At 45.4% G+C, this 70,595-nt stretch overlaps 4 protein-coding genes across 5 annotated transcripts; 3 read left to right on the forward strand and 1 right to left on the reverse strand.

The window, feature by feature from the left end:
• Nucleotides 1-2,364: 2,364 nt before the first annotated feature.
• Nucleotides 2,365-19,388, reverse strand: LOC134488921 (E3 ubiquitin-protein ligase TRIM31-like). 2 transcript variants are annotated; one of them, XM_063291275.1, is made up of 4 exons: nucleotides 19,293-19,388; nucleotides 8,107-8,702; nucleotides 4,787-5,267; nucleotides 2,365-2,711 (listed from the first exon to the last, which is right to left on the reverse strand). In XM_063291275.1, exons 2-4 carry the CDS (start codon nucleotides 8,500-8,502, stop codon nucleotides 2,602-2,604), a joined length of 987 nt encoding a protein of 328 aa, XP_063147345.1. In that variant the 5' UTR covers nucleotides 8,503-8,702; nucleotides 19,293-19,388; the 3' UTR covers nucleotides 2,365-2,601. The 2 variants fall into 2 exon arrangements, with proteins under 2 accessions (XP_063147345.1, XP_063147346.1); XM_063291276.1 differs by having other exon boundaries at nucleotides 8,107-8,514; nucleotides 19,293-19,376.
• A 3,881-nt stretch (nucleotides 19,389-23,269) lies between these two features.
• Nucleotides 23,270-25,646, forward strand: LOC134489911 (zinc finger protein with KRAB and SCAN domains 5-like). Its single transcript, XM_063292784.1, has 5 exons — nucleotides 23,270-23,804; nucleotides 24,105-24,240; nucleotides 24,435-24,517; nucleotides 25,182-25,308; nucleotides 25,606-25,646. Exons 1-5 carry the CDS (start codon nucleotides 23,403-23,405, stop codon nucleotides 25,644-25,646), a joined length of 789 nt encoding a protein of 262 aa, XP_063148854.1. The 5' UTR covers nucleotides 23,270-23,402.
• Nucleotides 25,647-27,702: 2,056 nt separating this feature from the next.
• LOC134488923 (zinc finger protein 723-like) lies at nucleotides 27,703-28,890 on the forward strand. Its single transcript, XM_063291278.1, has one exon. It carries the CDS (start codon nucleotides 27,758-27,760, stop codon nucleotides 28,553-28,555), a length of 798 nt encoding a protein of 265 aa, XP_063147348.1. The 5' UTR covers nucleotides 27,703-27,757; the 3' UTR covers nucleotides 28,556-28,890.
• A 6,906-nt stretch (nucleotides 28,891-35,796) lies between these two features.
• Nucleotides 35,797-49,054, forward strand: LOC134488929 (zinc finger protein 665-like). Its single transcript, XM_063291282.1, has 2 exons — nucleotides 35,797-36,928; nucleotides 47,889-49,054. The coding sequence occupies exons 1-2, from the start codon at nucleotides 35,871-35,873 to the stop codon at nucleotides 49,009-49,011; spliced, it is 2,181 nt and encodes a 726-aa protein (XP_063147352.1). The 5' UTR covers nucleotides 35,797-35,870; the 3' UTR covers nucleotides 49,012-49,054.
• Nucleotides 49,055-70,595: the final 21,541 nt, after the last annotated feature.

Genomic DNA, 70,595 nt, shown 5'->3' on the forward strand with positions numbered 1-70,595 from the left:
CCTTGTCCCTTAAAACACATCTTTCTATGGCTTCCTTTCTAGTCCAACCCCAAGTCACGTTCCTGTAACTAAGCCCAGCAAACCACAGAATGGCTTAGCAAGATGCGCCAGCCCATTCCATGAGTCCAAAGCAAGGAGGGAGTATTCAAGGATGAGATTGCGACATCTTTTGCAGAGCGACACGGAGAAGTCAGGCAAGAGTGAAGGATGTTTGCATCAGTGAGAAGTGGGACTTCCTTGGGAGGGATGTCCTGTTAAGTGCCGAACATCATCCCCAACTACTCAAGACAGATGAGAGATTCCACATGAAGACACATGCAGAACATGGCAGAGAATCTATTAGAATAAAGCACATCAGTAGCAGTAACAAGAAATGTAAGTCGTGTTTTTAAAAACCTGCAGCCACGGAGGAGCATGTCATTTGCTTTGGCACTAACTTGCGACTGGTGTGTCCTGGACAACAGACTGAACTTGGACAGCAAAACAGAGGGACTCGGCCTTAGATTTAACTGCTCTTTACGCTCTAGAAAGTAAAAGTGAGCAAAGCAGTAAACCTTTCAGGATCTAGGGATGTGGGAGGGTGATCTTACAGGCTCTAAAAACTCTATCTAAAGATGGATCCCCCCTTCTTCCCCCAGCCCCAATACTTGTTCTGGGGTGGTTGATCGGCAATGCTGAAGGCACCTTGGGAGCTCAGAGTCTGCTGGACAGGTGGAGATGGTGGGAGGAGATGATCAGAAGGATCTGCTCTGGGGTTCAGTAAAAGGTTCACTGTAAACGGTCCGAGCTTTTTCGAACTTGATGGCGCCTTCTGCTCTTTAAAGGATACCCAGAAGCCTTTTCAGAAAATCTCCTTGTAAACTTTAGGAGGGGTGTGAATCACAGGGGCAGGCCTGCGAGAGCCACATTTCTGCGGGGTGCTGGTGGAGCTAGTGGGGTGAGGGGGCAAAGCTTCTTGTAATGCTGTCCTTGCCACTGGGACAGGGCTGTGGGGCAGGTTCTCCTTGCTGTGAGTGGCCGAATGCAGGGGGTGCCTCATGGAAGGCTGGTTCCCGTTGCCGGTCAGTTGCTGGCTGACCAAGGTGTCCGTCAGCTTGCTCAAACCACTGACGAGGTCCCGTAAAATGTCTGAGTTTGCCCGCATGGCCTCCAGGCACTGCTTTCTCTCTTCCCTGCTTTCAGCCGCATCCCGCTCAAAGACCTTCAGAAACGTTTCAAACACAGCCCGATTGCGTCTCCTCTCCTCCTGCTCTTTCCCAAACTCCTCTCTGGATTCCTGCATGAAGAGTTCGAACGTGCTCCCTGCACGTTCCCCCTTCTTCTTCCTGGCCCTTATCAAGGACAGCCGGGTGGCAGGAGACACCACCGCCACTGAAGCGGTCATAGCAGGATCTGGGGTGGGGGGGAATACATCGAAACAAAAATTACTTGTTTATTATTGAATTTGTATAGCCACCCATCCCAAGCCAGTGACTCTGCGTGGTGAACAATCATAAAAACAGTGAAAACAATTAGACACAATGCAGAAAGAAATTAAATACAAATAGCAGCCAAGAGATATTATAATCCATCAGTGTCAGCACAATGAGGAAACAGGGCGCTTCACACACTCGGGCCCCAGGCCCGGGCACATAACCAGGTCTTCAGGGCTTCTGAAAGGCCAGCAGGGTTGGGGCCATCCTAATCTCTGGAGGGAGGAAGTTCCAGAGGGCAGGCACTACGACAGAGAAGGCATGTCTCCTGGTCCCCACCAGCCGACATTCCTTGGCTGACGGGACCTGGAGCATGCCCATCCTGGCAGGCAGGATTGGGCAGGTAGGAACAACTGGGAGAAGATGTCCCTCAGGGAAAATAAATGGAAACTGCATATTTTGGAAAACGGTGTGTGTGTGTGTGTGTGTGTGTGGTTGGGAGGGAATGCCCACCCTCACACTAAACCATCTCTATCCAACCCAGTTTCTGACATTTAGGAAGTCACTCCCCCAAAAACCATGCAAAAGACCAAAAGAAAAAAAAAGGGGAACACAGCAATACATACCCAAATTCTCCGGGGGATCTTGAACCTCTGGGTTCATTTGGAGCCTCTGGGAATCCAAGTCTTCTCCTGCAGCCAAAAGAATGGGGAAAGCCGAACAAAGGATATAAACCCACAGTCAGGCGGGGTTTTCAAATGGGAATGCCATCTTCCACTGATGCATCCCAGCACTGCCCAAAAGGATAAAAGGCAGTGGTGACTATCTTGTTTCCTTATCACTTATAAAGGATTTTTTTTTCCCGTATCTGGGGTCCTCTCCTAGTGTAGGCTCATGTGCTTGAACTGTCTTTGATTAACATCCCATGGAAGGACTATGTCAACTTGTGACTTTGGCAAATCTGGATGCAGAAGACTGGTGACCCGGTGTAACCTGCTAGCTTCGGAACTGATGAAACAATTGTTGGGCCCTCTCCAGTTGTTGGTACTTTCACGGTGAATTTTCTACCACAGTCAGAAAAACAACAATTCCTGCTTCTGTTACAATTAATCCCAAACCCTGAGCCACAATACCAGATCAGGAGAGAATGGCATCTCTCTTGTTCCCAGTAACATAGTCAACGAGAAGGCTACTGACCTCTTCCTGCAATGCTGCCTTCTTCCCCAATCTGGATCGTGTCATTTGCTCCAGTTTCCGCTGCTCCTTCTCCCGCACTGCTCTCAGAAGCAATCACATCTCCTGTGCAAGGTGCAGAATAAAATAGACAAGTCTGTCACTGCCTTCAAAATGGCGCCCCACATTTCCCCTTTCACACAACCTGACTGTCGCCATACTCTAACTTTCCCTTCCCCATCCAACGCTCAAGGTTAAAATGGTAGAACGGAACCATACAAGTCGCACTCCATACCGAAGAAGCATCCGGACAATTGGTATGAATTCAGGCTGCTGACATTTTAAAACAAATGATAGACTGTTCACAAGTCCCAGCAAAAACAAAAGCAGTTGAAAGAGTTATTTTGCATTTAAGAGAATGTACTTGTTCAAGTTAGAATGGATTGTTTGTTTCTGAGGATGTGATGGTTCAAACCTTTAAAGTCAGTATTTCAAAGACAAAAGACCTTGCATGAAAAACCCATCATTTATTTTATTTTTATTATTTAAATTTATATCACCGCCCATCTCCCCCAAATGGTGGACTCTTGCTTAGTTACCAGAATTTTTGACTTCACAATAGTTTATTTTAGATTGGCTTTGAAGATTGCTATTTTATTTTAAACATTTTAAAAATAAAATAGCAATCACAGGCGTATTAGGCTTCAAACTTTCCAAGCATAAACTTACTTGACTAATAAAACTATGTATCATCTAAAAAGGTGTTCTTTCTGAATGATAAAATGCCCACATGAATGCCCATTCTTTTTCAAAGTTATTTTTTGTTCCTTTGCACGAACTGATCCACAGAAGCAACCTCACTAAACTCTTATGGCTTAATACATTATAATGAAATACTACAAAATGCAAAATGCAGTTTCTGCAACTGAACATGGGCAGCTTGGAGAGCTAAAGAAGAAAAAAAGGGAAGCCAGAAGGAGATTACTCCAATGATGAAATGGTTGCCACAGTACTTACAGCCTATCCTAAAATCCTCCTTTATCATAAAATTAGTTCCTACCACACACTGAAGCTCCGCAAGAAATTCACTATCTATGAAGGAACTTTTTATCATCTTTGGTGGACTTGCGAGAAGGCTAAAAAATTCTGGGATCAATTATGTATTAATACCCGAAAGATTCTTAAATTGGACTTACAAAAAAAACTCTGAACCGTTTCTCTTGGGATTGATGGAGAAACAGCTCGAGAAACAGCACGGGGCTTTGCTTTTATACATGATCACAGCAGCAAGACTTTTATATGCACAAAGATGGAAAGAACCACCAATTCCCACAGTGGAGGAATGGATGATTAAACTAATGGAGCTGGCCCAAATGGCCAAGTTAACAGAATTGATAAGAGAAAACACCGTGTCTAGATTTGTTTCTACTTGGCAACCACTTTGAGACTGTTTGCTTGTGTCCAAAAAAAATGGAGTTTTGATTTTGGGTTTTGATGATTAAATGGTCTGATTTTATAGAAATAATGTTACTAAGGTCTAACTAATGGTAAGAGATTATATTTGTATAAAATGCATTTATATCTGTATTGGAGAAGGTCGGAAGTCACTGTTTTTCTGCTTTCTATCTAACTCTGCACTTTTATAGTTTTCTTCCTTTAGTTCTGTACTCTGCCTTACCTATACTCTCTATTTTGTATTTTAGCTGTACTTTGAAAATCAATAAAGTTCTTTAAAAAGAAGAAAAAGAAGAAATTCACTATCTATCTGCAGCTTCATCTTTCCTTTCTGTTTTTCCAGGGCATTTCCATGCGCATAAACCAAGCACAGGACACCAGCTGCACTCTATTTTAATATTACCCGCCATATTTATTTATTGTTCTTTCCATCATTACATTTTAGATTAATCTAAGCTGTATTTCACTTTTTCATACCTTATACTGCTTTTTACGAAGGCCTGTTGGGGCACGCCGCAGCCCAGCAGCTTCCTGTTTCTTTGGGTTTGACATTAAAGCCATTTTTAAACAATTTAAAAAGCAGAATAAGCAGGCGCCAAAGGAGACATTTCCAGCTACACTGGAGCCCACAGAGACGTCACTGTAGGGATCGCACCCACACGTGAGTTATACACGCATGCAGGCACACGCACAAGCAGGGCTCCGTTCATTAACTACAGCTGGCGATTGCAGCCCAGCGAACTTACTGGCGCTTTCTTCCTCTGTGGGATTAACTACGTCAAGCTCCGTCAGCGGGAAGGGCTCCTTGAGAACCGGGAGGTCACCTACGGCTGCCTGCTCAGGCACATGCTTGAAATTCAGGCTTCGCGAAACCCGCTTCGGAGTCACACTGGCATCACCGCGAAGGATGCGATGCAGCTGCTTGTAAAAAGGGCAAGTCACCTTGTTGCTCCCGGCCCTGGAATTGTGGCCAATCACTCGCTTATATTCCAGCCGCATGACTTTGGTCTTGGACCGGCACTCTACGGCGGTGCGGCGGTGGCCACGGGCAGTCATCTCTTGGGCAATGTACTCGAAGAAGTCTATATTGCGGTGGCTGCTGCGGAGCTGGTCCTGGATCTTCTGCTCCCCCCAGATTTCCAACAAGTCTAAGGTCTCCTTGTGCCGCCATGAAACGCCCCGCCCCTTGCGGCCATGGCCGGGGCCTGCCCCACCATTATCAGCCATCTGGAAAAATAAGGGGTGGGGCAATAAAAATGCTAATATATACAATATAGGGGGGTATGCGGGCTGTGGTCAAAAAAATCAAGCCGGTGGCAGTGGCAATGGGATCAAAATTCCACCATTTTTTAATGTGTGATACACATAAAAAACAGGCAGAGCTTCCATCCGACCATCACAGCTGCCATCTTGACTTTTCTGACCATACCGTGATGCATATAAAAATGGCCAGAGCTTCGACCCCACCATCACAGCTGCCATCTTGACTTTTCTGACCATACCGTGATGCATATAAAAATGGCCAGAGCTTCGACCCCACCATTGCAGCTGCCATCTTGAACTTTTTTTTTAGCGTATGCTGCGGACATTCCTGATACGTTTCCACAAATGGGGTTAAATTGGCACTTGGAATGAACATGCACCGTTGAGACAGAACTAAGCCCATCACCTTTTCATCTCCAGTTCACTACAGATGACCACAGGATGCACTTTTGCTTGTATGCAGTAGACAACCCTTGCAAATTTTCAAGTCCCTTGGCTACAAGGGCACCAAACCAAATTTAGAACCTCAACCCTATTATAGTCCAAGGTTATCTGAACAAATTATGCACATTCTTAGTGCTCTCTTCTCACACCACTCAGATCCAGTAGCAACACCATCTTGCAAAAAAGAGGGTTTTGTGGCCACTTAGAAACACAGGAGGTCCTTATGCTGAAACCACTCATTCATTTCGGTGAACACACTGGTCTCAACAGTCAGGCGTCCTCCAGGGCTTCAGACCAGAATGTCCTGAGATATTGGGGATGAACCCGGAAGCTTCTGTACACAGAGCATGTGCTTGAACACTGAGCCATGACATAAATATGTGCATGGGTCCAATGACACCCAAGCTGTATGACAGCCTTGCCCAACGTGCTGTCATGCGGTTATTTGCACTCCCATTTCTGTCATTCCTCACCACTGACCCTATTGGCTCAAACAGAGAGCACTGTAGCTCAAAACATCTTCAGGACACCATGGTGGGGAGAGGTGGGTGCACTTTAGGACTGCTTCCTATTGCCGGAAAGTCTTTTTTTTTTTTAAGATTCTCTTTCTCGGAAGCCAGGAGTATATGAAAAAGGCCACTGCTTTGTAAATCTATCAGCATATCTGTCTTCCAGTCCTTGCACACTTCAGAGCAAGGGAGATCAGTTTAAGGAAAGAATGGAGTGTATGAAGGAAGGTCCCTCCATATGAATTGTCAAGCAGTTCTCTGTTCTGCTGTCTGTCATCTGAGATGACCTGATCTGCTGGGAGCAAAAACTTCCATGATTTGTATGTGGGTCGATGTGCATAAACACACATGTAATTGAGGGCTGCAAGCTCCAGTTACTCATTCTTGCCTTACATACCACCGATAGGCGCCTAAACAGTCATGAACTTCTACCAGACCCCACAATACACAACATTTCTCTTCTCATTACTCATGGAATCAGGGAGTTGGAAGGACCTTAGCGGTCATATAGTCCAACTCCCTGCTTGTGGAGAATAAAGAGGATGACCTGGATGGAGGCAAACCACATTGGTTCCAGAGCAAAGAGGTAAAAAACGCAACTCAAGCCCAAAACAATCTGAGCGGGGCAAGAAATGGTTCAGATAGACACCTCCTTAGTTTCACAAGAGTAAGGGGGTGGGGGGAGAATTAAAGCACAGTCAGACTTGCAAGATTCTCTTCCTCTGGCAATATAATAAAGCAGTTTCAACCTTCCTTTGGAGTTACATTCTTGGTCTGGTGTACGTAGTGGGGCTGACCTCAATCCAACTAAAGGGGTATCTGTCTAAGCCATCTCCTCCTCCCCTCAGATTGTTTTGGGCTTGACTCCTGCTTCTTGCCTTGTCACGCTGGGAATGGATCTTATGGGAATGCCTTATCTCCATCCAGGTCATCTTCTTTACCCCCTACACTGCTTAGTATGGGGTGCACTAGAATATATCTGACAGACAGCCATCGAGTCTTTATTTGAAGACTTCACATAACATCCTGTTTCACTGGATGACGGGTTATACAGTCTGAAGTTCCTCCTGATGTCTAATCTCAACCAACTTCCTTGGAGCTTTAACCCACTGGTTCTGGGCCTATCCTCTGGGACAAAGAATAAGTCCACTCCCTCTACTGCATGACAACTTTTAACTCCTTGAACAAAATCTTCACTGTTACAGTGAGAATGTGGCTCTGTAATGATTGCCCTAGCCCCAAATACTCAGACTCACAAGAGGATGCTAAATGAAATCTGATTTATTAGAGTACTAAAAGCAAATACAGAGAAAGCTGAGAATGAGCAAAAGCGCGCCAAATACAAACTTAAACCCTTGCTTCAAACGTATCCCGCCTCCCTCGTAACAGCCCCGCCCGGCACAGGTGCTAGCAATCGTCAGAGTTGCTAGCCTGGGAAAGTAACCTTGAGCGCAGTAGATAAGACAAATACATTCCAAAGCAAAGCCAAAAGATAACTGTTCCCATCCTCCCCAGAGAGATGAAACACGCATCCAATTAATGACATGCGAAACGTTACGATGCATCAAAGACATTGAAACGGCGAACATGACAGGCTCCAACTGAGTGCCATTGCTATGAACTGAATACTCATGAGTCTATATGCAATTGTTCCCAGGTTACTTGAGAAGGCACTGGATCAACCTGGGTTCTGCTTTTTTGGTGACACCAGAGCCAACTGGGGAATGTGAACACAGTAGTTCAATACACCCAGGGGCACCAGCTTGGGGAAACTGGCACGAATATGTGATGGAACACTGAGAAGATATGAAAGGGAAGGAATGCACCCACCCAGTGGGAGAACTCCCTACCTTATACTCTTGCGAAGCCTTGTCCACGGGAAACTCACTCTGTTCCCAAGGCTCCTGAGATCCATCGTGCACCAAGCCAACGAGAACTTCATCCTCCTTGCTCAAGGGGGACTCCTGCTGTTTCTCGCACATGGCCCCTTCCTCTTCTATCTTGATCCCTTCCTCAAGCTTTACAACACTTCCCGGTTGCCAGCTGGGCCTGAAACTCTTTGGCTGGATCACTTCAGTACACTGAGGACATGCATCGCTGTCAGATTCCTTCCAAAATTCAGCCAAGCACGCTTCACAGAAGCTGTGCCTGCATGCTGCGATGGTCACTGGCTTTTTGAAATAGTCCATGCAGATGGGGCAGGTTGTTTCATCGCAGAGTTCCTTGATCAGCGCCTCAGATGCCATAGCTGGTTCTCTCTAAAGAAGAAGAAAAAGAGGTTCACGATGTTTCCCATTTGGCATTTCCTTAGCAGGAACTGCCTTAAGAGGGCATAGGTCAGCCTTCCCTGAACTGATGCCCTTCCCTGAACTTGTGGGACATCTATCACCCTTTCTTTTAATTGCATTTTTTCCCAGCTAAAACAAGCAAATCATCAAGACGAAAACTAGAAAATACAGAAAAAAGAAAACAAAGAATCAAAACAAATGTAGACCAAAAAAAGTCCACGCGTACGTATTTTTGTGTGTGTATCTATGAATACATATGTGATCTTAAGGAGACATACAGAAGTTCTAAGGTAGGTCTCATTCAAGCTCAACTTGAGAAAATTTATGGGCACATCCATGCAGTAGTTCTTTGGGCAACTACTGCCAAATTCTGGCCTTCTTTTGGGATTTTTTCTTGAGGGGGAAGGGGTAAGTTTCCATTCTTGTTACTACCTGGTAGCATCAGAAGCAGCAGCCAGAGAAGTGTCTTCTGTAGCCCTCCAGGAGCCACTAAGATCTGAACTTGGGACTCCATGCGTAGCACACAAAGGTGTTTTAAAAAGAGCAGAAAAGGAAGGAAGGAAGCCAATTCTGTAGAGTAAGAAAATCTTTTTCACCAGCTTTAAATACATCGGAACATACAGCATTGTTTCTCAACCTTGGCAATTTTAAGATATGTGGATTTCAGCTCTCAGAATTCCCCAGCCAGCCAAGCTGGCTGGGAAATTCTGGGAGCTGAAGTCCACATATCTGTCATGTTCGCTGATTCAATGTAGTTTATACATCGTAACGTTTCACATGCCATGGCGCTGACGCACGTTTCTGTTTGGAAGGGAGCTGCTGTGAGACCTTGTACCAAGCTCTGTATGAGGAATCAGTACAATGGAATGTGTTTGGGTTATGTTATCTGTTCAAGGCCTTTTCCCGCAGACCATCAGAAACCGTTAGGAGCATCTGGGATTGTGAACTTGAGAAGACTCTGTGGGGGGAGGGATTTCGTTTGCACCAAGGGTTTTTAGTTTGAATTTGGCACGCTTTCAACATTCTCAGCTTTCTCTGTGATCCTGCATGCTATTCTTTAATAAATCAGATATCTTTGAATTCCTGCTCATGAGTCTGAGAGTGTTTTAGAATAGGCAACCATTACATAAAGCTGAGAATCCCAAAGTTGTACCATTAGCTCCTACCAAGATCAGTCTCTTGTGAGGGAAAATAGTTAACGATGGCTGAGTCAAAATCCACAACCAGGGGACTCGAGGAGACGGCTAGCTTGATGCCCGAGTCGATGGTCAAGAGCGGAGAACTGAATCTCACCCCAGAACCTTCAGAATCCCGAGACCTGTCAAGGGATGAATCGAGTTCCAATTCTGATGCAGAGGAATCTGACAATGGGGATGAGCCAAAGCAACTGGCACCCAGCGAATTGCTCGCAGAGTTTATCATCTTGGGTGAAGTGGGGGAACCCCAACCAGGGACATCGGGGACGTCCTGGAAGTATCGGTTCCCGCTAACCCCAGACAAAGAATCTACTACAGTGTCAACTGAGAGGAAACCGGGCATGCGAAGGAGAGGGGACTCTCGAACCCCTGAGAGACTAAGAGTGGTGGAAGCCAAAATAGAATCGATGGAGTACATGTTGAAAAACCTGTCTTTTTCACTGGAGGGGCAGGAGAGACGCGGAGGAGATCCCAGCTTCCCGCAACCATCCCCCATCCTCCCATCCAGACCGCCAGTGGAGCAGGGCCGGAGATGGCTCTGGGATGAATCTCCACCCCACAGAGCCCAGCCATCAGTATCCCCACCCCGTAAAGGGAAAGCTACTGTAACCTGGGGCCAAACCACTCAAGCGCCTGCTGGTTCCACTCCAACTGGAGGCTGAGTGAGAGACTTTTCTGTCAGATTTGATGGGGATCCAACAAAGTTATCTTTCTTTTTAACTAATGCTAAAAGTTATATGAGACAGTTTGGGGCATGCTTCCCTTCCAAAGAGGCTAAAATAACTGCCATTGCCACCAAGTTGAAGGGTCAAGCGGCTGACTGGTATGTTCAATTAAGTGATGCTGACTCCTCTGCACATGATTATTTTGATGATTTCATGTGGGCATTAAAGCTGCATTTTGAAGATCCTCTGGCCAAGGCTGTCATGAGTAAGGATGGCGAGCAGGGGGCTCCCATCCAGACTGTTAAGCGCATGCGTAGCACTGAGGAATTGGGCAGCCATTCAAAGAGACACAGATCGAGACTGCCTTAACCTTTGGGGTTTATATGTCTGGGTTTTTCCCACGCTTCTTCAGTTTGTTAGGATTCCTGTTATGTACAAGCAATAAACATTAGAGACCAGTTCCTTGTCTCAGCGTGTTTCCTGGCTGTTAGGACATCAATCCTAACAAACTCCTACTCCCATTGAAAGAGGGAGGAACAAGAAATTAAGGAGAGACATTTGGAAATGTCTTCAGAAAACCAAGAAATGCGGCTCGCCATCCTTACTCATGACAAAGGCAAGAGCTAAAAAGGCGCTGAAGGATCTTACCCAGGGCCAAATGTCAGTAGCTGATTACGCCCTAGAGTTTAAAGCTCTGGCTGGGAAAATCACTGACTGGTCTGAGTCAACTCTAATAGAACGTTTTAAAGAGGGACTCAACTGGGACGTCCTGCATTGGGCGTTGGGTAGAGATGACCCTGAGTCATTGTACGAATGGATCTGTCTGGCAGGAAAGGCTGAGCATGCTCAGCATACCTTCATGCAAACTAGAAAATCTGAAAAACCACCCGCCACCATGAGGGGACCCCGAAGTGCTGTGACTGCTGCCCAGCCAAGCTATAGAGCCTGGGATGAGGAGAGGGATCGGCGCTACGCGAGGGGTCAGTGCCTCCGAAGTGGAAAGGAGGGCCATCGAGCAGCTGATTGTCCAAAAGTCAAGGCTGGAGATCAAGCGGGGAAGCCGCCGGCCAAATCGCCCCCCCCCTCACGGCGAATGACAGCAGCCAAAGGGACAGCCGACGCTGAAGAAGTAATGTACTTCTCAGGAGAGGCTGAAGTCGACTCTAAGGAGCCGGCGGGAAACGCCAGCCACCTGCCATGAAGGGCGCCAGTGGGCAGGTGGAAGAGGATGGGAGCGAAGATGCTATGGTGAGTGCTGACTGTCCCACTTTAGCAGTAAAAGTGAAATTGAGTTCCCGCACAAAAACTACAGAGGTATGGGCTTTAGTTGACTCTGGGCGTTCCAGGTGTTTAATTCACCCTGATCTGGTTGCTGCTTTGGAACTGCCTAGTTTCCCCCTCCAGCATCCTTTGATCTTCACACAGTTGGATGGTTCAACAGCAGGGGGTGGGGGGGCTGCAACCCATTTCACTGGAACTGTGGCAATGCAAATGGGCAGCCACCGTGAGACTTTGAAATTCGTTGTAGCACCTGTTGGTAATCTCTTGGTAATCCTGGGGATCCCCTGATTGACCTATCGAAGCCCCTAGATAAACTGGGAGCACAGAACTGTGACTTTTAAAGATGGATTTTACCAAGCTCCTACAGCGGAGATAGTTGCACGTGTGGGGGTTGGAAGGGCAGCGATCGCCACGCTGCGCCCTGACTTGCCACATTTAGAAGGCTTGCCTGCTCAATACCAAGAATTTGCAGACGTATTTGAGGAGATGGAAGCAGATCAGTTACCCCCCCCCCCACCGGAAAACTGACTGTGCAATAGAGTTGGTCCCCAATGCTCAATTGCCCAAGCCAAAAATCTATCCGATGACTCAGAAGGAGCTCGAGGCATTACGGGACTTCATTGACAAAAATCTGTCAAGGGGGTTTATTGAACCTGCTAATTCCACAGTTGGGGCCCCTGTGTTATTCCGGGAAAAGAAAGATGGCACGCTTCGACTCTGTACAGACTACCGAGGGTTAAATTCCATCTCTATTGTCAACAAATACCCTCTGCTCCTCATGAAGGACATGTTAGCTCATTTGTCAAAGGGCAAGATTTTCTCCAAGCTTGATCTTCGCGAAGCCTATTTCCGCATTCGCATAAAAGCTGGGGATGAGTGGAAAACTGCTTTTAATTGCCCACTAGGATCGTTTCAGTACAAAGTCCTCCCTTTTGGGTTAGCAGGGGCACCTGGAGTCTTCATGCAATTGATTAATGAAGTATTACATGATCATTTGTTTAAAGGGGTCCTGGTTTATTTAGATGATGCTCTCATTTACACTGAAACCAAGGAGGAACACAAATGCCTGCTCAGACAGGTGTTACGCAAACTTAGAGATGCCAAACTCTATGCCAAACTTTCCAAATGTGAGTTTCACAAAACCCAACTTGACTATCTGGGCTATCGAGTGTCTGACAGGGGTATAGAAATGGACCCTGTAGAAATTCAGGCGATTCTAAGTTGGGAACGTCCCTGCACCCAGAGGCAATTACAAAGTTTCCTAGGGTTCAGTAATTACTATCGGCAATTTATCCAGGGGTTCGCTGAGATTGCTCTGCCCCTCACTGATTGACTCCGTACCAAGGGCTTGGGGGAGACACACAAATTAAAAAAACCTGGGGCAGTGCTGAATTGGACGCCTGAATGCCAGGCAGCATTTGAGAAATTAAAAACCCTTTTCACTGTTGAGCCTATTCTACAGCACCCTGATCCTTAACGCCCCTTTGTGGTCCAAGTTGATGCTTCTGACTCCTCTATTGGAGCTATTTTGTTACAAAGGGACTCGGAAAATCACTTAAAACCCTGCGCTTATCTATCCAGGAAATTTTCTGAAACAGAACGCCGTTGGCATGTTTGGAAAAAGGAGGTGTGTGCTGTAAAAGCAGCTTTAGAAACCTGGTGCCATTTCCTTGAAAGCGCTAAATGCCCTTTCGAGGTTTGGACCGATCACAGGAATTTGGAAGCCCTCCGCACCCCACGACGTCTCAGCCCTAAACAGATTCGCTGGGCTCAGTTTTTCAGTCGCTTTAACTTCCAGTTAAAATTTATTCTGGGAAAGAAAAACTTTCTGGCCGATGCTTTGTCACGGTTACCTCAGGACCTTGACCAGGTGGCAGATGTGGTTGGGACTGTTCTCACTGAACCACAACTGTGCTTGGTTGCTGTCACTCGGAGCCAGACCCGTGCGCAGGCAACCCCGCCCCCAGCACAGGCTGGGAAGCGGAAAGTGCAAGTTCCTTGTCAGTTACAGAAGGACTTTCTCCAGGCACTGAAATCTGACACTTGATTGCTAGCTAATAGAGACAATGTTTCTTTTGAAAACGGTCTGGCGTGGGTGGAACACCGCCTTTATGTGCCTGAAACTTTAAGAGCTGATGTTTTGCAGCGTTCCCATGATGATAAACTTGCTGGACACTTTGGTTTTGCCAAACTTTGCATTTGGTTCGCTGTCAATTTTGGTGGCCAACCTTAAGACGTGATGTAAAAGACTATGTTGCTTCCTGTCCTGTTTGTGCCATGTCAAAATGAAAAGGAGGGAAGCCACAGGGGCTTCTACAGACAGTGGCCAGCCCATCCCATCCCTGGGACGAGATTTCTATGGATTTCATTGTGGACCTACCTCCCAGTCAGAAGAAAACTGTCATTTGGGTGGTAAAGGATTTTTTCTCTAAACAAGCTCATTTCATTCCATGTGCATCCATCCCGTCAGCCCCACAATTAGCGCGCCTATTTCTCCACCACATCTACCACCTCCACGGTAGCCCCTCCCATTTAATTTCTGACCGCGGCACACAGTTTACTTCCCAATTTTGGAAATCATTTTTAAAATTGATTGGCACTAAACAAGCTCTGTCCACATCGTCCCATCCACAGACTGACGGTTCTACTGAGATTTTAAATTCCACTCTTGAACAGTTTCTTAGAGCATACATTAACTATCATCAGGATGATTGGGTGGAGTTGTTACCTTTTGCTGAAGTTGCTTACAACAATGCTGTCCATCAAAGTACCGGACAAACCCCTTTTCACGTGGTTTCTGGTCACGACTTTGTTCCCATCCCTGAACTGCCACAGCCCCCTTCCCAAACATGTTCTTCATCTGACTGGGCTGTTAAACTGTCTAATTCCAGGCCAGTAATTCAACAAGCTTTGGCTGACGCCCAGGCTGCTTACAAGTCTCAAGCTGATAAGCATCACTCTTTACAACACGACTTCAAAGTTGGGGATCAGGTGTATTTATCTACTAAATTTATCAAATCACCTCAACCCTCTAAAAAACTTGCTCCCAAATTCATTGGTCCTTTTCCTATTGGTCATCTTGTCAATCCAGTGACTGTTAAATTGGACCTGCCTCACAATTTGAAACGCTTGCACCCTGTTTTCTATTGCAACTTGCTTAAGCCTGTGCACCACTCACCGCGTTGGCACCCTCAACATCCTCCTCCTGCTCCAATTATGATTGATGGCCAACAACACTTTGAAGTCAAGGGCATCGTTGATTCTCACAAACTTCGAGGCACCCTGCAGTATCTGGTCTGATGGAAACACTTTCCTCATCCTGAATGGGTGTCTGCCCACCATGTTAACGCTCCTGATTTAGTTAACCGTTTCCACCTTGCTTATCCTTTGAAGCCTGCTGCTTGATGTATTCTTTATTTGGGGGGGGGCAGTATGTCATGTTCACTGATTCAATGTAGTTTATACATCGTAACATTTCACATGCCATGGCGCTGATGCACGTCTCTGTTTGGGAGGGAGCTGCTGTGAGACCTTGTACCAAGCTCTGTATGTGAAATCAGGACAATGGAATGTGTTTGGGTTATGTTATCTGTTCAAGGCCTTTTCCCGCAGACCATCAGAAACTGTCAGGAGCACCTGGGATTGTGAACTTGAGAAGACACTGCGGGGGGAGGGATTTCATTTGCACCGAGGGTTTTTAGTTTGAATTTGGCGCGCTTTCATCATTCTCAGCTTTCTCTGTGATCCTGCATGCTATTCTTTAATAAATCAGATATCTTTGAATTCCTGCTCATGAGTCTGATGGTGTTTTAGAATAGGCAACCATTACAATATCTTAAAATTGCCAAGCTTGAGAAACACTGCCTTACAGTCTCTTGGCTTCTCTACGAACCTCCTGTAACACTCTTAAGCAGGGAGTATAATAGTTCATACTGGATCTCCCAAAGAGATTCTTCCAGGAAAAGCTGCTTGAAATTCCCCAATTTTGTGAAGCAAGAGGGACTGACACTAGCATACACTGCTTTTCAATCATAGCACTGGTTGTGTCTGGTGTCACTTTCCTCTAGATGCCTTCCTGAAGTTAATGAAAAGGAAACTATTCTGGGGGGCCTTTGGGGAATAATTGTGTGCCATCTGAAATCAGATTTTATTAGCTAGTTGTTTATTCAGTATTATGCATTACAGGTGTTATTTTGTTTTGGTTTTGGGAACTGCATGATATTCTGTTATTTTGCGGTAGACGTTTTATTGTATTTTATGCTGCTCTAAGCCACCACATGTGTAGCAAATTCAGCAGTGAAGGAAGGAAAGAGGAGAGAAGGAAGGAAGGAGCGAGCGAGCTATGACCCTCCAGATGTCGCTGAACTAAATTCATAGATTTCTTCACCTTTGGCCACACTATCACTGGTTTTCCCAACTGTTACATTACTACTTAAACTGCTGAAAATTATTTTTGATTGCAGGGAGGTACAAATTCAATCATAAAAAAAGAACCGATGTTGAGAGAAGCATTTGGTTCACAAAACTAGAAAGGCCTAATTGACTGACAAACCTAAACTGCCTGGTGAATTCATGTAGATTATTGTGAACCACAGAGACTTGGCGTCTTCACTATGCACAAGCATCTTTCAGTGACATTTAAGGAAGTCACTGGGCCTGGAGATTTAGTGGCAGTTTGCAAAGGTTTCATTCCTTTACACAAGGAAGGAGTACAGGGCCTGCCCTCCAAAAGACATCTCCCCAGAGATTCGGATAGCTCTCATCCTTGTGACGTTCAGGAAATCATTAAAAACTTGGTTGCTCTCCAAGGTCTTGCATAGGGTGGCTGTGGAATTCCTTTTAGTTAAATCCAGCTTTACAGTTCAGTGCTTCATTCTTCCAATCGGCTACAATTTCTTTTTACATGGACTGTTTTTTCTTTTTTAACTGTAAGTGCCCCAGAATCATTAAGAAGTTGGGTGGCCTCAAAACTGAATTTAAAAAGAAGAGTAGATGCTCTCCTCTCAAATGTCTAGACCAGCCTTTCTCAACTTTCTGACCCTGGAGGAACACTTGAAATATTTTTTAGGCCTCGGGGAACCCCTGCACATTCAGGCTTAAATATAGGCCATACGTTACTAAATTATTATATTCATTTCATGGGTAGGCCTGTCTAGATGCACTAACAGTGTTCTTAAACTAAAAATAATGAATGAAACTTACCTCTTTAATGTGAGGTTGCCCGAATTTGAAATAATTTTTTAAATAAATCTTGATCTCCCAGGGATCTCCCTAGTTACCTCCTGTGGAACCCTAGGGTTTCATGAAACCCTGGTCTAGACAGAAAGTCAGCATTCAACCTGGTTCATCCAGGGATGCTAGGACTACACTTCCCATCAACCCTTCACCAGGGTGATGGGCATTGTAGTCCAGCCACCGTGGATGGTATAAAACTGGGAAAGCTTGGCTCAGACTCCAAGCCCTCAACAGCTCTTGGTCTTGCTTAGTCTGGCCGGAAGCACATTTTATTGTTCTTTTTACACAACTTGTAAAAGACCTTCCACTGATCTACAGGGCCATTTTTGAAGTCCTGATTTACAGCATCCCCCGGCTGTTGCTGTAGAGGCAGAGAAATCATGAATGGAGACAGGCTTTACAGGGCCACAGCAGTGATGGTGGAAGATGCTATAAATCTCTGGTGAGGAAGCAGCCTATGAGGTACAGCGGGGGAGATGGGTGAAGAGAAATCAGCAGCTTCTTTTGTGACTGGGCTCTCAACCTTCCTACTTCACACCCTGGTGGGCCTTTTCCTTTAAGAGAGATACAAATAGTCATTAAGGAAACCTTTCCTTCTCTTTCTTCCAACTGCTTCTTCCCCAAGCCCCTATCATGTTAAGTACTGCACACTTTTTAAAAAAAACACCCTCCTTCTCTTCGTTCTTGGAGTGAGGGTAAGCCCTCCAGATCAGCCAGTGTCTTCATTCCAGCACTCTGTTTCCATAGCGGCTTGCCAGATGTGATAGGAAGCTCACAAGCAGAACATCTGCCCACCTGTATTTCTGAGCCCCTCATATCCAGAGCCATATTGCCTCCGAAACAGGATAGACAGACATCTGGACAGGTTTTGTCTCTGTCAGCCCTTCGAGGTAGTCCGACAAGAAGCACAATCATGAATGCTAGCTCTATCTTTATTGTAAGGTCACATTAACAGAGTTTTGCAAGACTGAAAGCACTTCTCCCCTCCTTTCCTTTTTGTTGTTTATTCGTTTAGTCGCTTCCGACTCTTCGTGACTTCATGGACCAGCCCACGCCAGAGCTTCCTGTCGGTCGTCAACACCCCCAGCTCCCCCAGGGACGAGTCTGTCACCTCTAGAATATCATCCATCCACCTTGCCCTTGGTCGGCCCCTCTTCCTTTTGCCCTCCACTCTCCCTAGCATCAGCATCTTCTCCAGGGTGTCCTGTCTTCTCATTATGTGGCCAAAGTAGTTCAGTTTTGCCTTGAATATCATTCCCTCAAGTGAGCAGTCTGGCTTTATTTCCTGGAGGATGGACTGGTTTGATCTTCTTGCAGTCCAAGGCACTCTCAGAATTTTCCTCCAACACCTTTCCTTTTACTCTCCGGGAAACTAGGGAGGGTCCCTTCTGAAATGCTTCCCACCTGCCCTCTGCTTCTGTGGGCTGAGCTACCTTTTGCATGATGGTTGCGCAGCCCATGGCTCTGCCTCCTGTCTCCCGAGGTCATTCCCACATACCATTACACTCTCCCACACAACTTAACCACGCTTAATGTAACCACGGCTTAGGGGATTAAACCAATTAAACCATTAAACCAATTTCCTGCGTGGCCACGGTACTTTGAGCCACAAACTAACCACAGGGGCTCAGCTGGCACCGCACATGAAACTCAACTGTGGCTGCCTGGTGCGCCCAGCCCCAGACTAATCCAGAGGCCCCTTTTGTCAAGGCCAAATCCTTGCAGAGCAGCAGCAGGCAAAGACCTCCGGTCAAGACGCTCCCAGGCAGCTGCAAACCTCTCCCCCTCTCTAGGCCCCCAATCTCGACAGCTGCCAAAGGCGACGTTTGATCTCCCTCTTCAAAGGCACACATCAGGCACCCAAGCGACCCAGTCCGCTACATTTAAGGCTTGCGGAGAGGCTAGTTTGTTTCAGCAAAACGCTCCGCCGAGGCCCAACAGCACAATCTTTTCTGAGTAAACCTCCTTGAAAAGAGAGCCTGGCGCCCCGCCAACCGAGCTATTACCCAGCCGCGGGGCCCGACACTCGTCGCGTCCGGTCTTACCCCCGGGGAAAGCAAGCAACCGACCTCCGCCTGAGCAGCGCCGCGGAAGCCGAGCAGTGGAGCCACCTTCCTTGGCAAAGGGGATCTCGGGGCTGGCCCTTTAACCCGGGGAGCCGAAAGAAGCCCTGCCGGGCGCAGCGCCTCGGCCGGGGTCGGCGAGCGTGCACCCGCCCGCGGCCGAGCACGCACAAAGAACCCCGCTCGCCGGACGACCCACCGCGCCCCTCCGTCCCGCAGGCTCGATCCGGCGGCGGAGCAGCCAAGGGCGGGGAGGGGCAGACAGAAGGGGCTAAAATGGGAGGAGGCGGCAACCCCCGATCCTTTACCTGCACCGCCCCGCCAGCGGCTAGCCAAGTCAACGCCGGGAAAGAGAAGCAATAGCCGAATGTCCGTCCCTTGCTTCCTTCCTGTTTGATGTTTTCCAGAGGGGGTGGGGAGAACGCATGCGCACGCAAGCTCTCTTTATGTACACACGCACGCGAATCTACCTATATCCCTGCAGCTAGGAAATAAAAGTACCTCGCGTCCAGCGTTGGGAAGGGCGGAAACGTCCCCAGCCCACCGCCAGCCCACCCGGCGCCCTCTCCGTCGCGCTGCTGCGTGAAAATCTACCGCAAGACAAGCAGGCTGCGAGTCCCGTAGAAAATGCGGAAGAGCCTCGTGCGATTGGGCCGAGCATCCTCACCAGCCCCCCGCTATGCTGCAGCCCCCTTCCCCGACCAATCAGGAAGAGGAACGAGGAGGCAGGGTACCTAACCCCGCTTTGTTTTTCCCTGGACCCCCCCCCACTGCCCTCCTGGAGAGGGGATACCGGAAACGGCGCAAGCTACTCGGAGCTTCCGTTGCAAAGCTTGCAAAAATGTTTCTGCGATGTCACCTAGAGGCCCGCGGTCCTTTATCGGTCGCGTTGGGAAATGCAGTTCTGTACAGCAAGCCTATACCTGCAGCAGCTTGTTTCCTAACACGCTTCCGGAGTTCCCTTGTCCTTCAGACGGGCGATCTGGAAGTTTAGGGCCATGGTTCCTTTCAACGTTGGCCCTTAGTCCGTGCCATCTGGTGGAGATCACAAAGATGCAGAGGAAGCCTCATCGCCCGCTTAGTCAAGCAGAATTGGGGTGCTTTTGTTTAGCAAATGACCCCTTCCTTTATTGGTTGGGTTTGTAGAACATCTTGGCTGAGTTCACACGGGTTCCCTCTGCAATTCCTGAGCTGCCCAATGTACTGAATCCCTCACTAATGAAATAGTCTCGCCCCACCAAATGGGCTGACCTACTCCCAAAACAAAATACACCCTTGCCAAGGTTTAGACCAGAGTATGCCCCAAATGGAAATGTTTTGTTATGAACCTGGAACAAACCATCACATTCTAATGTTTCTTTCACATTGTTTAGGGTCAACAGCCAATGCAATGCAATTTGGGAATGTTTTCATTGCTTACTTTTGGGACACAACAGTATTTAGAGGAAGCAAGTAAAGGAAGGCAAGGGCCCATCAAATGTCCCTCCAATCTTCACCTCTATTTTGGGGCATATCCCACCAGCTCGATCACCCCCTGATTTTCTAAGCCCCTCCTTTTACTCCCCCCTCCCCATAAATGTCAGCCTTTCAAGGTAGACCAGACTAGAAAACCAAAAGCTTGCAGGCCAATATTTTATTATAAAGATATAGTAACAGAATCTTGCAAATCTGAATGCGCTTCTTCCCTCCTCCCTTTATCTTTGTGAGAACTAGGGAGGGGCTTGTCTGAAACACCTTCTCAGGTTACAGTTCTGCTCTGGACTCAGACTTTTATCTAACTACCAGGTTTCTTGGTAGTGGCTCTTCCTCCTGTCACTCAAGGCCATTCCCTCTTTCCACTACATCAGCTGTCACCAACGTCCCAGCTCCCTAGAGCAGTAGTCCATAAGGTGGAGTGCACATACTCCAGAGGGTGTGCAAGATGACCCACTGAGGGGCAGCAAGAAAATATTATGTATACTTATATTTTTTATCTAACAAAGATCCAGTTTAGTCTTGTGGTTAGGGCACCCGGCTAGAATCCAGGAGACTGTGAGTTCTAGTCCCACCTTAGGCAGGACCTTGTGCCAGTCACTTTCTCTCAGCCCAACTCATCTCACAAGGTTGTTGTGGGAAAAATAGGAGGAGCAAGGAGTATTAGGTATGTTCCCCACTCTGAGTTTATTGGGCCTGCATGCCAGGTAAAAGGTCCCAAGCTTTCTGGGATAACAATTTGACTACCCAACAATTTGACTATCCTACTTTAAGGGTACTACAGTATTATTAATAGAACTCTTAAAGTAGTATTCATTAAATTATTTTCATATAATAACTATTTGGGGGTCAATGAACAAGCTGAAACTTCACAAAGGGGTTGGTGAGCTGAAGAGTTTGGGGACCCTTGGGGTAACGCATTGCTTAGGCGATTGATTGAACAGAGATAATTTTATTTTTCAAGAGCATTACAGAGTCTGCTGGTTGGAGGTGGCCACACTTGTATTTTCCCCACAAACTCTTTATATAGGAAAGCTTGGCTGTTGTTATACAAAGGTGTTCCCGCCTTCTAGGAACTTCTGAGAAGGCGCACTTAGCTGGTTTCTTGGCAGGGGGTGCTCTCTGGGAATACTAGGAAAGAGCAGTTTACGGGGGTTCAGAGGGGATGCGCTCTGTGGTCAGGCTCCTTGCTGTTGGTGTTTCCTGTCCTCAGATAGTCTCAGGTCCTTGCTGGGCTGTGGCTTTGTCTACTAGCTTGGAATGTTCACCTTGGAAGGGATCTTTTGTTATTTGATTATGGAGATCTGTTTGGCTAGGGAAGAATGTTACCTGAGACCTTTTTGTTTTACAAGGTCTCTGATTAAATCTGAAAGGAATCTTTTGTCTAAATGGTTGGGGTTTCCTGTCATATATTTTAATCTCTGGCATCCCCTTTTGCATTGAACCCATTCTATTTTGTAATCTTTAACCTTTTACCTTGCTCAAGAAAGGGAAGCAATGGCAGGAAGAGTGTTCTGGGGGGAGACAACATGGCAGGCAGGGAAAGATCTTAATTTCCTCCCACACTTGCTTATTTAAAATTCAGATTGTAGCTTTTCATTTTCTTTTAATTAAAAAACTCAAGTTGGGTAACAATAATACAAATTAAGTATTAAAACAAATTATGAAGACAGCTGTATGAGGAAAGAGCAGCAGGAAAAAAAATCACTCAAAATTCTGCGGCCCCAAAGAGGTCTTCCATAGCCTAAACAGCAGTAGGCATAATTGGCTAAGTTGCAGACCTTCCGGGGGGGGGAGGGAGCGCAGGAAAAGGGAACCATCAAAAAACAGCACTGTTTTCATTAAGTACTTAATGCTAACACGTAATCTATCAGCACTGTAAAATGCTGTTCGCACAGTGCAACTGGAGACCCAATGACTGCATCTGCACAAGATGCGTGTACTTCCCCAGAGCCCCCAACCGCTCTTGAAAAGAATCTCCAGGATCCGCCTGCAAAATCCAGCAGGCAACTCCCTACTGAGAATCTCGCAACGCCTGGCATCTGTCTAGCTTCCAAATGGAACTGAGCATGCGTCCCCTGCCGGTCATCATTGGCTGCCAGACGGAGACGACGTGTTTGCGTAAGAGGAGTTCTAGGGGCGGGGACGGGAAGTGATGGTTTCCTGGTAGAATTTCTCCTCACTGTGCAGAAGCGATCTCCTATTTTAACCCTTCGAAGAAGGGGAAGGGCTGAGAAGTCCCAGGCGTGAAGTCCGGTGTGCCTTTGCTTTTAAAACAAGCAAAAGTGACCGTCGAGTTGGCTGCCCGGCAAGAAAATCCCAACATTTTGTAAATGTGAGTATCTAAATGGAATCCTGGGTGGTGGGTGAGCCTGGGAGGGAAGAATCCTCCGAGGTTCCTCTTTCCGTGCAGACTGCAAGGAAGAAAAATGCACGGTGCAGAGTGGGAATCACGTGCAGCCCCAGAGAGCGGAGAGAGCCCCTCCGTTTCTTAGAAAAAAGGGGAGAGCTCTGGTCGTTGCGGGGAAGAAGGGCACACTTTTCTCTTGCAAAGCCCCATCGCGAGGAAATAAAGGGGAGAGGAACCTCCGCATGACTATGAATGGCCCCACTCTCTGCATGCAGGGTTCAGCCTGGCCGCCAGCACGACCATCAGAGAGCCGCTCCGAACGACATTAGCATGGGCTGTGAAACTAACTTTTGTGGGTTTGATTCAGGTGCATCCCGCTAAAAGGCAGCTGGTTTTGCTGTTTCTTTTCCGCTTCAGATTGGAAGCATACTGTGGCTGCGTGAAGAGTCTGCGGCTCTAGAGAGAACTTCTAACCAAAGATGGGTGCTTAATTTTGATGCAAGTCCAGTTCATGCAGTGATGGGCCTGTGAATAGAAGTGGTTTTGGAGGTCCCTTGCAGCTGTGTTTGGAGTTCACTTTGAGTGGAGAGAGAAAATGGACTCGCAGGACCTAGCAGGAAAAGGCTGTCCCGCTGCTTGGGTTAAGAACTGTGGGGAGCTTTGGAGAAGAACGGGGCAGAACTTGCCAAAGGAAGAGAACTTCCCTTGGGATGCACCACGTCAGCACTTCAGGAGCGTCCACTACCAGGAGACCTCGGGGCCCCGAGAGGTTTGCAGCCAGCTCCACCAGCTTTGTTGTCAGTGGTTGAAGCCAGAGAAGCACAGCAAGGCTGAGATCCTGGACCTGGTGATCCTGGAGCAGCTCCTGGCCATCCTGACCCCGGAGCTGGGAAGCTGGGTGAGGGAGTGTGGAGCAGAAACCAGTTCCCAAGCGGTGGCCCTGGTCGAAGGCTTCCTCCTGAGCCAGGCGGAGGACAAGAAGCAGGGAGAGCTGCAGGTGGGAGCCTTTTTCATCCTGGCACTCCAGGTGGAGTGTGGCCTGAGGGACAGTATTTGGCATCCTTCAGCGCCTCCTTAAGAGCCATTTCTGGAGCTAGCAATACAAGGAAGGGGGTTTGCATCCTCTTTAGGCAACCCCGTTGTCCTTTCTGGATAATGTCCCGGGAGAAGCAGGAAGCCAGTCCTCCTTCCAGTCCAGTGTTGGGTGGGACGGGAGGCAGGTGCAAATGTTGGGGCACAGGGCAAGAATCTACTCCTTTGTGCGTCCCAAACTCCCTTTGTTCTTTGTTCCTGGCAGGCGTTCCCGATGCAGGTGCCCTTGGTGGATGTGGTCGCTGAAAGGCCCAAACCAAGGGTGCATCTGTCTAAACCCTCCCAGGAGCTGCTCTTGGGGGTGACCTCTCCAGAGGATCAAGCTCAGGCCACGTCACCAGGTAAGAGGGGGTGGTAGTTTGTTATGAGTGCAGTGAAGTTCCGAACTCTCTGAACAGATGTATTTATGAATTCTTTCACTACTAAACCTTGAGCTGGTGGGCTAGAATGGGATTTGTATGTAGTATCTCTGCAGAATTTATTAGTAATGTTTTTAATACATCTGCTCCTTCCACCCCCTTTGACTCACTCATAGAGAACAGAACAACGTTGCTGGATCTTGTGGAAACATCTCCTCTTCATGCTGAAGCAGAAACTACAGATATGATCCCAGCTCAGGTCGGACACGGATTTCTCCTTTCCCAGAATGGCAAATGTAGTTTGTTCATGCCAGCCCATGCAAAACAGCCTGAAAATCCATCCCAAAGTAGTTCAATTCCTTCTCCAGAAGCACCTTTGGAACATTAATGTCAGGTGAATAATGTCACCTCTTGATGTTGTTAGTTCCAATCCAGACAGTGGTTCAGAGTATGAGGAAATTTCCTAGAGTCCAAAAGAGAACCTGGTTGGGTTGCAGTGGGTTTGGACATCGTCCAGCTCCCATGCCATTCCCTGGCTGATCTGTCAGCAGTTTTGCATAGCTTTTCAATGGGGATGGCAGTGATTCTTGAGGAACACCACGGATGATGGGCTAGAATGTCAAATGGTTGCCCCTCAGAACCTCTTTCCCCTCAGAAATCTTGTTCTGCCACTGCTGAACCACGTTAGCCAAACTATTTGGAAAGATATTATGCTTCCTGGCACCAGATTGCATGGAGGGTCATTCACAGGTTTTACCTTAAATATCACACGAAGAAGAGGCTGTGAGCTCTGTCTGTTTTCATCCTGAAGTTCTGAATCCTGCAGAGAAAATGCCTGTTTTCCTGATCTGAGTTATGGGAGAGAACTTTCAAGTCTTTTCCTGCCATGTCTGCTAATAGGAAAATGATTTGTCCTTCTTCAGGGTCCTGTGTCCTTCAAGGATGTGGCTGTGTGTTTTACCGAAGAGGAGTGGGCTGCCCTGGATTCTGACCAAAAAGCTCTGCATGAAGAAGTCATGCTGGAGAATTCTAGGAACGTGGCTTCTCTGGGTAAGAGTGACTTTGCTGGGTTCCAATAGTTAAAGAACTAGTTTGGAATAAGACATAGGTTGCTGCTGTTTCTTCCATAAAATTCCAAGTTGGATGTTTTCCTGGTGGGAGGAAACTTTTCCCTTGTTCTGAAGAAAAGAAGAGATTTGCGAATAACTGCTCAGATGTGGCCATCTCTAGAGTGGGATTCAGTTGTTTCAATTTTTGAAATCTCATCATGAACAGATTGAGGGCCCTTGCTCACCTTCCCCGAACTGTGCCAAAAACATTCTCCGGAAACTCTTTTTTCTTTGCAAGGTTCTCCTGATGTGGTCTTTCTCTCAGCTTCAGCCCACTGAGGCAGCTGAAAGCTATTCGTTTCAAAGCAAAGTTGCCTCTTTTTTGCCAGGAAAATGTTGGCCATGGCGATAACGTTACGCAGATAATGTGATTTCTGACTCTTGATTCCTTCTGATTCCTATTGGCCACTTTAAGCTACAGTATGTGGAGATGCCTCTTTCTCTCCTGTGGGAGAGGCTCCTGGCTTCTGCAGAGGCGTCCACCCGCACACTCTCCTGATGAGGTGTGCATCCAGGTGCATTCAGCAGGCTCAGCTTTCCATTTGATTTGGTGAAGATTCCAGTGATGTATTTATGCCTCATGTGCCGATGCATAAAGTGCCTTCCAAAAAGTCTGCTTGAATTACTTCATCATTAGGCGGCTTATCCACTGAATAAGCAAATAAATAAACCAAGGAGGCAAATATCCACCAGATCTACACTTCCTCTTATACTATGATCTCAGTCTTTTTCCATTCACCTTCATACAATTCTGCTTCCCATAGGTACTCACTGTTTAGTCTCAGGGAATTTTTTTTAAATTGTATGGCATAGCAGTTCGGTGTTCATGCTGCTTTTTCTTGGTGGGAATTCCTTGTGAGGTCCAGCAGCCAGATGTGTAGACTATTTAGCCATGACAAGTCACGTTGCCCGGGGTGCACCACAAGGAGGCTAATCTACAATGGACCGAGTTGGGCTGAGTGAGGGGGACTGGCCCAAGTTCACCCAGCCGGCTTTCATGCCTAAGGTGGGACTAGAACTCTCCTACTATGCCTGATTGGCTCTTGGGCTGAGAGGGCGTGACTGGCCCAAGTTCACCCAGCCGGCTTTCATGCCTAAGGCTGTGGTGGTCTCTCATGAATGATACACAGGCTGCAAGTTTTCTCGGGATGAGAGCCCCGATTCAAGCTGTAAGCTCTCTTTTATTATTCTTTTACTATAAACATGAAGCTCATATTACAAAGAGCTGACTGGTCTAAATAACAGTGCTTGGCTCATGTAGTCCTCGTGATCTGCAATCCTGGGGCATCTCCTGTTACAGCCTACACCAGCCTCATAATGGAAAGTTTTGCTGTAAGCTCTTCCAAATAGGGAAGTTCAAGGAAAGTTCAATGTAAAGGAACATCTTGCACAGCTGTCGTGGTTTGCCAGCCAACAGCATAGCATGCAATGCTCTCTACATAAGGCGGGACTAGAACTCTCCTACCACGCCCGATTGGCTCTTGGGCTGAGAGGGCATGACGGGCTCAAGGTCACCCAGCCGGCTTTCATGCCTAAGGCGGGACTAGAACTCTCCTACCATACCTGATTGGCTCTTGGGCTGAGAGAGAGAGACTGGCCCAAGTTCACCCAGCCGGCTTTCATGCCTAAGGTGGGACTAGAACTCTCCTACTATGCCTGATTGGCTCTTGGGCTGAGAGGGCGTGACTGGCCCAAGTTCACCCAGCCGGCTTTTGTGCCTAAGGCGGGACTAGAACTCACAGATTCCTGGTTTCTAGTCCAGCACCTTAACCACTAGACCAAACTGGCTCTCTTAGGGAAAATGACCTGGTTGGATTAGAGGAAGAAAAGCATGAAATGTCGGAAATAGTCCAGCAAAAACACAACTTGATTGTCCTTGGGACAGTGTCACAATGCAAAATAAGTTGGAATTCAGCAAAGTGTAGAGGAAAGAAGGAAAGGGTTGGAGAAATAACAGATGAAGCTCATGGTCTCCATTCACAGAGTCTGTGCCCTAAACTTTCAATGGTATATCTTCTTTCTTTTTCTTTCAATCAGTTGACGACCCACAGAATAAAAATTACCATCAGAGAGACGTCCCATTACAAAAAAGCAAGCAAGAAAAGGAGGAAGAAGAGATTTTTGGAAAGCCATGGAGACCAAGAATGCATGAAGGACATCAGTCAAACAGCAGAGACGATAAATCCCCTGCCTCTCTCCATGTTGAAATCCAGGGATTCCCAATTCCTCAGAATAGTAAGAGAAATCAAAGGGGAGAAGGTTTAGGGAAACTATTGAAAGGTAAATCAGATTTCTATAAAAACTGCAAAAATTTTACTAAAAAGAACCAGGACAATCGCAGAGTGAATGGAAAAAGTTGCAGTCAAACGTCTCCTTTTACATTAGAGAAAATGGAGTATGTAACAGAGAAACTGTATGAGTGGGTGGAATGTGAGGAAAATTTCAGCAAGAGCAGTGACGTTGCAGCACATGAAAGGGTCCACATGGGAGAGAAACCTTATAAATGCATGAAGTGTGGGAAAAACTTCAGAAGGAGCAGCAATCTTGCTTCCCATAACAGGATCCACACTGGGGAGAAGCCATATAAATGCACGGAGTGTGGAAAGAGCTTCAGGCACAGCATATCCCTCACTTCCCATAAAAGGATCCACACGGGAGAGAAACCTTATAAATGCATGAAGTGTGGGAAAAACTTCAGAAGGAGCAGCAATCTTGCTTCCCATAACAGGATCCACACTGGGGAAAAGCCATATAAATGCATGGAGTGTGGGAAAACCTTCAGAGAGAGCAGCCATCTTGCTTCCCATAAAAGGATCCACACTGGGGAAAAACCATATAAATGCATGGAGTGTGGAAAGAGCTTCAAGCAGAATTGTCACCTTACCTCCCATAAAAAGATCCACACGGGAGAGAAACCTTATAAATGTTTCGAGTGCGGGAAAAACTTCGGAAGAAGCAACAATTTTACTTCCCATAAAAGGATTCACACTGGAGAGAAAGCTTATAAATGCCTGGAGTGTGGGAAAAACTTCAGAACCAGCAGCCAAGTTGTTTCCCATAAAAGGACCCATACGGGGGGAAAAAAAAAATATAAATGCACGGAATGTGGAAAGAGCTTCAGGCAGAGTAGTTCCCTTACTTCCCATAAAATAATCCACATGGGAGAGAGACCTTATAAATGCATGTAGTGTGAGAAAACCTTCAGGCAGAGCAGCCATTTTACTTTCCATAAAAGGACCCACACTGGGGAGAAAAAAACCATATAAATGCATGGAGCATGGGAAGATCTTCAAGCAGAGGAGATCCCTTACTTCCCATAACAGGATCCATACAAAGGAGAAATCATATACATTTAAGGGAAATGGAAAGAGCGTCAGTCATTTGTGGGGACCTGATTTGTCAAAAACAAGCAAGATGGGAGATGGTGTGAAGCAAGGGAGGACCTTTGATGTGAACAGATACTTTGCGTTATGGAATTCACCTAGTGGCAAACCATGCAAATCAGAACTGTGCTTTAAAAATAACACTTTATATCTATCAAAGTTTCATATATTTCATCACTTTCACCTCTAATAGTTGGAATCATTGCCCTATCTTTCTTTCGCTTTAAGCAATTATACAGTAAGGTTACAGGTCTTTCCTCGCCAGGTCTTTCTCTGTTCTCTCTGTATGTCTGTCATAGGCATGTTAGCATGAATTCTGTCTGCTACGATATAGTGTTTAGCTCATATTTCCTTTTCTGTATTTCTCTGTACAAAGTAGTAAATGGTCATCTAACCATCTGTCCTCATCAATGTTTCAATTCATCTTTCAAATTATTTTCCTTTTTATTTTTCATCTTATTTTTGTATGATGCATGAGCAATAATTTGACCTCAGGTATGTTTTATATGCTTCCCATTCAAAACTGTGGACACTTGATGTTTCTCGGTTCAAATCAAAGTACTGTAAAGTCTCTGCCTGCATTTGTTGTACCAATTTTTTATCATTCAATAAAGAGAGATTAAAATACCAATTTCTCAATACCTTAACCATAGTACACAACTTGGTTGAACACAACTTGGTTTTATTTGAAGATGACATTCTTTTGTTTATTTCTAAACCTCATGCTACTGTTCCAATGTTGATGTGGATGATAGATGCCTTTAGTAAAATAGCAGGATACTCTATGACAACTGGTCCAAATCGGAATTGATGGCAGTAGGTGAAAATTCGGTTACCCAGCCATTTAAGGAATGGGTAACCCCTCTTGGTATAAGAGGGGACAGGTGGGAGCTCTGTCAGGCTCTCAAGATTCTGCTGTTATACCCTACAACAATAAAGTAGCATTTCTGCAACCTGTGCCGTGTCTGTTTCCTGACCTGGCATATCTCAGAGGGTTAGCACGTACCTTGATTATGTCTATCCACCTGTTTAAACCTTGGGTGATGATGGAATGATACAAGAGGTGAAGATACCAATGGCCAGGAATTGTTTCCACTGTTTTGTCTTTTAAAGCAAGTATTAAACATGACTTCTTGTTACATGATACTCATTTTGGAATATCAGGAGAATATTATCGCTCTAAGGCAGTGTTTTTTGAATCTTGTGGGGGCGGTAACTTTGAAAAATAAATAAATAAATAAATTTGTGCTGGGGGGGGAAACGACTTACCGTACGACCATTGCAGCATCCCCATGGTCACGTGATCACGATTTAGACTCTTGGCAACTGGTTCACATTTATGACCATCACAGTATCCTGTGGTCAAATGATGGCCACCTTCTAGCAAGCAAAATAAATGGGGAATACCTAAATGCAGAGATGTACAGCTGGATGCGTCAAAAACAGCATCATTTTGACCAGGCTTAACACGTACACACCGTCAAACACAATCTGTAGAATCTGTTTACACAACACACTGAGGTAAGTAAAGCTTTTTGGGATCCAAGGCAAAGGTGTCAGACTCGTCCCCCCTCCCCCCAATTACCCATATTCATAATTCATCAGATGACGAAAACCTTAAATATAGAGGTTGTGTCAATGATTCTTGCTGGCTGATCTGGCTGATTTAAAGAGAATGGTAGGCTATGATGTTTTCCAAGCTATCTCATCAAAGTCAGATCCCAATCCTCTGCTTGTGCGTTTGAAAGGTTGCCAAGAGAGTCTGCTGTACTGTGTTTGGTAAGTTGTTTCTACAGTGAAGGAATTTCTTTGATGTTAAATTACACAGATTCATACCATTCTCCAGATAACTATAAGTGTCCTTTATAGGTGAGATTTTATAACCTAAAGAAGGAATTACAGAATTCGTCTCATTAGGAACCAAGGTGGAATTCCGGACTATTTTTTTCAGCGAGGTATAGATGAGGTTCTTATCAAGCCTCTGAACCAAATAAGTTCTTTATCCTCTCTTTTCTTGTATGGACGTTTATCTCTGTGTTGCCAATGTAAATGTTCATGAAATGGGAGAATAAGAGAAGATCTCAGGGCCAGAAATTATTTCTATATTTTCCAAACTCTTAAACTAAGTTTTAAATCTCAATGTGTGACCGTTGAATCTTTAATACCAGGGAAGAATGTTATTACCAGAACAGACTGGCGATCTCCTATTAACTATCTGCACCCAGTGAATTCTATTTGAGTTCAAACGATGAGAGCCACTGCCACGGAAACACACCAACACGCTTTGCTTTTCAAACATCTGATCTTTCGCACCTTGGCGTCCTGGCGGTGTCCTGGCTTCGAAGTCGAACTGAGCATGCGCCTCATCCCTGCCAGGCGGAAGGATGGCGCCAGGGGGATTTTTGAAGGCGAGGGCAGGAAGTGAGGTCGCGGGGGGGGGGGGATGCTGCCGCTCTAGGAAGAAGCCCTCTCGTTGCAATCCTTGGAGAGGTATGGGAGCGGACGAAGTTTCTGCAGGGATAGACGTGGATGTGAGTGTGGATTTTCTCTTCTCGAAGCCAAGGCGGGCGTCTTGTGGGCTGCGAGGAAGCGATATCCCCAAACGCATGAAATGCATTTATTCCAGACTCTGTGCCTTAGGGAGTGGCTGCACCTGGGAGGGGGCATCCTTCATTTACCAGCAGGTGGGGCGCCAGTCCCCGTGCAAGGAAGATACTTTTTCTGCATCGAGACGGAGAGTGCTGTTGAAGAGCTAAAGCCACCAGGTGCAGTGCTGGAGAGGCAAAGGGACATAATTTGGAGAGCCGCTTCCTCCATGTCTTAGCAAGACTTTGCAGGGTCTGGTCTGGGGTGGGGGGAAAGGCAGGTTTTTTCCCTGGAGAGCCCCAGCGAGGAAGTCGGGAAGAGTGCCTGGAAGCCCACCTTGGTCTTGCTGAGTTTGGCTCTGTGCTCTGAATGCAGGCTGCCCAGCACCAGCAAAAAAGTAGGTCCAGAGCATTGGGGGGGTGGAGGTGGGATCCTCCTCCCTCAGAATCTCAGTGAACCTGGAAAATATAGTACCTGTGTTCCCGCTGAAAACCTGGATTGCAGCTAACCCTGGGATCTTTGGATTGGACAGGCTTTGATTAGAGACATCTTTTAATCCGTGGTTCCATGAGCTTAGTAAACCTAAAGATAGAATGACTGTGTTCTCACAACATAACTGGTAAGCTGTGCCTGCCAGATAAAGCATCAAATGAGTTCCTATACTGTGGTGGCCGGACAACCAGACACCCCGTGGTAGCCTATTCTGGCATGTTGTGCATACCTAGTCATTCTGATAATTTTTGAAGTGCATTCCAGTAAAAGCATGCTCTTCTGTTTTTCTCTTTTCCACCTCAGGGTATCTTGTTTCCTGCGGGAAGTGTCTGTGGAAGCAAAAATGCCTCAGAATCAAAGATGGTCTTTTGAGGTTTATTCATGCAGTGTTGGGCCTATGAATTAAAGTGGTTTTGGAGATCCTTTGCAGCTGTGTTTGGAGTTCCCTTTGAGTGGAGAGAGAAAATGGACTCGCAGGACCTAGCAGGAAAAGGCTGTCCCGCTGCTTGGGTTAAGAGCTGTGGGGAGCTTTGGAGAAGAACGGGGCAGAACTTGCCAAAGGAAGAGAACTTCCCTTGGGATGCACCACGTCAGCACTTCAGGAGCGTCCGCTACCAGGAGACCTCGGGGCCCCGAGAGGTTTGCAGCCAGCTCCACCAGCTTTGTTGTCAGTGGTTGAAGCCAGAGAAGCACAGCAAGGCTGAGATCCTGGACCTGGTGATCCTGGAGCAGCTCCTGGCCATCCTGACCCCGGAGCTGGGAAGCTGGGTGAGGGAGTGTGGAGCAGAAACCAGTTCCCAAGCGGTGGCCCTGGTCGAAGGCTTCCTCCTGAGCCAGGTGGAGGACAAGAAGCAGGGAGAGCTGCAGGTGGGAGCCTTTTTCATCCTGGCACTCCAGGTGGAGTGTGGCCTGAGGGACAGTATTTGGCATCCTTCAGCGCCTCCTTAAGAGCCATTTCTGGAGCTAGCAATACAAGGAAGGGGGTTTGCATCCTCTTTAGGCAACCCCGTTGTCCTTTCTGGATAATGTCCCGGGAGAAGCAGGAAGCCAGTCCTCCTTCCAGTCCAGTGTTGGGTGGGACGGGAGGCAGGTGCAAATGTTGGGGCACAGGGCAAGAATCTACTCCTTTGTGCATCCCAAACTCCCTTTGTTCTTTGTTCCTGGCAGGCGTTCCCGATGCAGGTGCCCTTGGTGGATGTGGTCGCTGAAAGGCCCAAACCAAGGGTGCATCTGTCTAAACCCTCCCAGGAGCTGCTCTTGGGGGTGACCTCTCCAGAGGATCAAGCTCAGGCCACGTCACCAGGTAAGAGAGGGTGGTAGTTTGTTATGAGTGCAGTGAAGTTCCGAACTCTCTGAACAGATGTATTTATGAATTCTTTCACTACTAAACCTTGAGCTGGTGGGCTAGAATGGGATTTGTATGTAGTATCTCTGCAGAATTTATTAGTAATGTTTTTAATACATCTGCTCCTTCCACCCCCTTTGACTCACTCATAGAGAACAGAACAACGTTGCTGGATCTTGTGGAAACATCTCCTCTTCATGCTGAAGCAGAAACTACAGATATGGTCCCAGCTCAGGTCGGACACGGATTTCTCCTTTCCCAGAATGGCAAATGTAGTTTGTTCATGCCAGTCCATACAAAACAGCCTGAAAATCCATCCCAAAGTAGTTCAATTCCTTCTCCAGAAGCACCTTTGGAACATTAATGTCAGGTGAATAATGTCACCTCTTGATGTTGTTAGTTCCAATCCAGACAGTGGTTCAGAGTATGAGGAAATTTCCTAGAGTCCAAAAGAGAACCTGGTTGGGTTGCAGTGGGTTTGGACATCGTCCAGCTCCCATGCCATTCCCTGGCTGATCTGTCAGCAGTTTTGCATAGCTTTTCAATGGGGATGGCAGTGATTCTTGAGGGACACCACGGATGATGGGCTAGAATGTCAAATGGCTGCCCCTCAGAACCTCTTTCCCCTCAGAAATCTTGTTCTGCCACTGCTGAACCACGTTAGCCAAACTGTTTGGAAAGGTATTTGTTTCCTGGCACCAGATTGCATGGAGGGTCATTCACAGGTTTTACCTTAAATATCACACGAAGAAGAGGCTGTGAGCTCTGTCTGTTTTCATCCTGAAGTTCTGAATCCTGCAGAGAAAATGCCTGTTTTCCTGATCTGAGTTATGGGAGAGAACTTTCAAGTCTTTTCCTGCCATGTCTGCTAATAGGAAAACGATTTGTCCTTCTTCAGGGTCCTGTGTCCTTCAAGGATGTGGCTGTGTGTTTTACCGAAGAGGAGTGGGCTGCCCTGGATTCTGACCAAAAAGCTCTGCATGAAGAAGTCATGCTGGAGAATTCTAGGAACGTGGCTTCTCTGGGTAAGAGTGACTTTGCTGGGTTCCAATAGTTAAAGAACTAGTTTGGAATAAGACATAGGTTGCTGCTGTTTCTTCCATAAAATTCCAAGTTGGATGTTTTCCTGGTGGGAGGAAACTTTTCCCTTGTTCTGAAGAAAAGAAGAGATTTGCGAATAACTGCTCAGATGTGGCCATCTCTAGAGTGGGATTCAGTTGTTTCAATTTTTGAAATCTCATCATGAACAGATTGAGGGCCCTTGCTCACCTTCCCCGAACTGTGCCAAAAACATTCTCCGGAAACTCTTTTTTCTTTGCAAGGTTCTCCTGATGTGGTCTTTGTCTCAGCTTCAGCCCACTGAGGCAGCTGAAAGCTATTCGTTTCAAAGCAAAGTTGCCTCTTTTTTGCCAGGAAAATGTTGGCCATGGCGATAACGTTACGCAGATAATGTGATTTCTGACTCTTGATTCCTTCTGATTCCTATTGGCCACTTTAAGCTACAGTATGTGGAGATGCCTCTTTCTCTCCTGCGGGAGAGGCTCCTGGCTTCTGCAGAGGCGTCCACCCGCACACTCTCCTGATGAGGTGTGCATCCAGGTGCATTCAGCAGGCTCAGCTTTCCATTTGATTTGGTGAAGATTCCAGTGATGTATTTATGCCTCATGTGCCCATGCATAAAGTGCCTTCCAAAAAGTCTGCTTGAATTACTTCATCATTAGGCGGCTTATCCACTGAATAAGCAAATAAATAAACCAAGGAGGCAAATATCCACCAGATCTACACTTCCTCTTATACTATGATCTCAGTCTTTTTCCATTCACCTTCATACAATTCTGCTTCCCATAGGTACTCACTGTTTAGTCTTAGGGAATTTTTTTTTAATTGTATGGCATAGCAGTTCGGTGTTCATGCTGCTTTTCCTTGCTGGGAAACCCTTGTGAGGTCCAGCAGCCAGATGTGTAGACTATTTAGCCGTGACAAGTCACGTTGCCCGGGGTGCACCACGAGGAGGCTAATCTACAATGGACCGAGTTGGGCTGAGTGAGGGGGACTGGCCCAAGGTCACCCAGCGGGCTTTCATGCCTAAGGCGGGACTAGAACTCTCCTACCACGCCTGATTGGCTCTTGGGCTGAGAGGGCGTGACTGGCTCAAGGTTACCCAGCCGGCTTTCATGCGTAAGACGGGACTAGAACTCTCCTACCACGCCTGATTGGCTCTTGGGCTGAGAGGGCATGACTGGCCCAAGTTCACCCAGCCGGCTTTCATGCCTAAGGCGGGACTAGAACTCACAGATTCCTGGTTTCTAGTCCAGCACCTTAACCACTAGACCAAACTGGCTCTCTTAGGGAAAATGACCTGGTTGGATTAGAGGAAGAAAAGCATGAAATGTCGGAAATAGTCCAGCAAAAACACAACTTGATTGTCCTTGGGACAGTGTCACAATGCAAAATAAGTTGGAATTCAGCAAAGTGTAGAGGAAAGAAAGAAAGGGTTGGAGAAATAAGAGATGAAGCTCATGGTCTCCATTCACAGAGTCTGTGCCCTAAACTTTCAATGGTATATCTTCTTTCTTTTTCTTTCAATCAGTTGACGACCCACAGAATAAAAATTACCATCAGAGAGACGTCCCATTACAAAAAAGCAAGCAAGAAGAGGAGGAGGAAGAGATTTTTGGAAAGCCATGGAGACCAAGAATGCATGAAGGACATCAGTCAAACAGCAGAGACGATAAATCCCCTGCCTCTCTCCATGTTGAAATCCAGGGATTCCCAATTCCTCAGAATGGTAAGAGAAATCAAAGGGGAGAAGGTTTAGGGAAACTACTGAAAGGTAAATCAGATTTCTATAAAAACTGCAAAAATTTTACTAAAAAGAACCAGGACAATCGCAGAGTGAATGGAAAAAGTTGCAGTCAAACCTCTCCTTTTACATTAGAGAAAATGGAGTACGTAACAGAGAAACTATATGAGTGGGTGGAATGTGAGAAAATTTTCAGCAAGAGCAGTGACGTTGTAGCACATGAAAGGGTCCACACAACGGGGAAACCTTATCCATGCTTGGAGTCTGGAAAGAGCTTCAGTCAGAGTAGTTCCCTTACTTCCCATAAAAAAATCCACATGGGAGAGAAACCTTATAAATGCACGGAGTGTGGGAAAACCTTCAGAGAGAGCAGATATCTTGCTTCCCATAAAAGGATCCACACTGGGGAAAAACCGTATAAATGCCTGGAGTGTGGGAAAACCTTCAGAGAGAGCAGCCATCTTACCTCCCATAAAACGATCCACACGGGAGAGAAACCTTATAAATGCATGGAGTGTGGGAAAAGCTTCAGAAGACGCAACCATTTTACTTCCCATAAAAGGATCCACACAGGAGAGAAAGCTTATAAATGCACGGACTGTGGGAAAAACTTCAGAGAGAGCAGCCATCTTGCTTCCCATAAAAGGATCCACACTGGGGAAAAGCCATATAAATGCACCGAGTGTGGAAAGAGCTTCAGTCAGAGTAGTTCCCTTACTTCCCATAGAAGGATCCACACAGGAGAGAAACCTTATCAATGCCTGGAGTGTGGGAAAAATTTCAGTAGGAGCAGCTCTGTTACTTCCCATAACAGGATCCACACAAGAGAGAAAGCTTATAAATGCCTGGAGTGTGGGAAAAACTTTGGAGAAAGCAGATACCTTGCTTCCCATAAAAGGATCCACACTGGGGGAAAACCATATAAATGCCTGGACTGTGGAAAGAGCTTCAAGCAGAGCAGATCCCTTACTTCCCATAACAGGATCCATACAAGTGAGAAATCATATACATTTATGGAAAATGGAAAGAGTGTCAGTCATTGTGGGGACCTGATTTCACAAAAAGAAAGCAAGATGGGAGATGGTGTGAAGCAAGGGAGGACACAGCTTGGTCAAACACAACTTGGTTTTATTTGAAGATGACATTCTTTGTTTATTTCTAAACCTCACGCTACTGTTCCAGTGTTGATGCAGATGATAGATGCCTTTAGTAAAATAGTAGGATGCTCTATGAAAACTGGTCCAAATCGGAATTGATGGCAGTAGGTGAAAATTTGGTTACCCAGCCATTTAAGGAATATAAATTCTGTATTTGCACCGAATTCATTAAATATCTAATACTTCCATATGAAAGGATATAACTCAATTAGTAGCATGTAATAGAAATCTAAATACTACTAAAACTCTCCTGTTTGTCTGTGTGTAACCTTTAACTGGGGGAAATGGTGCATCAAAGGCCAACAATTTTTGAACCAAGGTACCTCAAACAGGCTAACTTATAGAATTCATCCGAACTCCGGGACCCACGACTCCTGTGGAATTGAAATTTGGCAAATTTTGTAAAACATTTTATGACATAATACAAAATGTCATCAAACATTTCCTGTGGTCTACTCCTGATGTTTGACTGTGCTATATAGTTCAGCCTGGGCTATTGTCAAGCTACATACATCTCTGAATATCTCCCCGACTTTTTAAGAACTTTTCCAGTGAAGGCAGTACGTTGGAAGCTCTGCCATTGTTAAAGGCACTGAGGAATCTGGTAAGAAAATATCTCCGAAATGATGACCCAACCGGTCACGGATAGTAACATATAGAGAGAGGTTTCTTCAGATATTGATAGATGGGAGTCCTGAAAGCTCATCCTCAACTTCTCTTTGGGGAAAGGTGAACGCTCTCAAAATAAATATTGTTCCCAGATTAATTTATATTCTGAGAGGAATTTCAGTATATATATATGGAAAATATTTTCAGGAAATAAATTCTTTGTTTAGAAAATTTGTATGGAGTTCTTCAATTCCAAGAATATCTTTACAGAAAATGCACTTGCTAAGAATTGGTGTCAATTTTCCGATTTGGGCAACTTTGGAATATACGTATGTAGCACCTTTGGTTGGATGGACAGTATTAGGCTCAAAATACACTAGAATTCTATTTTCTCTGGAAACAATTATGTCAATTAGAATGTTATGGAATGGAATGTCTAATAAAAGATTTGACCCCTTATCCTGTGCGAAATTGAGTTCATGGGGAAACCCAACTTTAAAAATTGGAAAACAATACCAGAATCAAGGAATTACCAAGGAGAAAACCACACCCCACCAACACTGGCAGGGCAAGTTACTGTATATAAACTGGGAGCAAACCCTGAACTCACCATCACTGATGATGTTACCTAGTCAGGTAAAGAAACGTCTGCAAGCAAACAACCATGCTCAGAGAGCACCAAGGACTCCACAGGTCAACCCTGAGCTTCAGAGATTCTCTAGTTCTAATTTCAAAATAAGCCTGCCTTGATTTTGTTTGGTATAAGAGGGGACAGGTGGGAGCTCTGTCAGGCTCTCAAGATTCTGCTGTTATACCCTACAACAATAAAGTAGCATTTCTGCAACCTGGGCCGTGTCTGTTTCCTGACCTGGCATATCTCAGAGGGTTAGCACGTACCTTGATTATGTCTATCCACCTGTTTAAACCTTGGGTGATGATGGAATGATACAAGAGGTGAAGATACCAATGGCCAGGAATTGTTTCCACTGTTTTGCCTTTTAAAGCAAGTATTAAACATGACTTTTTGTTACGTGATATTCATTTTGGAATATCAGGAGAATATTATCGCTCTAAGGCAGTGTTTTTTGAATCTTGTGGGGGCGGTAACTTTGAAAAATAAATAAATAAATTTGTGCTGGAAAAAACAACAACTTACCATATGACCATTGCAGCATCCCCATGGTCACGTGATCACGATTTAGACTCTTGGCAACTGGTTCACATACCATCACAGTATCCTGTGGTCAAATGATGGCCAGCTTCTAGCCAGCAAAATAAATGGGGAATACCTAAATGCAGAGATGTACAGCTGGATGCGTCAAAAACAGCATCATTTTGACCAGGCTAACACGTACACACCGTCAAACACAATCTGTAGAATCTGTTTACACAACACATTGAGGTAAGTAAAGCTTTTTGGGATCCAAGGCAAAGGTCTCAGACTCGTCCCCGCTTCCCCCAATTATCCATATTCATAATTCATCAGACAATGAAAACCTTAAATTTCAGAACAACTCAGTTATGGAGTTGTTGTGGAATAAAAGTGAGGTGTTCCTGCAGTGGTGTCCCAAGGCTTGCAAATGCCAACCAATTTCACTCAGTTGATGGTAATCAAGAGGTAAGGCAACGTCAGCCATGGGCATTCCTGGAGTCAAGGCGGGGAGGCATTTTCCACATTATGTCGAAACAGTGATGTGCTTTTGTTTCTGCGAATGGGCTTGAACCTCCACCAAGGTTAGAAAGTGGTCCACACAGCTGCTTTTTCATGCTCCCTTCTCATCCATGAAATCCTGCAGCCCCCACAGCATCCTGCCTTCCTGTGCGCCTGGGATGGGTCTGTGCCACATTGTTGTCTATTCAGCTTTAAGGTGCAACCTTGTAAGGGCAGGGATTGGTGGTTTCCCTCAGCTGAAATTCCAGCCCACCCAACAGGATCCTCCATGGGAACCTCCACCAATTGCCAGGCACAATGGTCTAGTGTGCTGCAGTGTTTTTTTTCGTTATTCTTTCCTGCCACAAACTTTTAATTCATGAAGCTATACAAGTTGATTCCTTGATTGTCTAACCACTAGGTGGCAGCAAATAATCCATATAGGCTACTGTAATATGCTCTACATGGGGCTACCCTTGAAGAGTATCCGGAAGCTTCAACTGGTCCAGAATGCAGCCACATGGGCAATCCTGGGTGTGCCAAGGTTCACACATGTAACACCTTTGTTGCATGAGCTGCACTGGGTTCCAGTCTGCTTCCGGTCCAATTCAAGGTGTTGGTTATTACCTTTAAAGCCCTACATGGCATGGGACCGGGATATCTGAGGGACCGTCTCGTCTGGATTAAATCGATCCGCCCCACCCAGTCATGCATGGAGGGCATGTTGCGGACCCCATCCGTAAAAGAATTCCACCTAGCGGGGTCTCGGAAGCATGCCTTCTCTGCGTTGACAATGTAAATGTTCATGAAATGGGAGAAGAGGAGAAGATCTCAGGGCCAGAAATTATTTCTATATTTTCCAAACTCTTAAACTAAGTTTTAAATCTCAATGTGTGACCGTTGAATCTTTAATACCAGGGAAGAATGTTATTACCAGAACAGACTGGCGATCTCCTATTAACTATCTGCGCCCAGTGAATTCTATTTGAGTTCAAACGATGAGAGCCACTGCCACGGAAACACACCAACACGCTTTGCTTTTCAAGCATCTGATCCGAATTGAGCCGCTGGCTCCCGCTTTCGCACCTTGGCGTCCTGGCGGTGTCCTGGCTTCGAAGTCAAGCTGAGCATGCGCCTCATCCCTGCCAGGCGGAAGGATAGCGCCAGGGGGATTTTTGAAGGCGAGGGCAGGAAGTGAGGTCGCGGGGGGGGGGGGATGCTGCCGCTCTAGGAAGAAGCCCTCTCGTTGCAATCCTTGGAGAGGTATGGGAGCGGACGAAGTTTCTGCAGGGATAGACGTGGATGTGAGTGTGGATTTTCTCTTCTCGAAGCCAAGGCGGGCGTCTTGTGGGCTGCGAGGAAGCGATATCCCCAAACGCATGAAATGCATTTATTCCAGACTCTGTGCCTTAGGGAGTGGCTGCACCTGGGAGGGGGCATCCTTCATTTACCAGCAGGTGGGGCGCCAGTCCCCGTGCAAGGAAGATACTTTTTCTGCATCGAGACGGAGAGTGCTGTTGAAGAGCTAAAGCCACCAGGTGCAGTGCTGGAGAGGCGAAGGGACATAATTTGGAGAGCCGCTTCCTCCATGTCTTAGCAAGACTCTGCAGGGTCTGGTCTGGGGTGGGGGGAAAGGCAGGTTTTTTCCCTGGAGAGCCCCAGCGAGGAAGTCGGGAAGAGTGCCTGGAAGCCCACCTTGGTCTTGCTGAGTTTGGCTCTGTGCTCTGCATGCAGGCTGCCCAGCACCAGCAAAAAAGTAGGTCCAGAGCATTGGGGGGGTGGGGGGTGCGATCCTCCTCCCTCAGAATCTCAGTGAACCTGGCAAATATAGTACCTGTGTTCCCGCTGAAAACCTGGGTTGCAGCTAACCCTGGGATCTTTGGATTGGACAGGCTTTGATTAGAGACATCTTTTAATCCGTGGTTCCATGAGCTTAGTAAACCTAAAGATAGAATGACTGTGTTCTCACAACATAACTGGTAAGCTGTGCCTGCCAGATAAAGCATCAAATGAGTTCCTATACTGTGGTGGCCGGACAACCAGACACCCCGTGGTAGCCTATTCTGGCATGTTGTGCATACCTAGTCATTCTGATAATTTTTGAAGTGCATTCCAGTAAAAGCATGCTCTTCTGTTTTTCTCTTTTCCACCTCAGGGTATCTTGTTTCCTGCGGGAAGTGTCTGTGGAAGCAAAAATGCCTCAGAATCAAAGATGGTCTTTTGAGGTTTATTCATGCAGTGTTGGGCCTATGAATTAAAGTGGTTTTGGAGATCCTTTGCAGCTGTGTTTGGAGTTCCCTTTGAGTGGAGAGAGAAAATGGACTCGCAGGACCTAGCAGGAAAAGGCTGTCCCGCTGCTTGGGTTAAGAGCTGTGGGGAGCTTTGGAGAAGAACGGGGCAGAACTTGCCAAAGGAAGAGAACTTCCCTTGGGATGCACCACGTCAGCACTTCAGGAGCGTCCGCTACCAGGAGACCTCGGGGCCCCGAGAGGTTTGCAGCCAGCTCCACCAGCTTTGTTGTCAGTGGTTGAAGCCAGAGAAGCACAGCAAGGCTGAGATCCTGGACCTGGTGATCCTGGAGCAGCTCCTGGCCATCCTGACCCCGGAGCTGGGAAGCTGGGTGAGGGAGTGTGGAGCAGAAACCAGTTCCCAAGCGGTGGCCCTGGTCGAAGGCTTCCTCCTGAGCCAGGTGGACAAGAAGCAGGGAGAGCTGCAGGTGGGAGCCTTTTTCATCCTGGCACTCCAGGTGGAGTGTGGCCTGAGGGACAGTATTTGGCATCCTTCAGCGCCTCCTTAAGAGCCATTTCTGGAGCTAGCAATACAAGGAAGGGGGGTTGCATCCTCTTTAGGCAACCCCGTTGTCCTTTCCGGATAATGTCCCAGGAGAAGCAGGAAGCCAGTCCTCCTTCCAGTCCAGTGTTGGGTGGGACGGGAGGCAGGTGCAAATGTTGGGGCACAGGGCAAGAATCTACTCCTTTGTGCGTCCCAAACTCCCTTTGTTCTTTGTTCCTGGCAGGCGTTCCCGATGCAGGTGCCCTTGGTGGATGTGGTCGCTGAAAGGCCCAAACCAAGGGTGCATCTGTCTAAACCCTCCCAGGAGCTGCTCTTGGGGGTGACCTCTCCAGAGGATCAAGCTCAGGCCACGTCACCAGGTAAGAGGGGGTGGTAGTTTGTTATGAGTGCAGTGAAGTTCCGAACTCTCTGAACAGATGTATTTATGAATTCTCTCACTACTAAACCTTGAGCTGGTGGGCTAGAATGGGATTTGTATGTAGTATCTCTGCAGAATTTATTAGTAATGTTTTTAATACATCTGCTCCTTCCACCCCCTTTGACTCACTCATAGAGAACAGAACAACGTTGCTGGATCTTGTGGAAGCATCTCCTCTTCATGCTGAAGCAGAAACTACAGATATGATCCCAGCTCAGGTCGGACACGGATTTCTCCTTTCCCAGAGTGGCAAATATTTTTTTGTTCATGGAGCATCCTACTTTGCTTAAATCAGACTATAGGCCTGTTCCAGGGTCACTCCACTTCATCTGCAGAACCAGCTCTGGAATTGCTTTAACGTGATTAGTTCCAATCCGGTCAATGATTCAGAGCATGACCAACATCTTTGGAACCCAGAGCAGAACGTGGTTGGTCTGCTCAACACCTGGATATTCTGAGTTTTCCATGCCATTCCCTGGCTGATCTGTCAGCAGCGTCACTAGTTTTTCAGAAGGGATAACAGTGATTCCTGATGACCACCACAGCCACTGACCAGCATGTCAAATGGGTATCCCTTTTCCTGGAAACATTCACTAGAAAGATGTGAATGTGAGCTGTGTGATCTGAACAGTGCAGAAAAATACTATACTTCTTGGTGTGGACTTGCACTGAAGGTCCTCCACAAATTTTGTCCCAACATGTCATCAGTAACAGGCTGGGAGCTATTTTCATCTTAAAGTTCTGAATCCTGCAGGGAAAAAAAATCTTTTCTAAATTTGAGTTCAGGAAGATAACATTCAGGGTTTTCCTGATCTGAGTTATGGGAGAGAACTTTCAAGTCTTTTCCTGCCATGTCTGCTAATAGGAAAACGATTTGTCCTTCTTCAGGGTCCTGTGTCCTTCAAGGATGTGGCTGTGTGTTTTACCGAAGAGGAGTGGGCTGCCCTGGATTCTGACCAAAAAGCTCTGCATGAAGAAGTCATGCTGGAGAATTCTAGGAATGTGGCTTCTCTGGGTAAGGGCCCCTCTTTGCTCTGGTTCAGACAGTTGGAGAAAATATTCTGTCATCAAAGGCCAGATGGTATTGTTCCTCCCCCAAAATGCTTAATCTGAATTTTTTGTTTATCCAGAAATTTGAAGAAAAGGAGAGATTGACAAGTGATTGCTGATATGCAACAATTTCTCAACTAGGATTTGAGAGAGTAGTTAATTCTTTATCCAGTTTCTCTTTAATCTTACTGAGAACAGAGTCATTCCACAGTTTTATCTATCTATCTATCTATCTATCTATCTATCTATCTATCTATCTATCTATCATCTATCAGATTTTTCTCACCGCCCATCTCCCTCACACGGGGAACCCTGGGTGGTTCACAATAATTTGATAAAATCATAAATTCTACCAATAATCAATCAATATAAAATGCAATGAAGTCCAAGCCACAGCGGATCTGATTCAACCCATGAGGCAATAAAACTGGTCCCGACAGAACTAGGGAACCAACCAGCCCCAAGAATGGCTCTTCCTACTCCAGGCAAGGTGGCAAAACCAGGTCTTCAGCTGTTTTCAGGAGGGAGGGGGCTAACTTCCCTTCTGGGGGAAGGATGTTCCAAAGGGCGGAAGCTGCTGCAGAGAAGGCCCCTCTCCTGGACTCCGCCAGATGGAATTCTCTTACGGGGTCCACAACATGCCCTCAGCATGATCGGGTGGGATGGGTTGATGTAACGGGGGTGAGACGATCCCGTAGGTAACCTGGACCCAGGCCATGTAGGGCTTTAAAGGTGATAACCAACACCTGGACCTGGAAGCAAACTGGCAACCAGTGCAACTTGTGGAGCAAAGGAGTTATATGTGCTGATCTTGAAGCACCTAAAATTGCCCATGCGGCTGCATTTTGGACCAGCTGTAGTTTCCGGATACTCTTCAAGGGTAGCCCCATGTAGAGTGCATTACAGTAGTCTATATGGGAGATGACCCATATATAAATATCTTGTAGTTGGTTACAAACAGAATAGAGAGCCAGTTTGGTGTAGTGGTTAAGGCACCAGGCTAGAAACTGGGAGATTGTGAGTTCTAGTCCCAGCTTGGGCACGAAGCCAGCTGGGTTTCCTGGGGCCAGTCTCTCTGAGCCCTAGGAAAAAGGCAATGGCAAACCACTTCCGAAAAACCTTGCCAAGAAAACTGCAGGGACTTATCCAGGCAGTCTCTGAGAATCAGACACGACTGAACGGATTAAAACAAACAACAAAACAAACAGAATAGGGCTTAGCAGTGGGATGGTCTACAAAAAAGCAAATGCAATTTTAGGCAGCATCCAGAGAAGCATTGTTTCCATAACAAATTCATTATTCTGTTCTGATCAGACCTCATGTTAAGAATTGTGTTGAGTTTGGGGCACCAAATTTTGAAAGGTTCCAGAGGAACTGGAACAGATTCCTAGAACGGCGACAAGATGATCATGGTTGTAGAAGCCAAGTCTTCTAAAGAGATTCACGCAACTGGGAATGTTTAACTTGAACAGAAAAGGCTATGGGGGAATATGATAGTAGCTGTTAAGTGCAGGAAAGGATATCACAAAGAAGAAGGCCCAGACTATTCTCTGTCATTTGAGAGCGGGCAAAGAATAGTGATATTAAGTTACAGAAAGATAGATTTCTGCTGAATGTTAGGAAACTTCTCTAAAGGTAACAGCTGATTGATAGTGAATCTCATTGCACTTCCTTTTACTGGATGTGTTCAAACAGGGCTGTACAGCCATCTGTAGTGGATGCTGTGCTTGAAAGTGCTATATGAAATTGCTTTACTTTGCTTTTTACAAATGTGGTAGGCTTTCGTTCCACATTGGTTAAAAACCACCATTGAGTGTTGCTGAAGTTTTACTTCTTTTATTTCACACAAAGGGAGCAATAATCTGTTACAAACCTAAGTAGTAAGCTCAAATAAGTCCATCAAGATCACCACCACCACTCCAGCTTTGGGCATCATGCATTAGCATCATGATTGTACCATTCCTAAGCTTGTGTATTTCTATACCGTTCAGTCATGGACCAGTACAAAAAAGTATGTCGCATACCCATTTGGAAGCTTAGCTTACTTCCTTCAAACTTACCTAGCATCAGTTTGAGGCTCTTTTGTGGTTACTAATGCTCCACTGATGTGACAGGTTATTAAGAGTTTGTCTCTAAGCAGGTTATCTAAATAGGTACTGAATGTGGCTTCACCCTGGCTCAACTTGGCGAGGATAGTCACAAGCTAGTGTTAAACTGTTGCATGGGGTTTGGTGGGATGAAAAACTTCTTGCTGTTGATGCTCCTGATGAATTAATGCTTCTTGTGTCTCTCCACTACATAATGCCTTCCACTTACTGTAATAAATGCACAGACAGAATTCAACATTTTCTTCCCCAATGTGATATTTTAATGTTATTTTTGTTACTGCTTTACTGTTTTTTTTTGCTTTGTTCTAATGTTTTAGTGTATTGGCTATTGCCTAGAATTGCTTCTGAGGTGGTTTACAAATTGAGTAAATAAATAAACTGATCTAAATTGATTGTTACAGTTTGGTGTCTTTCTCCTTCCCTTCTCTTTCCTAGAACCCTATACTTCCCCTTATATTTTCATTACTTAGAATTATGGAAAATGGTGCCATACTTGCATTGAGAAATGAAAACATGAAAGGTAGAAAATAGTCTAAAAATATATCATTCTTTTAAACAGTAGTAAACTTGGTTTAATCAAAGCATATAGAGAAGAAAGGAAGTCTTGTAAAAAAGGAGGACTCTGAACCTCTATTTGGAGTCTGGATGGAGAAGAATAGGCTTAGACTCAACTCAAGCAAGACCAAAGGTCTACTCACTCAGAAACTTATTGATTCTAGGGTTGTACCCTCTTTAATTCTTGACAGCGTTCTGCTCCTCCCATGGAGAGCAGCCCTACAATTTGGGGGTCCTCTGGGACTCACACCTCCTACTGGAACAGCAGTTGGAGACTGTGGCCAGGAGGGCCACTGGTGTGCCAAGCATGATCTTATCAGGAATGCTGAAGATGGTTATTCATGCCCTTGTCTTCTGCCATATGAATTACTGTAATTCACTTTACATGGGGCTGCCCTTGAAGATGATCCAGAAACTTTGGTTGTGGCAAAGTGCAGTGATCCATGGGCTTACTGGACAGTCTTCTTACTGCCATACAACACTGCTACTGCAGCAGCTGCCCTGGCTAATAATATATTTGGAAGTACAATTCAAGGTGCTGGTCATCACCTATAAAGTCCTGTATGGCTCAGTCCTGGCTATCTTTAAGACCACCTACCCATGTAGATTCTTCTCACCCAACCTAATGTTGCTGAAGGTCCTCACCTATCAAAAGTGTGATCGGAAGGGGCCCAAAAGCAGGGATTCTCTGTGTGGGCATCCCTTCTTTGGAACTGCTTTCCCCCTCCCATTCTCATGGCATTCTGGAAGTTTGCAAAAATTTCTGGAAGGCCTTTGGGACTTGGGTTTATGGAGCCCCAAGACCAGGAATGATGAAAGTATTTCTCTATGATCAATTGTAATGTTTAATTGTAGCTATTTATTGTATGTGTTTTATTGCATATTGTAGTTTATTGGTGTTGCCTTGGCTGCACCTATTCCTGTTGTATATAACTTAGAGTTGGCTGAAACTATTATTTTTTAAGCTTTTAAATAAATAAGAGATTCAGCTAATATATTTTTCCTCTAATGACTCATTAATTCTGTGTCTTAAACTTCTTATTTTCCCCCCTCTTTTCTATCTTTGTCTCCAACACAGGAGATGGCCAAGAGAATAAGAATTACCAAAAAGCAGATATGGTGCCATCCCAGATACTGAAGCATGAAATGGGAGAAGAGATGATTGAAAATCAAGGAGGACCAAGAAGGCACGAGAGAAGCCACTCAGACAAAAGGATAAAGACATTCTCTACTTCTCCATGTGCAGAAATCCAAGAATTGCTGACTCAACAAGTTCATGAAGGAAATCGATGGGGAGAATATTTTGGGAAAATATTCAAGGATACATCAGATTTATATAAACATCTCAGAACACATCCTAAAGAGAAGGTGGACAGACAGAGCAAGGGTGGGAAAAGTCGCAATTTGATGTTCCCTCTTAACTTACATCAGAGCGTCTATGTAAGAGAGAAACCATATAATTGTCTGGAATGTGGGGAGGGTCGCAGCAGGAGCAGAACTGTAACGCCACGTGAAAGGATCCCCACAAGGGAGAAACCATATAAATGCCTGGAGTGTGGGAAGTGCTTCAGTGGTTGCAGTTCCCTCACATCTCATAGAAGGATCCACACCGGGGAGAAACCGTACAAATGCCTGGTGTGTGGGAAGACCTTCAGCGGATGCAGCTCCCTGACGTCCCATAAAAGGATCCACACTGGGGAGAAACCGTATAAATGCCTGGTGTGTGGGAAGACCTTCAGCGGATGCAGCTCCCTGACGTCCCATAAAAGGATCCACACTGGGGAGAAACCATATAAATGCCTGGAGTGTGGGAAGAGCTTCAGGTGGAGCAGCGACCTTACTATTCACAAAAGGATCCACACCGGGGAGAAACCGTATCAATGCATGGAATGTGAAAAGAGCTTCAGCAGGTGCAGTGAACTTACTTCCCATAAGAGGATCCACACAGGAGAGAAGCCATACCAATGCACAGTGTGCGGAAAGAGCTTCAGCGACAGCAGTATCTTTGCTGGCCATAAAAGGACCCACACGGGGGAAAAACCGTACAAATGTTTGGAGTGCAGTAAACGGTTCAGTTGCTGGAGTTCCCTTTCATCCCATAAGAGGATCCATACGGGGGAGAAGCCATATAAATGCACGGAGTGTGGCAAATCTTTTGGTGACTGCAGTTCCCTTACATTCCATAAAAGGATCCACACAGGGGAGAAACCATATAAGTGCGTGGAGTGTGGGAAGAACTTCAGGTGGAACAGTGACCTTACTTCCCATAAAAGGACTCACACAGGGGAGAAACCATATAAATGTATCGAATGTGGAAAGTGCTTCAGTACCTGCAGTGGCCTTACTTCCCATAGAAGGACCCACACAGGAGAAAAACCTTATAAATGCATGGAATGTGGTAAGACCTTCAAGCAGAGCAGATCCCTTACTTCCCATAAAAGCATCCACACGGGGGAGAAACTATACACATGCCTGGAGTGTGGAAAAAGCTTCAGGTTGAGCAGGTCACTCAATTCCCATAAATGGATCCATGTGAGAGAGAAGGCACATTCATTTATGGAAAGTAGAAAGACTTTCAGTAACTGTAGTGGCCTAATTGCTCATGAAGAAAGCAATGTAGGGGAGATGCAGTGGAATGTGGAAAGAGCTTCAGTATCAACTGAAACCTTACTTGATATTAAAGAACTCATTTAGGGGGAAGTCATATAAATCAGAAGTTGCCAAGTTTCTTGACAGTATGATCTTCCTTCATCTTTGGATGTTATGGTGAAACCTAAATTGAAATTTGTGTGAATATACTGTATGTTTGTTGTTGTTTATTCGTTTAGTCGCTTCCGACTCTTCGTGACTTCATGGACCAGCCCACGCCAGAGCTTCCTGTCGGTTGTCAACACCCCCAGCTCCCCCAGGGACGAGTCCGTCACCTCTAGAATATCATCCATCCACCTTGCCCTTGGTTGGCCCCTCTTCCTTTTGCCTTCCACTCTCCCCAGCATCAGCATCTTCTCCAGAGTGTCCTGTCTTCTCATTATGTGGCCAAAGTATTTCAGTTTTGCCTTTAATATCATTCCCTCAAGTGAGCAGTCTGGCTTTATTTCCTGGAGGATGGTTTGATCTTCTTGCAATCCAAGGCATTCTCAGAATTTTCCTCCAACACCACAGTTCAACTGTATGTAATTAAATTTAAAAGTATATCCAATATGACTTTTCCTTAATTATTATTTATTTATTATTTAATTTATTTTTATCTTGCCTTTATTATTTTTATAAATAACTCAAGGTGGTGAGCATACCTAGTACTCCTTTCTCCTCCTCCTTTCCCCACAACAACAACCCTGTGAGGTGAGTTGGGCTGAGAGAGAGGGACTGGCCCAAGGTCACCCAGCCGGCTTTCATGCCTGAGGCGGGACTAGAACTCTTGTACCACGCCTGATTGGCTCTTGGGCTGAGAGAGAGGGAGTGGCCCAAGGTCACCCAGCCGGCTTTCAGGCCTAAGGCGGGACTAGAACTCTCGTACCATGCCTGATTGGCTCTTGGGCTGAGAGAGAGGGACTGGCCCAAGGTCACCCAGCTGGCTTTCAGGCCTAAGGCGGGACTAGAACTCTCAGTCTCCTGGTTCTAGCCCAGCACCTTAACCACGAGGTTAACTGGCTAACAAGTATTTTTTAGGGGCAAAGTGATGGTGATGTTCAGTAAGAATACTCGTCTCAATGTATGTGAAAAGGGCTATGTAAGGAGAAGTTGTTTAAATGTGTAAAAAGACCAGTTGTGAGGGCTGGGGAAAGCAGCCTTCCAGGGGGATCATATCAGAGGAGCCTTGCTGGACCATCTCACTGGGGAATGAATCTGTCTGATCACATCCTCACAACATGCTTAACCCATAGTACGATTAGGCTTCGTGTGTCATTCCGCTAAGACTTTTGCTGCGGTTATGGTTATCAGAGTGTATCCTTGGATTAACTGCTTCTCCAGTGCTCCAGATAAAGTGAGGAGGTAGGAATGGCAACTAAATACCTCCTGCCATTCATAAGGAGTTCCCAGTTGTGGAACCACGTGTGGTGGTGGTGATGGGGTAGCAGAAAATAAATCCCCAGGAATAATATATGGTGGGATGATAGGTGGGGACTTGTCGATGATAGAAACCGATGTAAGTACGAAGGAGGCTACAACCGTCCTGTGCAGAAACAGCCTCCAGGAAAAGGAGCTCAAGGTGGACGGGGGTTTCTAAAGAGGAACAGCAAATGGAGCCACCACAAATAGTTTCAAGGAGAAAACCAAGGAAGGTAGCAGAAGCCGCCGCTGTGGTTGCAGAAAAACTTGTGCTCTGGGAAACACAGCAGGTGCAAGGCTGGAGAAAGCTCTCCAAGGAAGTGGAGCGAGGGAGATGGGCGGTGATAAAATCTGAGAAATAAGTGTTCTGACCAAACTATAGAGGTTGTATTGAGGGATGTCCTGTGTAGCATCTCTCAGGCCTTCCTCCAGAGATAAAGATATATTAAAGCAGAACTCCTTAGCATTGTTTCCACAACTTGCTTTCCCACCTATAGCATCACTATCCCTATAGTATGTATATTGTAAGCTAAGGTGGTGTTTTCAATACTGGCAACTCTTAAGATGTGTGGCCCTCAACTCCCAGAATTCCCCAGGCAGCATCCCCACCCAGGAATTCTGGGAGTTGAGGTCCTGGAGTAGTAAGCATTAAGTTAAATGTGTATCAAAATAATGGTTCATTGGATTATATTGGGGTGGGGGGTGTCTCCAAAAGAATGCATCTCGCTCCTACCACTTCCTTGGGATGGGATGAATGGAAGTGGATGCAAGAGCTTTAGAGTTCCTCTGATGCTCAAAGTCTGAAATAGCCCCAAGGACCATGTCATGAGTCTGCTAAGGTCAACTAGTGGGTTCATGTGATCCTCTGAGACTTCATCATTCTATCTCAAACTCCTAGGGCAGTGTTTCTCAACCATGGCAACTTTAAGACATGTGGACTTCAACTCCCAGAATTCCCCAGCCAGCATGCTAAATGATGGTATAGAGGGAGTTTGGCTAAAAAGGGAAAATATGAAACAAGTAGAATATACAGACAGTAGCAGGATACAGACTTGAAGGAACCTCCTCAACTAGACTGTAGTAACCTTATGAATTAGCATGTTTCGCCAAGTGTCCAGGCAGTGACCAGGTGCCCAGACAACCGCTTCTTTTAGATAGAGAGACAGAGATCACATCAGTAAGTAAGGAGAGTTTAAGCGTTATTGTTTAACTCTGGCAGGCAGATTACACAAACACAAGAAAGCATACCAAGCCATATAATAAACGATCTCCCTTCAGCTGTTGGGAGCCCCACTAAACAACAGCGGAGAGGCCCCAAGCCAATTTGCACAGCACCCAGTCCTAGGTCTGTGCCCAAGCTCAAAGCTCAAGGGGCAATCTTAAGGCTTTCATCAAAGTCTGGCAGTAAAACCTGTGCTCCATGGTGCCGAGACTGCTGGACCTCACCTTGACTAGAGGGTGCACCTGGTCATCATGTGAACTAACAAAACCCTGGAATATCTGGGAACTATATGACTGGGGAAGGCAATGGCAAACCACCCCACTATAGTCTGCCAAGAAAATGTTGTGAAAGTGGCATCCCTCCAAAGGGTCAGACAGGACTCGGTGCTTGCACAGGGGACCTTTCACCATACAGATAAATCAGTGCTACCCTAAACAATCTTGAGGTCTTCCCACACTTACGTGAAGATTCCCCCCGCCCCACACTTTTCAAGCAAGAGTGAAAAGCACGATAAGCATAGCTCAGAAGGAACTCTAAACCTCTTAATATGAAGGAGAAACTAAAAGTCTTAAACTCCTCAAAATACAATGGTCTTCTGTGTAGTTACTGCACATGAGCACCTTGATCTCAAGTTGATCCAATCTGGTCCTTACTAGAAGGAAAGGGAAAAATATCTATACAGACCACAGTTACAAGGAACCCTGTGGATAAACAGTGCGTGGATGAATGTGCTTAGCTACTCGTTATCAAGAGCCAGTTTGGTGTAGTGGTTAAGGCAGCCTTTCTCAACCTTTTGATCCTGGAGGAACCCTTGAAATATTTTTCAGGCCTCAGGGAACCCCTGCACATTCTGACCTTGGGCCAGGCACTTCCTCTCAGCCCTTGGAAAAAGGCAAGGGCAAACCACCTCTGAAATCTTGCCAAGAAAACTGTAGGGACTTGTCCAGGCAGTCACCAGGAGTCAAGACTGACTTGAAGGCGCGCACACACACACACAAACGCTTATCAATTAGATGAAAATTAGTAAGATGAATATGCATAAAGGGGAATTTCTTGAAATCAGTTACTGCAAAACTCAGGTTTTAGTTTTCTCCATAATGTGCCTTAGGTCCCAAGTTAAATGGAAAATTAACCAAAGACCAATTGATCAGGTCAAGGACTTCAAGTACCTAGGCATCCACTTCTAACCCTCTACCTACTGGGAGGACCAACTGAGTGAGCTTTCTCGTTCAGAGCTCAAAAATTTCTAATGCAGTCTTAAAATATGCTGCTCATCGTGACAATGATGATGTCCCTGCAGCAGTCGCTGTTCAATAAAATTCATTTAACCCTCACTGGGTGAAACTGAATCTGCTTAATGAAACTGACATGGCAAAAACTGTCAGGAATTCGGACCAAGAACCACGCTGAGCTGATATCTCCAACTCTAGTTCTTTATTGTTCTCACCCTATAGACAGAATCTTGCCAGACTAAGGCTGCTCAACTAACCTAAGGGAAAATAGCCCAGAAGGGCTCTAGGGCGGAGCTACCTTGAACCTCTTGACCTTCCCAGCAAGAGAGTCCAGGCTGTGAAGCCTCTCATCAGCCTGGAATGCGTTCTCCCCCTGGGAACCACATCACCCCCTCCTTCAGGAACACGTTCCATCACATCACCCCCCTCTTCAAAGTCAGTCTCTCCCTTTGAGTCCTCAGGGGAACTGGGCAGCGGGGGTAGACCTGAAAGCAAAGATGGGGTGTTCCCTCCATGTCTGATAACTCCTCCATGCCAGGTGTCTCTTCCTGCAAAACAGCTACATGATTAGAAATATTCTCCCCCCTCCCCCTTGGAGCTGGAGGCCCAAAGTAGACGGTCGAGGCTTCCCTGCCACTGCAACTCCCTGCGGGGGAATGAGTTGTACACTCACGAACTCCTCTGCTTGCTCGGGTGATTGGGGCACCTTGTGGATCTTGTGAGGCCTGGGTGTATCAAGGAACTGCTGATGAAACTAGTACGCCAGTCTTGGCGCATGGACGTCTCTAGCATTCTCCCATGAGCACTCAGCCTCCGAGTACCCCTTCCAATGGATTAAATACAGAATCCCTCTTCCTTGTTGACTCAAGTCCAAAATTTCCTACACCTCATACTCTTCCTCCCCATCTACCATCACAGGTGGTGGAGGAGGCACATAGGATCGCAGAGCACCTGAAGGTGCTTCTTTGACCAGCAGGGAGTGATGAAAAACAGGGTGCACCTTCATGGAAGGTGGTAGTTGCAGACGGTAAGCCACTGGGTTTACCTGCTTCACCATGGTGAAAAGGGCCACAAAGTTAGAGTCCAATTTCTTTGATGGTCTGTTGGAAGCTAAGAACTTGGTAGAGAGCCATACTTTGTCCCCTTCTGAAATCGCTGGCCCCTCCTGCCTGCGAGTCTCTGCAGCTCTTTTATAAGCTGCTTTCACCCTTTGCAGCTGGTCCTTTAAAAGTTCCTGAGCTTTTAAATAGGTAACCTCTTAACCTTCCCAGCAAGAGAGTCCAGGCTGTGAAGCCTCTCATCAGTCTGGAATGCGTTCTCCCCCTGGGAACCAGCGGCAGTGCTGGAATCCACCACATCACCCCCTCCTTCAGGAACACATTTTACCACAAAGAGTCTGCAATAGTTGTACTAGTGGGAGTCCAATTGCCTTAACTATCCCAAGGACTACATATAATAACCATATTGACCTGGTATATGTGACCCGACTACAGATGGCCCCTTCAGTATAGAAGATGTCAATTTTGTTCTTCCCTTTGCCAGAGATGAAAACCATCTCTCCTTGGTCATGCTCAATGACAAGGTGGGCATTCTTTTGCACATATGACATTTGCTGAGAAAATACACCTAGTGCCTTGTTGAACATGTCAAGGAGAGACGTAGGCTTTCCCTGCAGATTTCGGAGCTCTGTCCGTATTTCCTCCAGGTTTTCAACAGTAAGCGTATGTTTTTTGTCCTTGTTCTGCTTCAAAAACAGCTTGCAAGTATGCAATTTGATGTTAAAATCCACTTCTTCATCATGATTCTTTACGGCGATCTCCCATTCTCCAGACTGGGGTGTTAGAAAGAGGCCTTGCTTATTACAGGTGAAATTAATTTGGAGATTCTCCCCAAGTAAGTTAGAACATTCAGGCAATTTATCCACAAGTTGATCAAAACATAATTTTAGGTTGTTGGTCAGCAAATCCTTCTGGGCTAATTCATTTTGAATTTCCCTTAGGTTTTCAATATCCAGCGTCTGCATGGAACATGATAAATCCTCTAGACTGTTGTCTGAAATTATATTTAATTCATGGTACTGAGGTTGCCCATTGGAGTAAGTAACTTCAATTTTGCAATCTCCATTCCCTGATATGAATAAAAATTCCACATTTTCTCCATCCATGTCAAAAATGAATTTTATCTGAGCATTGCTTTGAATGTGAATGGGTTTCTTGGAGAACTTCTGGAGGGCCGTCATGAAGCAGCTCTTCTCAGCTGGAGTCAGCGGCCCCCATGTCTCCAAGTCTTTTACCACCTTTTCTAAATGTCTAATGCTAAGTGGTTGCTGCCGAAAATGTAATCTGGCCAAATACGCAGATTTCGATGGAGCTTTCACGTGGTACTGGTAATTTCCAGCAGAAACATTGATTTTCCATTCTTTTTTTCCTGAAGCAAAAGAGAGTGTTTTCCCATCATCCCCCTTGAGGAACATCTGAGCATTTTTCATCACCCACGGAGGCTCTTTTGGAAAGTTCTCCATTACTACTTGGAAACAGTTTCCAATTCCCTCATCCAATCCTAAATTCTCCCATTTGTTCTTCACCTGCTTTAGGCTGTCAATATTCAGGGAATGTCTCTGTGACAGTAACATTTTCTGGACTAAAGTGGAAGATAGCGAAGAATAAATATGGGCCATTGTCTTCACAATCCAAAGTAGCTCCAAATTATTTGAATGTAGTTAGATTCAACAACACACTCTTATCCAAAGCTTTTTTTTTTTTTGGTGGGGGGGATTATTTATTAATCCCCATCACAATATTTATAGTCTCTTTTGTCTGAGATTTCAGGCCTTCGGCTTCAAAGGACAATCCTTCATACTGATTGTAGATTAATTCTCACAGTTCAGGATGAACATTTAACATGCTGTTTATCTGGAAATTTTTTTTAAAAGGAAGAAAACAGTATTTTATTGATTTGTTTTTTAAAAAATACACCAGTTTATTTAGCTGCTTACTTGGTTGAATGAATGAAATGCATATTTTATTTGCTGTACTTATATATCCCCTCTTGCTCTGAGTATTCTAGAAAGTTTACATTAGGTTTTCCAGTATTTTACTCCATAGTCACAACTCTGAGACAGGGAGGCACAGTGGCTCAGTGGTTAAGGCAGCGAGTCAGAGGACCATTAAGGTCGGCAGCTCGGCAGTTCGAAACCCGAGAGCGTGAGCCGCGTGACGGAGTGAGCTCCCGTCAACTTGTTCCAGCTCCTGCTACCCTAGCAGCTCGAAAGCATGCAAATGCAAGTAGATGAATAGGTACCACTTTGGTGGGAAAATAACAGGGACATGAACGGAGCCCCCTCGGGCGTCCCCTGGGCAACGGTGATGTCACTGGCAAATCCTGTCAACACAGAAGCGCCTTGGTAGGTCTTCTGACACACACACACACAAACAAAACTCTGAGACAAAGGTTGGGCTAGAACAGTGTGACTGGTACAAAGCAACCCACCAAATATTGAGGACAAATGGAAGCTTAATCCTGGATCTCCCTCCCTCCTCATAGGAATCACTTACCTTTTCCCAGGCAACTCATGATTATGAGTTGAAACAGTGAAACTAATAGTAAAAGTATTGAACGTTAAAAGTTTTGAATAACTACCTGTATTAAGAACTGCAGGCACTACTTCAGGCAATCCCCAGGAATCAAGACTGACTTGAAGCGGGGGAAGGATGTAATAGATCTTAAAGGTGGCCTAATCTTGTGGATTGGAGTTCATTAATAGGCGCATGGAAGTGAAAGTATAGGTTTAGTCGTATATGAAAAGACTGGTGTCTAGGTTGTTGTGGTGACATCTCGATGGTTGAAGTAGAAATCCATAGGTTAATTACACGCTACCTTTTGTCATGAGTACTGATGGCAAGCAGGAGGGGGCCTCTATCCAGGGTGGAAAACACATGCGTAGTACTGAGGAGTTAAGCAGCCATTCAAAGAGACACAGATCAGACCCGCCTTGACTTTTGGGGTTTATCTGTCTGGGTTTTCCCACGCTTCTTCAGTTTGTTAGGATTTTCTGTCTTATGTAGCAGTAATAAACACTAGAGACCTACTCCTCGTCTCACTGTGATTCCTGACTGTTAGGACTCCTTTCAGTGAAACACAATGGTGGAAAAAGTGGAGATGACTTTGGGGGAAAATTTTGTGACATCCTGAATTAACATGAAATAGGAGAGAAAAATATTTTGTTAGATAGCATGAGTAGATTGGTGGGCACAAGGTAAGGGAGTACCAAAAATGCGATTGGGAGACCCTAGAATGAATGGTAATTGTGACTGGTGAGGATTGGTTCAGAAACGTAACTGTCCTGAACACATGGTTTAAGCATCTCTATTCATACATACATACTGCACTCCATCTACCACATCATGGATTTATGGCTTATGTTGGAAGATTCAGTGAATCAGTGAATCAGTGAAAGATGTGGGGTTGATAAGAGATGCTGAATGAAGGAAAGATAACTCCTTTCTGGGCTTCTGAGATTCTAGCGCTTTTGTCAAAGTCCTTGCTGATCTCTGGCTTATTCTCCAAAAACTGCAGTCTGTTCCACCAGCCAGTTCATTCAGCAGATGACCCTCTCAGGTCCTGCTGGGCCTCCCACTGCAAATTCCTCCCCTTGTTATTGCTGGTCCACATCACACAAAGACAACTCCATCAATGCCCAACAACCTGCTCCTCCATTATTCAATGCTTCTGCCCTTTTATATGTTTAAAACTATAAGACAAGTTATTGAATCGAATCGAATCAAATCGAATCGAATTGAATCAAATCAAATCAGGCATGAAGCATCTCAGTGTCCATAGGACACTGAATTTGACTTTCTCCCACAAGGAAAAAAATAACTTCAATTGACAAGACCATGAGTCCATCAGGGCAACTAACCCCGCCACATGTTCATAGAATCATAGGGTGAGAAGGGACCTTGAAGGTCCTCTAGACCCACCCTCTGTTAGATTAAAATATATCCGTATATTGCTTTTACTCTTTCATTCGCTTTTTTTTCCTTCAGCAACTTTTCCCCCTTCTTTTTGTTTTATTTTACTAAATTAAGGGCAAAACAGCAACAACTACTACCAATGGAGTGGCTCATGCTGGATGTTCCCCATCATTGGGGGGCTGGGGAGGGGAGGTTTTATTGTTAGTCTAAGGCAGCATTTCTCAACCTCAACAATTTTAAGAGGTGTGGACCTCTGTGGATGCTGGCAGGGGAATTCTGGGAGTTGAAGTCCACACCTCTTAATGTTGCTGAGGCTGAGAAACGCTGAGCTAAAGCACTGAAGAGATTTCTTACCTTAAAGGTACAAGAAGCACAAAGTGCAGTTTTATGCCAGCAGTGGGCGCATCAGCCAGATTTTTATTTTCCAGGAAGTCATTAAGTGTGAATGTGAGAAAATACATGTATCGCACGTTTTGTTGGTTTAGAGCAGTGCTTCTCAACCTTGGCAACTTTCAGAGGTGTGGACTTCAACTCCCAGAATTCCCCAGCCATCCATGAAGTTGAAGTCCATCCATCTGAAAGTTGCCAAGGTTGAGAAGCACTGATTTAGAGAAAACGTAAGATAAAATGGTGCATCTGATGAAGGGAGCAGCAGCTTATGAAAGCTGAGGTCCTTTAATAAAATGTTTTAGTTGGGAAAGGTGCTGCCAGACCCCTCCTGATTTGAAGATAAAATAAAGAAGCTTTAATTATGGAATGGTTTGGGTGAATGTGGATTTGACGTTTATTTATTTAAAGAATTTATAAGGCTGCTCCTCTCAGCCTAGTGACTCTGGGCAGCTAACAACACATAAAACATAAAACAGAGCAAAACAAAATAAACACAATACAGCACAGCACAGCACAGCACAGCATGAGCAAGTCTGCAGGGAAAAGTATTCCAGAACATGTCATAAAGCACACACACCAGGCTTGGCTAACATCCTGAGGGAAAAGTCAGGTCCTTAAGTCCTTCCAGAAGGCTAATAGGTTCTGGGCCATCTAAATCTCAGGTGGAGAGGCTGTTCCATAGGACAGGCACTAAAACAGAGGAGGTATGCCTCCTGAATCCCACTAGATGACACTGTTTAATAGAAGGAAGCTGGAGCATGCCCACTGGGCCAAAGCAGAACCTAGCTCTGTGCCAGGCAGGGCTTTATAGGTGACAACCAGCTTCTTGCCTTGTGAGGTAGTCCAGACAAGAAGCACACCCTGAAGTACTAGCTTTATTGCACGGTTACTTTAACTGAATTTTGTGCCAGAGTAGGGACGCGGTGGTGCTGCGGGCTAAACTGCTGAGCTGCTGAGCTCGCCGATCAGAAGGTCGGCGGTTCGAATCCGCGTGACGGGGTGAGCTCCCGTTGTTAGTCCCAGCTCCTGCCCACCTAGCAGTTCGAAAACATGCAAACGTGAGTAGATTAATAGGTACCGCTTCGGCGGGCAGGTAACAGCATTCCCTGTAGTCATGCCGGCCACATGACCACGGAAGTGTCTACGGACAAACGCCGGCTCTTCGGCTTTGAAACGGAGATGAGCACCGCCCCCTAGATTCGGACACGACTGGACTTAATGTCAAGGGAAACCTTTACCTTTACCTTTAGGCTAGGAAGCGGTTGGCCCAGGAGATCAGAAAAATCACACATCCGGCATTTCTATAAAAATTTATTTACAGAAAGCACAAAAACATATTTACAGGCTTGTGCATGCACACACACTCTCAGAGAGGAGCGAGCGGCTTACTCACTGCAAGGCTAAAAACTAAAGAAAAGTCCAGCAAGCTGCCTTCCCCTCAGGCAATGCAACTGTTAACACCTAAACTGAGGACAATTAAATTCGACCTCTTCACCCAGCCAGAATGATTAAGGAAGTACTTAATTACCATGGTAGCCAAGAGCAGAAAAAAAATGCCAACACTCCCTCTCTTTTTATGCTAATGAGTAAGACACAAACCAAATTTCTTTGTCAACTCTGTATGTCTTCAATGCTTTTAGTGTTTTGCATTCTTTGCAAACTACACAATCTAAGTATTTGTCACAGGGTTTTATCTTTAGGTCAGCACACAGCTGTGGCATTTGTGCTATATACTTGAAATTAGCATGACCAAATCTTCTATGCATCAGGTGTACACATTGATCATGATATGGAGGGTTGCCAACTGCAGCCTTGCAGCTTGGCTTCCTTGCATTTTGCACAATGTACAAGGAGTCTTTTAACATACCAGTAGCACACAATTTTCCATGTTTACGTATCTCACAATCATTTTTCTTAAATGTTATGACATACCCTGTTGCAGCTAATTGTGCCACAGATAAAAGGTTTGACTGTAAATTTGGCACATACACCTTTTACAGTTTCTCCCAAGCAGGATAAATACAAGTCACCTTGTCCCATAATTTTGGTCACAGACCCATCAGCCAAAGATACACTTTGTCTTTCAGTTTTAGACAGTGACACAAAAGAGCTTTTACAATTACATAAATGACAACTGGCCCCAGAATCTAACACCCATACATCAGAATTACCCTTCTCAGCAACCTGTGCAATTTGGGTTGCCTGAAGAGCCTTCTTCTGTGTTGGCCTTGTGTTCTTCTTCTCTGTCTTTCTACTCTTGGGTCTTAAGGCACAGTCTTTCTGCTCTCCTCCCTGTCTCCCTCAGTCATTCCCACACACCATTACATCTTGGACCCAGAAGCCCACTTTGGAGCTTGCAAAGCAATGGTGTTACATGGGCATACTAAGATGTGCCCAGAATTGCATACACTGCTGCGTTGTGGACCACTTGCAGCTTCCAGATGCTCTTCAAGAACAGCCCTATGCAGAGTGCATTGCAGTAGTTTACTCAGGAGGTGACTGAGGCATGAGTGACTGTGAGCAGAGCCTCCCAATCCAGGAATGGGCACATCTGGCACACAAAATGGATTTGTGCAAATACCCTTTTGTCATGGCTGCCACAAGCATGAGTTCTGAGTTTTTAAGGACCCCCCCCCCCCAAATGCACACCAGTTCTCTTTGGAAGAGTTCTACTCCAACTATCCATCCAGAATCAACTATGGATCTGGGAAGGCCCTATAACCCACAGCTACTTAGCCTTGCTAGAGTTGAGTTAAAGCCTGTTCTTCCCCATCCAGGTCCCCACAGCTTCCAGACACTGGGAAAGAATCATAGTGGCATCATTTAGGTGGTCAGGGGCAAACATGTATAATTGATATTGTGAGCATACTGGTGTCATGTTCATCGTTGCAATGTTCAATGTCCATCGTAACGTTTCGCATGCCATGGTGCTGACGCGCGTTCCGGTTGGGAGGGAGCTGCTGGGAGACCTTGTACCAGGCTGTCTATCTGTTTTCTTGGGGATGGAATGTGTTTGGGTTATCATTTGTGTTCAAGGTCCTTTTTGCCCGTTGATTAGCAGAACATGTTAGGAGCACCTGGGATGGGGAATTTGAAACAGTTGAACGAAGGGGGAGGGACCACGTTCGCACCGAGGGTTTTTAGCTTGTATTTGGCGCGCTTTTGCTCATTCTCAGCTTTCTTTGTGATTGCTTACTATTCTTAAATAAATCAGATATTACCAAGCTCCCGCTTGAGAGTCTGTGAGTGTTTTGGGATAGGCAACCGTTACATAAAGCTGAGAATCATTTTTTGTGATACCCGCTAACTCCTGCCAAGTGCAATCCTTGTGAGGAAAGTAGTTGACGATGGCAGAGCTGAAACCAACGTCCGGGGTGCTGGAACTGCAGGCTCCCGCTTGAGAGTCTGTGAGTGTTTTGGGATAGGCAACCGTTACAACTGGTGATATTTGACCCATACCTGACACAGTGGCTTCATGGAGTTATTAAATAGGAACAGGGAGAGAGTTGAGCCCTGAGGCACCCACATCAGTAGTCTAGGGCTAGATCAACTGGAAAGAGAACTAACCTAAGACTAAGCCCCCATTCCCAGCCCCCTAAGCCGATCCAGAAGGATACCATGATCAATGTATCAGAGGCTGCTGAAAGATCACCAACACTTACCCAGACCCTTGCAACATACAGTACCTGAACCACCCATTAACATCCATCCAGCCTGTGCACCATGATGAAAAAAAAAATCTTTTTAGCCACCCAATGCTAAATCATAGTATGAATTAGTGTGATAGCAGGAGCTCTCCCAAACATTAAAATTATTTTTAAAATGGCTAAAATCTCACAAGTTCACCAGATCTCATAATATTTTGACTTCCTTGCCCCCAGACATCACAAACACACTGAAATCTCATGAGATTTCCACCATTTTATATGTAGATGCATATGTTTGACACTACTTCTCTACATTTATATCTACATGTAGATTTATATAAATTTTGGTGGCTGCGAGAGCTGGACCATAAGGAAGGCTGAGAGAAGGAAGATCGATGCTTTGGAACTGTGGTGTTGGAGGAAAATCCTGAGAGTGCCTTGGACTGCAAGAAGATCAAACCAGTCCATCCTCCAGGGAATCAAGCCAGACTGCTCACTTGAGGGAATGATATTAAAGGCAAAACTGAAATACTTTGGCCACACAATGAGAAGACAGGACACCCTGGAGAAGATGCTGATGCTAGGGAGAGTGGAAGGCAAAAGGAAGAGGGGCCGACCAAGGGCAAGATGGATGGATGATATTCTAGGTGTGATGGACTCATCCCTGGGGGAGCTGGGGGTGTTGACGACCGACAGGAAGCACTGGCGTGGGCTGGTCCATGAAGTCACGAAGAGTCGGAAGCGACTGAACGAATAAACAACAAGAGATGCCATCTGGGAGTGTGTGAAAGAACAGACTGTAAGGAACATTACAGGCCCCTCTGATTGCCTTCCTCCCCTCTACTTCAAACCTTCTATCAGTGTTGGGACGGTGGAGCGGCTGATAAAAAAGGCTTCATTTGGAACAGAGGAGGACGGTGATGATGAAGAGAGAGAGAGAGAGAACACATGAACTCAGGATGAGAGTGGAGAGCTGGTGTGTGTTTGGAGTTTGCAGCTGGCAGCCAGAACGGAGAAATAAAACAACCAAACACAGCAAAAAGGCGTTTGTTTTCCCACAGAGACTTGGAAAGTCTGGAGGAAAAGACGAGCAGAAGAAAAGTCTTGCAGTAAATGTCTGGAGAGGGGCAAGTGTGTAAAGCTGCCCTCTTAAAGGAGCTCTGTGTACTAGATATAGTAACAGCAGCATTAGCTTAAAGTAGTGATAGTAATATAAGCACAGTTAGTTTCATACCTGTATTAGATAAGGATAGAAATAGTTACACGGCGTACGTCTATTAGGAATACAGGTTAGATAGCTAGAAACTAGGATCATAGTTAATCGCATAGAAAACACTTTTGTATCGTAAATAGTTGTTTCGAGTAAAAATGCCCCCCAAACAAATAAGGGGAGATCTAAAAACTTTACGGGTGCAGTGCTTTATTGGGGGACCTTCGTTTGAGTCTGAATAAACAGCCTTGGGTACAAAGGAACCCATGACGGAGTGCTGCGGCCAACATGTCGCTTCAAGTGTCAGGATGTCAATGCTTTCTTACTAAATAAGAAGCTACTAAGAAGTCTAGTCTGAATTCTGGTTTGAAGTTGGTTCTAGTCTGAAGTCCACACACTTTAAAGTTGCTGAGGTTGAGAAATGCTACCTTACTAACTCACAACAACACCTCCCCTCCCAGCCCTCCATGATGGGGAATATCCAGCATGAATCCTAGCCAACTTTTAGGCAACGTGGCAGTGAGGTAGAGAAATGGCTAGTAGGGCTATTTAACACACAACCTCAGGAAATACAAATTATCGTGCATTTTTCCCATTTTTTTGCCGGGGGAGGGGGTCTTCCTCCACAGTAAGGGAAACAGAACATTTGAAACAAACAGACAAATGGTTTTGTAGCACCTTAAAGATAAACCAGTTCTGTTGGTGCCACCAACCTCTTTTGGTCAGGGGGCTTCTGCAAAAGTTAACTATGACAGTTGTTTGGAAACAGAACCTTTGAGAGCATCTGGTTTCATAAACAAACGCCCCTCTCAAATGTTCATGAACAGGCTTGGGGCCGGGCAGGATTGCTCACATGCACAGGGTATCTTGGTTACTTCAAGCAGGGCTGTTTTTCTCCCATGTAATCAGCGACACAGTGGTGGGGAGCCATGCAGGCATGTTATATCCCCCCCTCCCTGACATTCAGGCCTAGCAGCCCAGCTTCCCCTCATTGCCAGGTTTCAGAAGAAAGAGATTTGCCAGAAAGAGAAGAAAAGAGCCTGCTATTTGAGACGCGCCTTTCTGTATTAGTCCAGTTATAAATATAGTAGGCAGAAATCCCCCTTCCTAGAATTTATTGCTTCAGAAACTGCTGATACAAATCATTCTTCCCCAAGTACTGTAATAATATTTGAGTTAGCTTCAGCTGCAGCTTTAACTCTTTTTTTTTTCATTATGGTTAGCTACGGGGAGTACCCTATGAACAGAAGGACAAAATATAATTAATTAAAATAAGTAAAAATAAATATTCCTGAGGCATCAGGAGTGGACTGAGGGATATGGGTGATTTAAGGTTCCTTTCTCATTTTTGCTTTGATTTATGAATATATCAGCTGAACACAGTGGAGACAAAGAGGTGCTGGATTCCAGCAAGGGAATTTTGCTGCACTTCCATCACTACAATCGTGGTGAAAAAAAAGCTGGACTTTCAACTCCACCATCAGTAACCTGATACAACAAGCAAGCAAATGTACATGAGTTGTCCTTCTATAGGGGCCATGCTACCCTTCATCTCAACTATTTCTAACCAAAATGGACATTGTAACCATGTTGTGATTTGGGAAACTGGAGCACGCCTGCCGTGTCCTTGTTTCCGCACCAAAAATCACAGCCCCTTCCCTTCTGCGTTTCACCTTTTAAACTGGAAGCAGGCAGGCAGAGAGGGTCTTCATTTTATACTGTTCTTACATAATTGATTTGAAAGCCTTTTCAGTTGAAGAACATGGAGGAAAAAAACCCCTAAAACTGAAACACTGGCATTTAAAAACAAAACCAGTAAAGGTGCTGCTGGAGAGGTCACACTACTAAGCCATTTCCCTCACATTCCCTCCCCAGTTCTAAAATGGAATTATAATGCAAAAGGGTTGCACACTATTCCTTAAGCTCTTCCCCTGCTTTGCATAATGTTGCTTATTTGGAAAGGGAATAGCGTAATGGGCACCTGTGCAATGACTATAACTGTGTTTGTTCTTCCACATAAGTTCAGTTCAATACCTCCTCTATATGTCTAGGTATCCTTACATTGATTTGAAGAACAACAAAACCTTGATTTACCAGAGCTTGATGCAATGGATTTTGCACGGAATGGACCGGGTTTTTGCAGTGCTCAATGTCATTTGCATAAGGATGACTTTGGCCAGAAAAATGCAAATTGGGGTGTGTGATACTCTCCGATTTAACCACCCCTTAGGAATAACAGAACCCTCCCACAAATCAGTTCATTAAAACAAGATTTGAATATGGTGCGAAAACCTGATTTCTACTTCATCAAAAGTGTTTTTCTTTGGGGAAAGAAACATCTGCTTTTCTATCTCATTTTCAAGGTGATTTATAAAGTCTTTCGCTGGTGCTGGTTTGCTTGGTTACATGTGTCTCACTGCAGCCTTTCTGGTCCCAGTGCCTAAATCAGGAAGGGTTGTTGATTTTCATTGTACTTTCCCCTAAGGTTTAACAAGAAATGTAGGAGTCTCTAAGGGTGTTTCTTTCCTTAAATTGTTCTTCACCCATCCCTAAGGTGGTATAAAACAATGGCGACATAACAATTTTTGTCCCCGCTACGAATTCCTCTCTTACCTCCATTGCAGTGTTTCTCAATCTCAGCAACCCTCCAACAGCCGAGGGTCCCCCGTGTGGGGGAGATGGGCGGTGATAAAAAATATGATAAATAAAATAAAAATAAATAAACAAACCTTAAGATGCGTGGCTTCAACTCCCAGAATTCTCCAGCCAGCATGCTGGCTGAGGAATTCTGGGAGTTGAAGTCCATACACCTCAAAGTTGCTGTGGTTGAGAAACACTGTTCTATTGTCTTTGTTGAAACACGAATGAATACCCCGGGGATGAGAATGCTACTCACTTTAGGGAGGATGGTGGGTTTTCTTCTCTGGTTCTGCTGCCAACCCCTTTCATCAGTCAGTAAGGAAAAGACCTATCAATCAGGGCACATGAGCAGGTATGGGGAGGGTCTGGCTCCTCCTACCTCTCTCCTCACACCCCATTTGGCCATCTCCCAAGGTGAAAAGTATATGAAATAAAGAAACATGGGAAGGAAACAGGGCAGAAAAGGGCCCAGATAAGAGAGAGGTAGACCGGCTATGATTGTGCAACAAGCTAGGTCCTGCAGAACCGAGGAACTGAAACTAACTTGTTGTTGGAAAAACCTACTGTTCGTAGCAGGGAGAGGGAAATGATTGAAACTGACTAAAAAAAAGGGAAAGTGGTAAATGAGCAACAAAAGCCCAGTTCAACACCCATCATTATTTTCTGGACTCTGCAACATTGCACAATGGGGCTGGTGTATTCTCAGGTCAAGCTCCATTTCAGGGTACTGTTAAAATGGAAAAAGCAAATATATCCCTCCTTTTCTTCCTAAATAAAGGAGTGGAGGTTTGCCTATCCTTTTTCTACTTTGCTGGAGGCCTGAAGAGAAGTTGCTATCAAAACTGGGTATGACTGTTAAGGACAGAACTCAGAAACAGAGCCCTAATGCAAAAGGCCAAATTTAGAAGAGAAGTAGAGGCTGGCTAGTGACCCTCAGCATTCACGGGGGGCAAGGGGGACATGTAATGAAACCTGCACTGCCACACTGTTATGCAAACCCCACCCTTGATGTACCTTCATGCCATGTTGCACTCTAAATACAAAAGGGTGGAGCCTGCCGTGTTTCATTGCTATGGCATCTTTGTGGTAAGAAAGGGGGAGGGAGGGGACCTGCTTCCACCAACCAACACACCCCAAACACACCCCTGGTCCTCTAACAGGTCAATGGACTCATCTGCAAGAAGTAGGTGACCGATTTTAATGCCTTTGAGTTGTGGTGGGATGGCTATAACTTAACGGGGAAAATACTTGTTTTATATCAACAGACCAATAGAGTCAAGATGACTTAAGGCTGCCTCACTTGGAATAAGTCATAGAATCAAGGGGAATAATTGGCAACAGGACACAACTGTGTCGTGCCATAGTCAAGTGGGGGCTGGTTTAAGTCAGAACTTCAGTGAAAACAAAAACTTTGGGCTTCGCCACAAAACCAAGCTGTGGTCACATACCTGAACTGACAGAGCCTTGATTCACTCTCCTTCCAGAACTGGAAAAGAAAAGGCCAGAATTATTCTGTGGAAAATATATGAGAATATAGGTTTTGCCTTTTCCTGCAAAAAGAAAAACAAAAAGTGATGTTTTTCATAGAACTTTGGGGGGAAAGGGAGAGAGAAAGCCTCCTGCTGAAATGCTTGCCAAATGGGAAGTATTTTTCTCTGATATAATCATATTTATAGAACACCATAAAGAAAAGGGCATCTGTTTCCTGTCAGAAATTGCATTCTTTTTCTTTCTGTTTCTCAGCTCCAGGCAGCAAATATATTTGGCCAAATAAAGCAACAGATAAAGACATATCTATATCTAGCTACCACATTCATTAATCAGTCAATCAACCTCTATATATTAAAACAGTCTGAACCAGCCTACATGCAACAAGCAAGCATGCAAGTCACTTATGCGAGATGGGCAACCATATAAATACATACATACAAACATTCTCCATCAAGCGTATTTATTTATTAAGGATGCACTTTTAACTAACTCTGCCAGAATGCTTTTGACTTACTTTGTGGGGAAAAACCAGTCTCTCTTCCATGCCTAAATATGCACATTAAAACTGTTGAACATGCAGTTTTCTCAAAGCATGCAAATTAAGAAAAAATACTTGGCTCCAAGCGTCACTGCAGGAACGATCGCACTTCCATACCTTATCTGGACCTTAAAACTCTTTTTACTTGAACATGAAATGGAACTTTAGGAAATTCAGTTTGAGTTAAAAATAAACCAAGTATCTGAACAGATGAACACAACTACGAATATAATAAATGGGTTTTCTGGTGAGCTTGATGCTCAAAGCCTCCTCACCAGAAGTGAAATGAATATCTTATGAATCATTCTGTACACATTCCTTTCCCCCTCCCCTGATGGTGTCACTTTTAGAGGTGTGTCCATTTTAACTCTTAGCTAAGTGCAAAACTCCCTGTGCATCAAAGGGTATTATGCCTTGTTATGTGCTTACCGTTTTTCCTGTCAAAAAAAGGACTTTGAAGTGACTTGATCATAGACCATGATGCCTTCTTGGATCTTTCTAAGTTTGCTTTCTCGTTGGTTCCAGCTCACTTGTCCGATACAGTGAGATTCTCCTTGTGTTTTAGATTTTTCAGTGGTTTCTCAGGCTTGTTCACAGATTTAGCACAACTTTTGCACACTTCTGCAAACCGAAGACCTGGCTCTGCCACCGGGCTTGGGGCAGAGAGGAGAATAGTCCTACTTGGGGTTGGCTAGTGCCTTGAAGTCCCCCTCCTACGCAATGACTGAATGAGACCACAGCCATCTGGATTGTATTATATTTGGTAGCTTTGCAAAATTGTTTTATAGTGTATTTTGTTGGAATTTTATTATATATGTATTGTTTTATATTGTAAACTGCCCAGAGTCCCTCCAGTCGGAGGAGATGGGTGGTGACAAATTTGATAAATAAATAAATAAAATAAATAAATTTCTGGATGCTTCAGTATTCCTCCCAAATATCTACTCTGGTCTTTTTCTCTACCTTTTTAGAAGAAGGAAGTTCATAATGGTCTGTTTCTTTTTTTTCCCCCTGGCATGTCCTCAAATGACCACAGCCACCACCCTTCTTATCTTGCATGCTTCAGGCACCAGGCACGTTCTCTCTGTGGTTATACTTTTCCTTCTCTGTCCTAAACACTCAGCCTAACCTCAGCCAATGTATGTTTCTTTCAAAGAGAAACACAGCATAGAACAGCAATATCATCATTATTATTATTGCTTCAGAACATTATGATTAGCCTTGGTTGAGCATTGGACAACAGGCCTGCCACTTAATGTGGCTTCCCCTTTATGTTCATAAAGTTTTCTATAATTTCTGAGTCAGAACCTTGGTGAGCCATGACCACCCTGACTAGCCCACTGTATTCCTACTTTTGGATATGACTCAGAAAGGGTTCAGCCACATAATTTTTAATTATCAGCAGAAACTGTTACATAAACTGGAAACAGCACGTGAAGGGTGTCCACAGGGAGGATGTCAAGAAAATCAAGATGGCAACCACAACAATGTGATCAATCCCCCACCTTTTTTGTTTAATTTTTAGACCCCTCTCCCTGTGGACACTCCTGCTTTACCTCTAATCTATTTGTTAAAGGTGCTCACTACAAGCCGCTATCAGCCTCATGGTCTAAAAGTGTACAAATGTCATGTACACTTTAAACAATGGAGACCAGTAATGGTTGAAAACGGTTAGAGGAAAGGAAGTGTCATTTTCTGTGGATATATTTAGGATATAAAATAGTGTCTAGTCCAGGGGTCCCCAGACTCTTCAGCTTGTTGACCCCTCATGAAGTTTCAGATTGTTCACTGACCCCCAAACATTCATTATTTGAAAATAATTTAATAAATGCTACTTTAACGAATAGGTAAAGGTAAAGGTTTCCCTTGACGTAAAGTCCAGTCGTGTCCGACTCTAGGGGGCGGTGCTCATCTCCGTTTCTAAGCCTTGGAGCCGGCGTTGTCCATAGGACACTTCCGGGTCATGTGGCCAGCATGACGACTCGGAACGCCGTTACCTTCCCGCCGAAGCAATACCTATTGATCTACTCACATTTGCATGTTTTCGAACTGCTAGGTGAGCAGGAGCTGGGACTAGCAACGGGAGCTCACCCCGCCGCACGGTTTCGAACCGCCGACCTTCCGATCGACAGCTCAGCGGTTTAACCCGCAGCGCCACCGCGTCCCTGTTAATAATAGATAAAAGACCCAGTAAAAACACACAGCTGATAGAGACAACTCAAGGCCACTCTCACCGATGGCTGACCATCCACCCTTTACAATACTGTCTTGCCGCTAGCCACCTCACCTTCAAGACTAGGGACTGGCATGGAGCTCTATAGAGACCCCAAAAGATTAATTGACCCCAGTTGACCTTCAATCATTTCTCAAACACCTGTTGACCCCAGATATTTACTGACCCCCTTTTGAACCCAGGCTATTTATCAACCTCTTGGATAGTCCCATCAACCTTGTGGGACATTACTGACCACTTTGGGGAACCCTGGTCTAGGTCTTTCTCCAGGGGCCTACATTCAATGGGGTATTACCAGCAGGCATGAGAAGAAAAGCCTTTTTTCTCCTGGTACCTGTCTGTGGAACCAGAGATGGTCACCTGGCACCTACATTATGGTCTTTTCGCTGCCTGGTGAAGATCATTTTATTGTCCCAGGCTTTGATTGCCCATTTCAGTTTTTTTAATGACTTGAATGTTTTACTTTTATCATGTTTTACGGCCTCTGTTGACAATATTTGATAGCTGATAGCAGGGACTGCTGCTTTTCCTTGCTTGACTAATTTGGGGATATGAAAAGTTTCGGCAGTGGGTATTGCCCATCAGGTATAGGAGGATCTGGTTCATCATGTTGGAAGTCCTGGCAAAGCCAGCATGCCTCATTAGCATGTGA

This window comes from Candoia aspera, chromosome 2 (assembly GCF_035149785.1).
Source record: "Candoia aspera isolate rCanAsp1 chromosome 2, rCanAsp1.hap2, whole genome shotgun sequence".
Taxonomy (NCBI): domain Eukaryota; kingdom Metazoa; phylum Chordata; class Lepidosauria; order Squamata; family Boidae; genus Candoia; species Candoia aspera.

Bases quoted from the DNA above. Each gene is read 5' to 3' on its own strand.
- LOC134488921 (XM_063291275.1), bottom strand. From the start codon at position 8,502: ATGGCATCTGAGGCGCTGATCAAGGAACTCTGCGATGAAACAACCTGC. The intron at 5,268-8,106 runs GTAGGGAGTTCT...TTATTTTTCCAG, and splicing joins AGGCTTCGCAAGAGTATAAG to ATGGCTGATAATGGTGGGGC. The intron at 2,712-4,786 runs GTAAGTTCGCTG...CACCTTGCACAG, and splicing joins CACAGAGGAAGAAAGCGCCA to GAGATGTGATTGCTTCTGAG.
- LOC134489911 (XM_063292784.1), top strand. From the start codon at position 23,403: ATGGACTCGCAGGACCTAGCAGGAAAAGGCTGTCCCGCTGCTTGGGTT. The intron at 23,805-24,104 runs GTGGGAGCCTTT...TGTTCCTGGCAG, and splicing joins AGAAGCAGGGAGAGCTGCAG to GCGTTCCCGATGCAGGTGCC. The intron at 24,241-24,434 runs GTAAGAGGGGGT...ACTCACTCATAG, and splicing joins AGCTCAGGCCACGTCACCAG to AGAACAGAACAACGTTGCTG.
- LOC134488923 (XM_063291278.1), top strand. From the start codon at position 27,758: ATGGAGTATGTAACAGAGAAACTGTATGAGTGGGTGGAATGTGAGGAA.
- LOC134488929 (XM_063291282.1), top strand. From the start codon at position 35,871: ATGCATGAAGGACATCAGTCAAACAGCAGAGACGATAAATCCCCTGCC. The intron at 36,929-47,888 runs GCAGAGCAGATC...GAAGTGCTTCAG, and splicing joins GACTGTGGAAAGAGCTTCAA to TGGTTGCAGTTCCCTCACAT.